Here is a 72,089-nt window from a genome sequence, read left to right as displayed (position 1 = left end):
AGTTGTCAATGTTTTGCAAAACAATGATGTTTCTGTTGAAGAAGAAAACACATCTGGCCCAGATTCTTCTCAGGACACGGAAACTAGTTCTGCTATCCAAAATATTGAAAATGCTTTTCAAAACATTGATCTTCAGCCAACTTTTGATTTGAAACGCATTCAAACTCATCCTGTCAACCCTACTTCTCTTACAAAAAACTGGTATCCCAGGCCAACTCCCCCTGATCTTCAGTTTGAAGAAAGAAATATCCAAAATCAATTTTCAGTCTCTGCTGACAAACTCTATGAATGGAATATAGATGGATTGTCAGAACAAGAACTTTTGAACAAACTCCAACATATGTCCATGGTTGCTAATAGCTACATTTCAAATCACAATTTTACACAATCACAAATCGTTGATCTTCTCGTCACTGGTTTCACTGGAATGCTTCATTCTTGGTGGGAGAAGCACTTAACTTCTCAGTCCAGAGATGAAATACGTTTTGCGGTCAAAAAAGATGAGGAAGGACTTCCCATCTTTGATGAGACGATAGGACAGGGAATACCCGACGGAGTAAATACTTTACTTTATACGATTATAGAACACTTTATAGGAACACCTAGCAACGTTACTACACGTATTCACGACCAACTGAGTAATTTAAGGTGTCCAACCTTAAGTGATTTCAGATGGTATAAAGACGTTTTTATATCCAGAGTTATGCTTCGGGAAGATAGTAATCAACCTTTTTGGAAAGAAAAATTTATCAATGGTTTACCAAACCTTTTTGCTCACAAAATTCGAAATGTTTTAGTAAACGAAGAAGGTGTCATACCTTATCATATCCTTACTTATGGTAACATAGTCAATGTTATACAAAAGGAAGGATTGAAAATGTGTATCGACATGAAGATTTCAAAACAAGTTAATAAAGACAAATCTATTGCTAAATACGAACTTGGAACGTTTTGTGAACAATACGGTTTACCTCCAATTGCTCCTTCAAGTAAAAAGAAAAAAGCCCAACAAACCAGCAAGTTTTCTAAATATCAATCCAGATTTTATAAAAACAAAAGATCTTTCAACAAACCTTTTCAAACAAATAAATTTTATGAAAAACCATCTCCAAACAAAAAACCTTTTAGAAAGCCTAAAAAGGATTTTCAAAATAAAAAGGGAAAATGCTACAAATGTGGCAAGTTTGGTCATTTTGCAAATGAATGTAAAGTTAAAAAGGTTATTAACCAACTAAAAATCTCTGAAGAAGAGAAGGTTCAACTTATTCAGGCTTTAGAAATTAGAAATACCGACTCTAGTCAATCTGATAAAAATCCCGATTTTTCCGTCTCTGACTCTAGCAGTTCTAGCGACGTCTCCTCGCGAAACATTAAGTTTGGGTGCACGGACACTTGTTGTAATAAAATTTCAGTGCTTAATAAGCAAGAAGAACAAGAAGAGTTTTTAATGGAATTAATTAGTAAAGTCGATGACCCTGATTTAAAATCTTTTTATTTGAAAAAACTCAAAAATTTGATTTCTTCTCATGAATCTGGCACTAGTCAAACTTCTTCTCAAAAGATTTCTCTCAGCACCACTTTGGAACGGTTTAATAAACCAAAAAAGGATTTAACCATCAAGGATTTACAAAAAGAAATTAATCAAATTAAATCAGAAATTAAGTTTTTAAAATCCGAAAATACCGAAATTCGTTCACAACTCAGTAGAACACGTACACAAGCGCTTGTAGAAGAACAAGGTAATTCTTCCTCAAACTCCGATTCTGACACTCACTCAAAAAAATCTTCTTCTTCAAAGGACCTTGTTTTAAGTCTTTTAGACAAAATTAGAATTAGAAAATGGTATTCAAAAATCAAAATAATAATTGACGATTTTTCTTTAGAAACCATCGCTTTAATTGATTCAGGCGCAGATTTAAATTGCATTCAAGAAGGGTTGATACCTACAAAGTATTATCACAAATCAACTGAGGTACTTAGCGCTGCTAATCAATCCCCAATGAATTTAAAATATGAAATCCCCAAAGCCCATGTTTGTCAACAAAATGTTTGTTTTAAAACTCCATTCGTTTTAATTAAAAATATTTCTGATCCAGTTATTTTGGGACTTCCTTTCATTCCATTAATTTATCCTTTTAAAGTTCATCACAACTGTATTTCAACAAAGGTTTTTGGCCAAAAAATTACTTTTGAATTTTGCATAGAAACAGATCTTAAAAAGTTAAAACAACTACAAAAGGATAATGTTTCAAAAACTCTCAACCAGATTACTGCAAAATCCCAACAAATTACTTTTTTACAGGAAGAAATTCTTCACAAAAGAATTGAAGAACAGTTAACAAACAAATCTTTATTAGATTCTATTCGCCACTTTTCTGATAAGCTTACTAAAGAAATTTGTTCAGATCTTCCAAATGCTTTTTGGCATAGAAAACAACATATTGTCAAACTCCCTTATATTAAAGATTTTGTTGAATCAAAAATCCCCACCAAGGCACGACCGATTCAAATGAACCAAGAAGTTTTAGAGTTTTGTAAAACCGAAATTAATCAACTTTTAGAAAAAGGAATTATCCGTAAAAGCAAATCTCCATGGTCTTGCCCTGCTTTTTATGTCCAGAAAAATGCAGAATTAGAACGCGGCGTTCCACGATTAGTTATTAACTACAAACCTTTGAATGATGTTTTAGAATGGATCCGATATCCAATCCCCAACAAAAGAGATTTGATAAAAAGACTTTCTCAGGCAACTGTTTTCGCCAAATTTGACATGAAATCAGGCTTTTGGCAAATTCAAATTCATGAATCTGATAAGTACAAAACTGCTTTTGTAACCCCTTTCGGACACTATGAATGAAATGTAATGCCTTTCGGCTTGAAAAACGCACCTAGTGAATTTCAAAATATCATGAATGAGATTTTTAATCAATACAGCCATTTTTCGATTGTTTATATTGATGATGTTTTAATTTTCTCAAAATCAATAGATGAGCATTGGAAACATTTGCATGCATTTGTTAGGATCATTAGGTCTAATGGGTTAGTCGTCTCGGCATCTAAGATTAAGTTATTTCAAACCAAAGTTAGATTTTTAGGTTACCATATTTACAGGTCTACCATTCAGCCAATTGATCGAGTCATCCAGTTTGCTGATAAATTTCCAGATCAAATTATTGATAAAACCCAGCTTCAGAGATTCCTTGGTTCTCTCAATTATGTTTCAGAATTTTATTCTCATCTTCGTCAACAATGTAAACCTTTGTTTGATCGTCTCAAGGAGAATCCTCCATCATGGTCTCAAAATCATACTTCCATTGTTAAACAGATAAAAAATCATGTCAGGACTTTACCTTGCCTTGGCATTCCAACTCCCGACTCTCTCAAAATAGTCGAGACCGATGCTTCTGAAATCCGTTATAGAGGTATCCTCAAACAAAAAACTTCTTCCGAATCTCCTGAACAAATTGTTCGTTTCCATTCAGGAATTTGGAATCCGGCTCAAAGTAAATATAGTACTATTAAAAAAGAGATTTTATCAATTGTATTATGCATTAGCAAATTCCAAGATGATTTATTAAATCAAAAATTTTTAGTTCGTGTTGATTGCAAATCTGCAAAACATGTTTTACAAAAGGATGTTCAAAATATTGCATCAAAACAAATTTTTGCACGCTGGCAAGCCATATTAAGTATTTTTGATTTTGAAATTGAATACATTAAAGGCAGCCAGAATTGCATACCAGATTTTCTGACCAGAGAATTTTTGCAGGGGAAGAATGGGTTCCAATCCTAATCAAAGAAGGCTTCCAGCCACTCTCACCCAAACCCCAGCACCAGTAAAACAAGAGTCTATTCCCGACTCTTCATCGGCCCTCGCCATTACAAACAGATTCACTCCATTAGGATCCACACTAGGAAATATCCGACCAAATTACCAAACAGCTTTAACTACTCATTTTGATCCTTACTCTTCAGTACGTTCTCCAACACCTTCACAACCCAAAACACCTAGCTATGCTAAAACCTCTCCATATATCCAAAACCCCACTACTGAAAAGCTTTTTTGCATACCTCTTGACATTGATAAAAATCAACCTCCATAACGCATTGCTAAATTGCTTCTGCCCCCAAATTCTCATTATCTCCCAGCAGCACCATACAAAAGCCTCAAATACTACCAGGCCATTCTCTCTGAGACCGAAAGCATTGCTATTAAGCCAATCTATAGCACCACTAACCAAAATAAAATTTTATACCATTCACTTCATATTGGAAAATTTCTCATTGAGCAAGATTGGGTTCTCCCACTTTATCATACCAAACCCCTTCACACCCAGCATGTTCTCATACCAAACAACAATTATAATTATTATGATTACATTCAAGCTTGGACTAATATTTTTCTTCATCAGACGGAAGATTTTAGTCATTCATGGTTCGTGACTTTTGATAAAAGTTTCAGAATGAGATTCCCAGCATGGTTTCCAGACTGGTGGGCTACTCATGGCCTAAATATTTCCCTTGTTCCTGATGATCTTCGTCAAGCACTAAACAATAGTTTCAAGACTGGTTTTGACCGTAGCCGTTTTGACAGCAGGGTTTCCCTATTCTTTCTATTCATGGCCAAATACAGAGTTCCACGGATCTTAAAATGGAATTTCCAGTTAGACAATGGAGGAATCTTCAGGGCCCGGTGGGTAAAATGGTGGGACAAATTCAATCACCAGAAGATTCTTGATCTAGTTCGTGCAGATTTTCCCCAAAGTTCAACCCCAGCAATTGCTGCATCTCCCTCGCAGGCCTTGCCAGACACTCAGCAATTTCCTGAGCTCCCGAGAACTCAAGAACCAGTTCAGTCTCTATCAGACATTAGTCCATCCTCCTCCCTCAAAGGAAAGTCCAAGTCAGCCAAATCCTCTAGCTCAAAGAAAGAAAAATCTGCAAAGACTACCCAGCTTCTGGATATGGCCCATCAGCTCATGGCTAAAGCAGCAATGCTCCAGAAAAAGAAAGGTTCTGATTCGGACTCTGACGCTTCTGATGCAGGATCTCAACCTCCCGCCAATTGGGCTGATCAAGTGGACCTTCAAGACGCACAAGATCCGTTTGATTATTGAACTGCATTTTTGCCCATGTGATTGTATCAGCCCAAAAACATCATCAGCAGTAGCTGTTATCATCCCTTTCACAAAAGACAAGGCATTATTCTTCAATAGTGAAAAACAAAAAGGTCACTATTCACAATAGTGAAAAACAAAAAGGTCACTATTCACAATAGTGAAAAACAAAAAGGTCACTATTCATTTAACTTTTGTAAAAGAATCAAAACATCTTCACTATTCATTCAACTTTTGAAGAAGAAACCACGTGATTACACAGCTTTGTCAGCCTTCTTCAGAAGACAACGGGATTCCCGGATCCATTTGGCAAGCCTCATTCAGTCTCCTCGCTCTATATAAGGAGGACTCATCTTCAGAGGACGCATATAGTTTTTTAAACACTCTCTGCGTATTCAACAGAACAGAGAATATTTCCAAACACTTGTAATACATATTATTCAGGATGCCTGCGAGCTCCACCTTGTTTACTTATTTCATCTGCCATTAGGCAATACCTGTTTGTAATCTGCATTGCAGTAAGTTTTTCAATAAAACTTATTTTCAAAAATATATTTGCATCATTACATTTGATTCATTATTTTCTTTATATGCTTTACTTCCGCACTCTGAATTATATGGAAAGCTATGCCTCCTGCTGCTATTTTATATTTTACTTCCGCACTTTACATTCTATGGAAGGCTTTGCCTCCTACCACTAGTTCCGCCCCATTTGGTATCAGAGCCAAGTGGTTGGTAATTGCATTAGCATCTATCTGATCTATTTCTGATTCATACATTCTTATATTCCATCTGCATTTCTTAATCGTCGGTCCTCAGTTCTTCTTTCTTCCAGCCAAACAGTAAGACGTGGTCCAAACAATAAGTCCCAGGAGAGGCATGAGCGGAGCGCATGAGCGGGGGAAGAGTCTAGACATACGAGGAAGGTGAATCTTTTAAGTCTTGCATATAGCATATTTGTTTTTGTGTGCATCATGAGTAGATTATTTAGATCTAATTCAATAGCCAGCACTAGCTCTAGATCCAACTTAGGAACTATACCTGACATTGTCAATGAAGAACAAAAATTGGATTTTCAAACGGACGAAAGTATTGATTTTTCTGAGTGGAAGATTCCAAAAGTTTCAACCCAAAATATTTACAAGAAAAAATGGTCTTTGACCTCTTTTAAATCCGAACATCACGTCAAAACAGTTGAGAAGGCTTATGCTCTTAGCAAAGAACATGAGACTTGTCAATTATTTTCTCCAGAACAAATCAAAGCGCATCGCAAAAATGGTCATAACTATCTTCATATTGGTTTAGTTCAAATCGCAGTTAAACCATTAACACGAAAAGGTCTCAACACTTCTATCCTTTTATGTCTACGCGACGCTAGATTTACTGATTTCAACGATAGTATCCTCGGAATGATCGAATCTAGTCTTTACAACGGACCTATCCATTTTGATTGTTTTCCCGATCTCACAATAAGTCTTTCAGATCCACATGTTTTAAAAGCTCTTACTCTTAATATCAAAACCTCCGGGTACCAAGTCCTGGAAGGAACATAACCTTTGGCACTTATTTTTAGAATTTATTACAAAGTCACTGGCACAAACATGAATTTTCAAGCTTTGAACAAAAGTCCTCGTGACCATACTCTTTTGATCCAAACAACCCAAGAAAGCGCAAACATAAGAGTACCAAGAACCATTAGGTGGTCAGACATCAGTCTCCCTTCATATTGGTGTTTAATTAATGAAAGTAAGCTGGTTTCCGTCCAAAACAGTCTTGTTAATCTTGACAACATTGAACAATATTTTGACGGCACTGTAAAAATCAATTTTGATCGACCAGCAAGGCAATCTTGCGAATCAGTACATTCACACAAATCTTTTGCTCCTAGCAGACAGTCTTTTTCTGGATCCACGTCAACCGATAGACTGGGTCGAGATCAAGATTTGATCAAATCTTTAGTAAACAAAAAGTTAAAAGAGCAGGAAACTGCACAACAAGATTTAATCAATGATTTGCTCAAATTAAAGTTTGTCGACACTTCTTCACAAGTTGCACATCCTGTTTATCATCCTCCAAACCAAGAAGAACCCACTTCTCCAACTGCTTCTGATTTTGAAACAACATCGGTGAATCACCAATTACTTGTTTTAAACAAACCACATAAAATCCGATGGAGGAAGCTTAAAGCTGACATCGCTTCTGAGGAAAACATCCCCAGAAGAAATATTTTTAGAAAAAAGTATTGTGATGATGAAAAGCTAGCCATTTATGCCGAGTGGAAAGCTTTTGTAGAACAATACCAATTTGAAATATCTTTCTTTGATTTCATTGAAAAACATTATGAGACCAAAAATAAAGTTACGGTTGTTACCAAAGAAAATTGGGTTAAGGAAGACAAAACTTTGGTTTCCTCTAGTCATCCTCCCAAAGAAACTATTTTAATTTCCACTGGTAATACCAACATCCCCACAACTCCTTTCAAAATTCCAAAAGAAGATTCTGGTGTTAAACCTGTCATCGAACAGAATAATTTTACAAACCAAAGTCTTCACACCATTGGAAAACAGTTAGACAAAATTGAAACCAAAATCGACAAATTGTCTCAACCAATTTCTTCCCCAAAAGAAAAACCTTTAGTAAATTTTACTAATACTTCTTCAAGCTCTACTGCTTTAAATTCTATGACTACTTTACAAAAAATTGATCATATGCTCACTGAGCTCAAAAAAGAGAAAGTTGTCAATGTTTTGCAAAACAATGATGTTTCTGTTGAAGAAGAAAACACATCTGGCCCAGATTCTTCTCAGGACACGGAAACTAGTTCTGCTATTCAAAATATTGAAAATGCTTTTCAAAACATTGATCTTCAGCTAACTTTTGATTTGAAACGCATTCATACTCGTCCTGTCAACCCTACTTCTCTTACAAAAAACTGGTATCCCAGGCCAACTCCCTCTGATCTTCAGTTTGAAGAAAGAAATATCCAAAATCAATTTTCAGTCTCTGCTGACAAACTCTATGAATGGAATATAGATGGATTGTCAGAACAAGAACTTTTGAACAAACTCCAACATATGTCCATGGTTGCTAATAGCTACATTTCAAATCACAATTTTACACAAACACAAATCGTTGATCTTCTCATCACTGGTTTCACTGGAATGCTTCATTCTTGGTGGGAGAAGCACTTAACTTCTCATTCCAGAGATGAAATACGTTTTGCGGTCAAAAAAGATGAGGAAGGACTTCCCATCTTTGATGAGACGATAGGACAGGGAATACCCGACGGAGTAAATACTTTACTTTATACGATTATAGAACACTTTATAGGAACACCTAGCAACGTTACTACACGTATTCACGACCAACTGAGTAATTTAAGGTGTCCAACCTTAAGTGATTTCAGATGGTATAAAGACGTTTTTATATCCAGAGTTATGCTTCGGGAAGATAGTAATCAACCTTTTTGGAAAGAAAAATTTATCAATGGTTTACCAAACCTTTTTGCTCACAAAATTCGAAATGTTTTAGTAAACGAAGAAGGTGTCATACCTTATCATATCCTTACTTATGGTAACATAGTCAATGTTATACAAAAGGAAGGATTGAAAATGTGTATCGACATGAAGATTTCAAAACAAGTTAATAAAGATAAATCTATTGCTAAATACGAACTTGGAACGTTTTGTGAACAATACGGTTTACCTCCAATTGCTCCTTCGAGTAAAAAGAAAAAAGCCCAACAAACCAGCAAGTTTTCTAAATATCAATCCAGATTTTATAAAAACAAAAGATCTTCCAACAAACCTTTTCAAACAAATAAATTTTATGAAAAACCATCTCCAAACAAAAAACCTTTTCGAAAACCCAAAAAGGATTTTCAAAATAAAAAAGGAAAATGTTACAAATGTGGCAAATTTGGTCATTATGCAAATGAATGTAGGGTTAAAAAGGTTATTAACCAACTAAAAATCTCTGAAGAGGAGAAGGTTCAACTTATTCAGGCTTTAGAAATTAGAAATACCGACTCTAGTCAATCTGATAAAAATCCCGATTTTTCCGTCTCTGACTCTAGCAGTTCTAGCGACGTCTCCTCGCGAAACATTAAGTTTGGGTGCACGGACACTTGTTGTAATAAAATTTCAGTGCTTAATAAGCAAGAAGAACAAGAAGAGTTTTTAATGGAATTAATTAGTAAAGTCGATGACCCTGATTTAAAATCTTTTTATCTGAAAAAACTCAAAAATTTGATTTCTTCTCATGAACCTGGCACTAGTCAGACTTCTTCTCAAAAGATTTCTCTCAGCACCACTTTGGAACGGTTTAATAAACCAAAAAAGGATTTAACCATCCAAGATTTACAAAAAGAAATTAATCAAATTAAATCAGAAATTAAGTTTTTAAAATCGGAAAATACCGAAATTCGTTCACAACTCAGTAGAACACGTACATAAGCGCTTGTAGAAGAAACAGGTAATTCTTCCTCAAACTCCGATTCCGACGCTCACTCAAAAAAATCTTCTTCTTCAAAGGATCTTGTTTTAAGTCTTTTAGACAAAATTAGAATTAGAAAATGGTATTCTAAAATCAAAATAATAATTGACGATTTTTCCTTAGAAACCATCGCTTTAATTGATTCAGGTGCAGATTTAAATTGCATACAAGAAGGGTTAATACCTACAAAGTATTATCACAAATCAACTGAGGTACTTAGCGCTGCTAATCAATCCCCAATGAATTTAAAATATGAGATCCCCAAAGCCCATGTTTGTCAACAAAATGTTTGTTTTAAAACTCCATTCGTTTTAATTAAAAATATTTCTGATCCAGTTATTTTGGGACTCCCTTTCATTGCATTAATTTATCCTTTTAAAGTTCATCACAACTGTATTTCGACAAAGGTTTTTGGCCAAAAAATTACTTTTGAATTTTGCATAGAAACAGATCTTAAAAAGTTAAAACAACTACAAAAGGATAATGTTTCAAAAACTCTCAACCAGATTACTGCAAAATCCCAACAAATTGCTTTTTTACAGGAAGAAATTCTTCACAAAAGAATTGAAGAACAGTTAACAAACAAATCTTTATTAGATTCTATTCGCCACTTTTCTGATAAGCTTACCAAAGAAATTTGTTCAGATCTTCCAAATGCTTTTTGGCATAAAAAACAGCATATTGTTAAACTCCCTTATATTAAAGATTTTGTTGAATCGAAAATCCCCACCAAGGCACGACCGATTCAAATGAACCAAGAAGTTTTAGAGTTTTGTAAAACCGAAATTAATCAACTTTTAGAAAAAGGAATTATCCGTAAAAGCAAATCTCCATGGTCTTGCCCTGCTTTTTACGTCCAGAAAAATGCAGAATTAGAACGCGGCGTTCCACGATTAGTTATTAACTACAAACCTTTGAATGATGTTTTAGAATGGATCCGATATCCAATCCCCAACAAAAGAGATTTGATAAAAAGACTTTCTCAGGCAACTGTTTTCTCCAAATTTGACATGAAATCAGGCTTTTGGCAAATTCAAATTCATGAATCTGATAAGTACAAAACTGCTTTTGTAACCCTTTTCGGACACTATGAATGGAATGTAATGCCTTTCGGCTTGAAAAACGCACCAAGTGAATTTCAAAATATCATGAATGAGATTTTTAATCAGTACAGCCATTTTTCGATTGTTTATATTGATGATGTATTAATTTTCTCAAAATCAATAGATGAGCATTGGAAACATTTGCATGCATTTGTTAGGATCATTAGGTCTAATGGGTTAGTCGTCTCGGCATCTAAGATTAAGTTATTTCAAACCAAAGTTAGATTTTTAGGTTACCATATTTACAGGTCTACCATTCAGCCAATTGATCGAGTCATCCAGTTTGCTGATAAATTTCCAGATCAAATTATTGATAAAACCCAGCTTCAGAGGTTCCTTGGTTCTCTCAATTATGTTTCAGAATTTTATCCTCATCTTCGTCAACAATGTAAACCTTTGTTTGATCGTCTCAAGGAGAATCCTCCATCACGGTCTCAAAATCATACTTCCATTGTTAAACAGATAAAAAATCATGTCAAGACTTTACCTTGCCTTGGCATTCCAACTCCCGACTCTCTCAAAATAGTCGAGACCGATGCTTCTGATATCGATTATGGAGGTATCCTCAAACAAAAAACTTCTTCCGAATCTCCTGAACAAATTGTTCGTTTCCATTCAGGAATTTGGAATCCGGCTCAAAGTAACTATAGTACTATTAAAAAAGAGATTTTATCAATTGTATTATGCATTAGCAAATTCCAAGATGATTTATTAAATCAAAAATTTTTAGTTCGTGTTGATTGCAAATCTGCAAAACATGTTTTACAAAAGGATGTTCAAAATATTGCATCAAAACAAATTTTTGCACGCTGGCAAGCCATATTAAGTGTTTTTGATTTTGACATTGAATACATTAAAGGCAGCCAGAATTGCATACCAGATTTTCTGACCAGAGAATTTTTGCAGGGGAAGAATGGGTTCCAATCCTAATCAAAGAAGGCTTCCAGCCACTCTCTCCCAAACCCCAGCACCAGTAAAACAAGAGTCTATTCCCGACTCTTCATCGGCCCTCGCCATTACAAACAGATTTACTCCCTTAGGATCAACAGTAGGAAATATCCGACCAAACTACCAAACGGCCTTAGCCACCCCTTATGATCCCTACTCTTCAGTTCGTTCTCCAGCTCCTTCACAGCCTAAAACACCTAGCTATGCTAAAACATCCCCATATGTCCAAAATCCCAATTCAGAAAAGCTTTTTAGCATCCCTCTTCACATTGACAAAAACCAACCCCCAGAGCGCATTGCCAAATTACTCCTTCCACCAAATTTTCATTTCTTACCAACTGAATCCTATAAAAGCCTAAAATATTACCAGGCTATCCTTTCAGAAACAGAAAGCATTGCTATTAAGCCAATTTTCAGTACCACTCATCAAAACAAAATATTGTATCATTCACTCCATATTGGAAAATTCCTTACCGAGCTCGAATGGGGAATTCCCCTTTTTCACACAAAACCCCTTCATACTCAGCATGTCCTCATCCCAAACAATCATTACAATTACTATGATTATATCCAAGCATGGACCAACATTTTTCTCCACCAGACAGAAGACTTTAGTCATTCATGGTTCATAACCTTTGATAAAAATTTCAGATTACGGTTTCCTGCATGGTTTCCAGATTGGTGGGCTTCCCATGGCCCAAGCTCTTCTATCATTCCAGATGACCTTCGTCATGTACTCACAAACAATTTCCAGCCCAGTTTTGACAGAAGTCGTTTCGACAACAGAGTTACTATTTTTTCACTGCTCATGGCCAAGTATAAGATTTCATGGATTCTCAAATGGAACTTTGAAGTAGACACTGGTGGTATTTACAGATCCCGATGGGTAAAATGGTGGGATAAATTCAACCACCAAAAAATTATTGATCTTGTAAAAATGGAATTTCCCCAGGTATCTTCTCAGGCACTGCCAATCAAAGTTTCATCTTCGTCCTCACAAGCTTTGCCAGTTCATCAACAATTTCCTGAGTTGCTAAAAACCCAGGAGCCAATTCAATCCCTATCAGACATTAGTCCGTCATCTTCCCTCGAAGGAAAACCTGCTAAGTCCTCTAGCTCGAAGAAAGAAAAATCTGCAAAGTCTACCCAGCTTCTGGATATGGCCCAACTGCTCATGGCTGAAGCAGCAATGCTACAAAAAAGAAAAGGTTTAGATTCGGACTCTGACGCATCTGATGCCTCATCTCAACTTCCCTCCAAATGGGCAGATCAAGCAGATCTTCAAGATGCCCAGGACCCGTTTGATTATTGAACTGCATTATTTGCCCATGTGATTGTGTCAGCCCAACAACATCATCAGCAGTAGCTGCTATCATCCATTCCGCAAAAGACAAGGCATTATTCTTCAATAGTGAAAAACGAAAAGGTCACTATTCACAATAGTAAAAAACAAAAAGGTCACTATTCATTTAACTTTTGTAAAAGAATCAAAGCATCTTCACTATTCATTCAGCTTTTGTAAAAGTAACAACGTGACTCCACAGTAAAGGTTCATCAGTCAGACAGTGGGATTCCCGGATCCATTTGGCAAGCCTCATTCAGTCTCCTCGCTCTTTATAAGGAGGACTCATCTTCAGAGGAAGCATATAGTTTTTTAAACACTCTCAGCGTATTCAATAGAACAGAGAATATTTCCAAACACTTGTAATACATATTATTCAGGATGCCTGCGAGCTCCACCTTGTTTACTTATTTCATCTGCCATTAGGCAATACCTGTTTGTAATCTGCATTGCAGTAAGTTTTTCAATAAAACTTATTTTCCAAATATATTTGCATCATTACATTTAATTCGTTATTTTGATATGCTACTCTGTTTTTATATGTTTTATTTCCGCATTTTACATTCTATGGAAGGCTTTGCCTCCTACCAGTAGTTCCACCCCATTTGGTATATATATATATATTTTTAGTACAAAATAACCAACAAAATTGCATATTTACTACAATATAATAACTACCTAAAAAATACTTGATAATATTATAACATAATTTAAAAATACTTGAGTTTCCAAATGAATATATAAACAACGAAAGTCATAAAGTGTTATCCATGTAGTGCCTAATGAATACATAAACAACAAAAGTCATAAAGTACTATCCATGTAGTGCCAAAGTACCATTTTCTAGTCTAAGTACGAACTAAAACTACTTTCCAACTCCGACGTACTTGATGACCAAGTAATTGTATTAGATATAGCATCGTCCAGGACACAGAATTCACTTGTAGGGCGGTACAAAGATATATTCTCCACTTTGACAACAGTTATCCAAAATTTCCAACAATCAGGACCAAGCACCATGTGATGAACTTTCGCCTCAGGATTTGTTAATTCTATTTCTCCAGTTGAAGACATCGAGACAAGTTAAACAAAATCAATTTCATACCTTGGGAGATGATTTGTAAACCTGGTAACTAGAATTAGGAACCTATTTTACACCATTCTTAGTTCTTTGGAGATCTATACTGCCTTCTTGAGATCTATAAAGCCCCAAAATCTGACCCACAAGCCGTGCATTTTGTAACTTCCTCATCAGGGACCTAATAACAACAGTAATGAAATAAGACAGAGGGCCAAACAGGCGTTGATAACAAATTTCAATAAGTTCACAAAATGAATGATAGAGAGTTCATTAGAGATTATGCATTGAAGGAATACATTTGATATTCATGCACTTTTGCACAGAGAAATCAACTGGCGTTACTTCACAACAAAACACTACCCCTCATGTAAGTACACTACTCATGCCTATTTGATCAATATGAAATACAGGCCCGAGTTTAAAAGTTCAGGCACATAAGTCAATCTTTGTAGTTTACCACCCTACTCAAAATGAACACATATATACCTGAAACACAAAATGATTAATCCAGCCCACCTTCAGTAATTTTCACATAGAACCAAAGCATCACATACATTTCAAAAAAAGTATCAATGTTTATACATCTCAGTAATTTCCAACCTGTACAGTTGCAGCAGTCACTGTATCCAAAAGGGTGTTGGCAGTGTAACTATTTGACTACAATCTAATACGCCTTGGCTCAATATCCATAGAGCTCTTTGACCAAAAGGCAAAGGTAGATGAGTCGATTTTCTACATGAGAAGAAAAATAAATATGCAAATTACTTTTACCTCAATACATAAATTAAAAGTTCCTTAACAAACTTGATGCTAAAGTAAAATGAACTTACGTCACATCTTGTAACGGTGTTGAGGAGATATGAGAGAAAACATCGTTCGAATACATGTCTGGAGATTGTGAGATGGGTTAAATACACAATATGAGAAAGATGCATATTTGAATCATGCCATGCTCAATAAAGTCAATATAGAGTTGAATCGTTGGGGGGTTTCAGTAAACAGGTTGAAAGCGTCTTTCTATGTTTCATTATTCTTACATGTGTGGAACAAAATTGTTGATTTTCTAGCTTTAAGTTTCAATGTATTTCATATATTCAAATGTACAAGTGACAGGGTATGTATGAGAGAAGAGAAAAGGAAGAAGACCGGATAGTTAGCTGCAACAAGCAGCTAACTAGAAGGAAGAAAAGAAGGCTGTCTATCACAGCCAACAAGATCTAACCCTATAACCATGAAACCTAAGTTTTTTAGGAAAATTTAAACCCTATAACCATGAAACCTAAGTTTTTCAGGAAAATTTAAACCAAAACATGTCTAATAGCACCATAATGTTCTACTCCTTTTGTATGGATGATTTTTTTTCTCCATTGCACTAATCACAATCTTGTACCCTTTTTGTGATAGCAACATGTCGAATTTGAGCAAACTCCACTTTAACGTTGTGGAAGTCTCTAGAAGAAACTACCTGAAGTGGGTCCAAGATGTGAAGCTCCACCTCATTGCAAAGAGTCTTAGGGCTACCATTGAAACTGAGATGGATAACCCAATTGGCAAAGCTAACAATGAAACCGCCATGATCTTCATACGAAGGCATACGAGTGACGCCTTGCATATCATGTACCTAGTTGAAGAGGATCCACGATCTTTATGGTTCACTCTGTAAGAGCGCTTCAAAGAGATGTCTTTTTGCTTGAAGCAAGACACGACTGACATCATTTATGCTTCCAGGACTTTAAGTTTATGATTGACAAAGCAACCACCGCCCCACCACCACCACCACCATAATAGCAATTGCCACCACAACCACAACTGTCTTCACCACCGCTACTATCGCTCCTAGCTAGCACCATTATTACCTTTGCACCCCAACCACCACACCCCAATATTGGCACCCCCACCATTGATGCTACCATCACCACCAACGCCGTCGTCGTTGCCACCACCACCACCACTGCCCTCACTACTGCTTTTGCCCCCACCACCCCTACTACTATGTCCATTTTTGTCATTATATACAATCGTATTACCTTTACATTAAAATTTACCAAACGCTTTTACATTTTTTTTATACTCACAACACTTTAAACTTACAATTTATCAAATGCTCTTGTGCTTTATTTTATAGCTGATTATTCTTAAACACATCAAAAATAATTTTTTAAAAGCACATCAATCTCAAACTGCTCTAAAAAGGGGGAAATTATGAGATAAGAGGGTGTTAATTCGTATAGGTGGCCATCAAGTGATATATAAGTGTGGTACTAGACGATATATAAGTGTGGTACTAGACGTGTGAAGTCTGTATGTTCTGTTGAGATGGGAGCAAACATGGATTTTTATTTTTTAATTTTATTTTTTAGTTTTTATATTGTTATAAAGTTTATGTCTCTAATGAGATGTTGACGCTCACTAAGGGTAGATAGGCTTCAATTAAATTGAGAGGATATAAGTTTTATTATTTTTTGGACAATTGTAAGGCAAATCAAGATTGTCCGCATAAATTTATATTTGTAAAATAATAATATCGTGTGGCAGTGTTAAGTCACAAACAAAGGATCAGGATCCTCTCCTAATTTAAGGATGAGGATCCTCATGACCAAGGGATGTGGGCCGTTGGATTTTCATCCAACGGTTATAATTATTATAACTTTAAAGGGACTCTCCTGTTTGTAGTCGTTGAATTTTCGTCCAACGGCTCACATCCCTTAGTCATGAGGATTCTCATCCTTAGATTAGGAGAGGATCTTGGTCCACAAACTAATATTTCTTCCAACTCCACATCAAAGCTTACTGAAGGTGATGCTGTTGTGCTTTATGTTTTATTTACATTTTTTATTTTCTGGTGCACAAGAAGAAACTTAATTGGTGCCAAAATATGTAAAAGTACATATAACACCATAGGAAGGGGAAACATCAAACATGTAAAATATGCAAAAAGCTCAAATCAGAGGAGGGAAACTAATTTTATTACATCAAATATGCTGCTTTATTTCAATTCATAGACAAGAAAGGCCATCAGCTAATAACAAAAGGGGGAAAAAAAAACACCAATAACAAAGCAAACATAAATTAAACAAGTCTGGAACGAGTTTGCAGATGCAACTGCCAGAGAGTTGATGATCGATTAATTGGACATATCTTTGATCTTGCGCGTCAACTTTTCTATGTCTCTTTCTAGTTTATTCTTCTCTTCAAATTTCCTGTTTATCTCTCCTTCTATTTTTTTCTTCTCTTTAATTTTCCTGTTCAACTCATCCTGCGCATGCTTCTTATCCCTCCGTTTCTTCTCCTTCTCTATCCTCTCCTTTTCTTCTCTTCTCTTCTTAGCATTCTCCAGTGCTTCCTTTCCCTTCAGATCTTTAGCTTCCCTCCTCTCTGGTATCTGTACCACCACTTTCACATTTAATCCGTTTTTACCCCCAGACATTTTGTTTTGGCTACTTGCGATGCAATTATGCAAATAGGAAGTTCTCTTTGATGGTCTAAAGCCATACGCATGAAGGGCTATTTATAGATCATGCCTTAGTTTTTAACTTGCTGGGATGGTCCTGGAAACAGCCGCGTGGCTTCGTTGGATAGGCAGCTGTCCCTTTTTCTTTTTATTTTTGTTTATTTAATTAATTCAACTACAATCATTCTTGATATTTAAATTCAAAAATTCCTTTAATAAAGTGAATATGAATGAATGAGAGAAATATTTATTATAGTACAAAGCTTACTTCAACGGTAGAACATAATAGAAAATTTTAATTGCACTTTTTTTGCCTCCTTCCTACTCACTGAGATATATGTTTAACCTTATTTGTTGCTTCACTTTAATTTATTCAGTTTATGATTAAAAAAAAAATAAACAATTATTTAAGAGGAGGAAAATAGTATGTGTATGTGCTTACCTTTTCCCAAGTTAAAAGCACATATCACAATTTCATGAATATATTACCATAAAAGTAATGAATTCTTTTGGTCATTCTTTATATATAGAGTCAACAATAGATTTGGCACTACATGTAGATAATATGTCATTGCAAAGACCAACTATTTGGTAGTAGAAAGACTTGGAATTCAACTAAGGCAACTAAGGAAGGAACATGGTAGTTCTCATAACCTGACAAAACTCAAATCCAAAAGGACTAATCCATTTTTATAACCTAAAAATGCAAATTAACCCAAGGGCTTCAACAAGTGATATGCCACCACACCTATATGCTATAATACGTATAGTAAGGTTTTACAACTATATACATTTATGGCGAGGAAATATTCATAGCAAATGATTGTTGTTTCCATATTTCTTTTACGTATTTACTATATTTTATTGTTTTGTATTTAAAAATAATTCATATGTTTTGGTAGTATCTTATTGAGCAAGTTTCTTCATGAAGTATAAAGAATGACAAATTAAAAAATAAAAAAAAATAATGAAATTTTCTAATGTATTGAGTGATCATTAGAAAATTCAGAACAAAAAGGAAAAAAATCCTTTCATTATAGATCGATATAGTACATCAGAAATCATACATGCAAGCTCTTCCAACGACAGTTACTCCGTCACCAAATTTATAAGTAACGACTATGAGTCACACCATTAACTTGACAACGATATGAGTCACACCATTAACTTGACAATGATCATAAATAACACAATTTTCAGTATGTAGCATCACACTCTCATTGTAATCAATATAATTATACATGCAACTGCAAACTCTTCGAATGACAGCTATTCCACAACAAGATATATATATATATATATATATATATATATATATATAGACATGGGAACCCCATTAACTTGACATCGAACATGAGTTACACAACCTTCAGCGACCTATTCTAACACAAAATAAATTAATCTCAAATGTTAAATACAATTATTCTTCTTTTTAATATTGTGTGAATATAGTGATAAGTTTACATCTTTTGTAAGAATATTGAAAAAAAAAAACTTCAGAACTTATACAATCTCATTATAGTTACCATCAACCTTCGAGACATAAGCAGTTATTTCATGCACTAGTTTAGTCGCTTAATCATGATTAATCCAAATCCCGACTGTTCATCGTCAACTACTGGCAAAGTCCACGTTTTATATGCGACATCTCGAACCTGGCGCAATACACATCCCTGTTCATTTTCCGTGGGCCCCCACCCCCTCTCTTTAACAAGAGAAACAAATCCAGGGAATTGAATTTGGACAGAAAAAGCCAACGACCAAAGATGGGGAAGCGGGGCATTTGAGAGAAACTTATTCGTAATGTTGCTATCAATCACAGGGCGTTTGAGAGAAACTTTGCGCTGTAAGACGTGCATCATATCGCATCTAAGTATCCCCATGGAGTAACACTAACCATATTCGTAATGTTGCTATCAATCGCAGGGCGTTTGAGAGAAACTTTGCGCTGTAAGGTGTGCATCATATTGCACTATTTGATTCATCTCATTACACTTCCTTTCTCACTAGTAACACAACAGGGTTACCTTGGGCAATGTAGGAACGATAGGTCCAAACACACTTTGGTAAGGAATTTAACCTCGATTGTAATTTCGGTTGTCCAATCAATTCTACGTATTCACTAATCAATGGAACACGGTTCGATATCGTCGCTTTTCATTTATGTCAGTAGTTACCATATAAGTGAAAACATCATCAGTGATATTCTCATTTCATTTCTATTAACTCATCCAAACTAGTATATTGGACTAATAACTTTAAGTCTCGAAAGTAATCCGGATTAATCTCATGAGATGGAAATGATTTGAGACAGCGATCGAGTATGGATTCATTGTTATGCTGTGATCTTCCTCTTCTAGGGAAGTGAATCCTATAAACCGAGTGATTTGTCGTGCTTCAAGTCAAGACAGATTGATTGGCTATTTACCGGTGTACCGGACTATTCAACAGAAGAGTCCAAACTGTCCAACAGGGATGGCACATCCTTCAGGGATGTTGACTCGACGTTCGTTAAGTACGTCTATCTTTGCAGGCATGTTTGCAGCTAGTATATGATCTTGTCACTTTAGCTAGATTAGAGGAATATGTCTGGAGCAACATTCTGAAAGCTATAATGCATCGCACTTGCTTATCATACTTGTGCGGTACGGGGATCGAGATAAGACATAATGGGAAACGTCCATGCAAATTCGCATCGTTCTACAGGAACGTTGACATTCTTATCTCCCCTTAATGACGGGAAAACTGTCTTATTGAAGTGACAATCCGCAAATGAGCGATAAAAAGATCGCATGCAAGGGCTCTAAGAAAGCTAGTGTGAAGAAGAATCGTAATCGAAAAAGATTCACATCCCTTTTTTTACGACCAATATTGGTACGTTGCAGCGGCGCAACTTGGCACATGGAATGCACACCCAAAACATGTAAATACGAAGTGTCAAGTTCAGACCCAGTAACCAACTATAATGTCGAATGGGTTGGGTGGTAATAGACCTCAAGGCAGACCAACATAAATGCGTACAAGATTGCATAGTCCTGGGTAGAAAACAAAAACTTGGTACGTTCACCAAGGTCCGGACGATCATTTAAATTGCGCTTTATGATCACTCTGCAAGGCTATTTTGGGTGAACATGGAAATTCGATGTTCAATTATAAACTGAAAAAGACATGCAATACTTTATCGAAATCAACAAAGATTCCCAGACTTAAAGGATAAGTAGGGTGGTGAACCATTAAAATTGGCTAGAAGGTTTAGCAGCAATGTGTGTGGATAAACATTTGACTAGTTTGTCGAATCATTAAACAAAACCATAAGTATTTATATGGTCCACATTTTGGTTGAATTAGTCACCATATATTCCCTTGAATCCACTGTGAAAAGAGGGTCGTTTTGTATCTTTGTGAGGGATGATTTAGAAATCAATTTCCCTAATGAGCAAGCTTGGCAAAGTGTGCTTGTAGGCACAAGATCCTTACTTCGGGTAAGGAGATGCGTCGTGGCATCATTGTTCGACCTAAATGTCCCAAATGGTCGTGCCAAAGCAAGTAAACCGCTCAATCACTAGGTCCTAATTTGTACTCTCACTTGCCAATTTATAATCATTATTCCAAGATATGGCTCTGTTTCAATGGCAAAGCCAAGAGCTAAGACCCAAACATACCATATAGACAACAAGTGATTCCGCACACCACGTTCTTAAAGTGTACATCTGTCATTCAACAATAAACAGAACGAAATTTGAATTTAATAAAACAAGGTTGTCTAAATGTTGTGCGATAAGAAAAAAATTGTAAGGAACTTTCATTAGTTCTTTAATATAGCCATTTCTAAACCTTGGATTCCTTGACCGGTGACAGCAGATGTCAAAACATACTGAAGGAATTTATATCATTTTCAATCCCCTCCATGTAATATCAGATGGAATGCAGTCTATATTGTTAATTAAAAGGATCATTAGGGTGGAGGAGCCAGTATATTTATGTAGGATATGAAGATTTGTTATATATTTTAAGTGAAAAAGAATGATTGATAAACAGACAAATGTATGTATTACATGATTATGTATTCCATTCAAAAGTTTCGCAGTCTTCTGGAAACCAATTATGAATTAATTAATTATGTTCTTATAATTATTCAATACATTATTAATTATGTTATTATAATTGTTCAACACATTTTTTGTCTAAATCAATTAGAGACCGAAATTGGATGATCAATTAAATTATAGATTTCACAAGTTAAAGATTCTCCTACAAAAGTAGCTTGAGCCATCTTGAACAAAAATGGTAAATGATGTGTTTTTATAATTAATCCATGCATTTGTATTTACTATATGTTGTACATTTGAGGATGAATGAAATCAAGTTTTGCCAAATACATTTCTCTTGATGGTACTAGAGCAATCGATCCTAGTAACATAAAGGAAAATCAAAACCCTAGCTGTCACCATGGGAGATGACAACAACTCATCAAAGCCAACTTGACATGACATTAAAATTTGATAACCCCAACCAACCATTGTATCTTCATCACTCAAATCAGCCTGGGTTGGCACTGGTGTCTTGACTTCTCACTGGGACAAGATAAGTATGGCCCTCATAGTCAAGAATAAGTATGGCTTCGTTGATAGGTCCATAGACCAACCAAGTAACAGCGAAAAAGATGAGTTGCAGCAATGGAATCGTTGCGACAACCTAGTCAAAACCTGGTTATTAAGTTTGATCTCTAAAGAAATTGTTGCTAGCATATTCTATTGTGGAGTGCAAGTAGTTTAGAACGAGTTGCATGAATGCTTCTCTCAGGTTAATAGCGTTCAACTCTTTCACATCGACAATGAAATTCATGATTGTGTTTAAAGGATTAACTAAGTCATTCACTATGACGCCAGGACAAATATTGATGCTGGATCCATTATTTAAGGTCAGTAAGGCATACTCTCTTGTCCTCAAATATCAACATCAGCATGATCTTTCCACTAGAAAAGGGTTGGCCCAAACTGAAGCAGCCGTATTTGCAGCAAAAGGTGCATTTAAAGATGGCAGAAAGAGGGCCAACAATTTCAAGTGTGAGAAGTGTGACAAACCTGTTGGAGCTAAAATTTAACTTAACATGAATCCTAAATAACCTGTTAATCTATATGAGTTGAAAACTTACCTGTCGAAGTTATGATGGTTGTAAAAGAACTCTTCTACTCACTTAGAGACCTTTATATTCTAATGGCGATAGACCCTGAACGTAGAACTCTTTCTTTATGAGCAGGGAATTCATTTATAAGATGCAATGGTAGCCAACTTCCATCTATTATGGAGGGTTGGTTGTTCACCCATTGCACCAAATCCCAACCATGTATTGAGTGGCTTTAGAAGCATGTTGGATGTATTTCCTTAATTATAGGATATTGGTTTTACGAGCATTCAAACTCTAATGATTTCCGTTACCAACATATTACTTCTCCTTTATCATAACTAGTTGAGTCCATACAAGATTCTTACATCCTGGTCATAGCAAGGAAACTTGTCAATCATATTTGAAGTGTGATCACTATGGATGAACGGGCCACACAATAGAGAATTGTCACAAGCCCAATACAGTGGAGTCCGACCAACACAAAAGCAATCCTAGAGGAAACCATGTCTCTACTTCACAAGCAGAAAAATGACATCTCCAGTTCTTTCCCCTTCACGCAGGAGCAATGCCAACAAATCTTGCAAATGCTCAGCAAAATTGCGAAGGCAAAACATGTTGGTAATGCTTCAACACATGATGAACTCTCAGGTAAAGCTTTATATTTGTCTACTAATGGCAAGAAGACAACCTAGATCCTTGACAGTGGTGCCATTGATCACATGGTTTGTAACCCTAATCTATTCACTTAGTGCAAACCAATTAAGAATAAGACAGTGGTACTCTTAGATGGTTCCTTGGTCACTGTCACACATGTTGGCCAAATCATATTTACCTTCTATTTGGTTCTTGATAATGTTTTGTTTATCCCATATTTCCAATTAAACCTCATCTCCATAATAAAATTAACATATCATTCCCTTTGTATCACCATTTTCCTCAATCATTTTTGTGTGATACAGGACCTACGTTTGGGGAAGATGATTGGGATGGGAATTGAAAAGGAGGGGTTGTACTACCTGGATCAAACAAAGAATGTGTCATGCAACTCTGTCCATCTACCATATCCTTACATTTTACATCAACGCCTTGGGTATCTATCCAACAAAATGCCATCTTTATTTTTAGTTCCAAACAATAATAAACCTTGTGATGCAAACAAGTGTCTGGTTTGTCCTTTGACAAAACATATCTGATTGCGATTTCCTTTAAGTGAAATTTCTAGTAAATCATCTTTCGAATTATTACATATTGATATTTGGGGTGGTTATCCTATTACATCTCTTTCCGAAGAACGTTACTATTGTTGATGACTTTACTATGTGCACTTGGGTGTATTTGAAGAGCAGTAAATCAGATACTAGGGATCTTCTTATTAAATTTACTAACATGATTGAAACTCAATTCTCATCCAAGGTTAAAATTATGTGTAGCGATAATGGCCCTGAGTTTAATCGAATTTTATTTACTCTTCCAAGGGCATTGTTCATTAAACTAGTTGTATGAATGCACCACAACAAAATGGTGAGGCTCAAAGAAAGCATTTTCATGTGCTTAAAGTTGCACGTACACTCATTTTTCAGGCCAAACTTCCTAAACAGTTTTGAGGGGATGCTATTACCACAACAACCTACCTTATCAATATCACACCAACACTTCTTTTAAAGGGCAAAACACCTTATGAGCTTTTATTTCAAGTCACACCTAGTTACTTTCATTTGCATGGTTTTGGCTGTTATGTTTTGCCTTTGGGCAAGTGAGTTCCCAAACTTGTATACCATAAGAGCAAAACGGAGAGAGGAATGTTTGAAACCATTGTTTACATCTATAGATGCGTTTAGCAAAAAAATTCTCTTCAAGGTAAGGCTTTCCTCTCTTGATGCTCTTGCTTGTGCAAATAAAAGGTTGTCATCGGCGAAAAATTAATCCTAAATAATAGGAGCAATGGGAGGTACCTTAACACCTTGAGGTCTCATTTGGCAGCTCGAACTATACTGACTATTTCTGTCGGATAGGATAAATAGCCACATGATAGTATTGACTAAATTAGTGGGGCGATTGATGTAGTATTAGACTAATAATCGTATTATTTATATTGTGTTTGGTACTGAACCCGATCAGAAAAGGGAAGGAAAAAAAATTGACAAATCTTTGTTTGTTTGTTGAACTTTTCTCATATTTATACCTATTGAAAACCACACAAATTTTCAAATATCAAAGAAAAATAGTAAATTCCATACATCAAATTCTGAAAAGACCAAATTCTAGCAGCTGACTATATGCAATGTCAGTGGAAAAGTGGAAGTCTTGGGAGGAGGTGGAGGAGGGGGATGAGGTCTTGGCCGGAGAGGGGTTGAGATTCAAAATGGAGCGCCGGAGAGTCTGTGATGGAGAAAGATGAGGCAAGACCGCTGCCGGGAAATGGGACGGAGTCTTAGGGAAGTGGAGTCTGTCAAGAAAGTAGGACAAAGTCATGTTGCACAAAGAACTGCCACAGCGAGAAGCAAAGAGAAAATGCTTAAATGTGTCCTTTGGGGTGGTCGCAAATGGAAGGTTGTAGGGGTTGAAGATGCAGCGGCAGAGAAGAGGGAGGGAGATCTTGCAATAGCCAGAAAAAGATGCAGGGATAGAAGAGTCTTGTTCTGGGTGGTTGGATGGAACCTAGTGGTGGTTCATGGTGGCCGATAAAGTAATTAGGTTTTAGGATTTGTGGGAATTTTTTGGTTTCTTGGAAGTAGCTTGGAATTTTGGAGAGTTTTGATTGGAAAAATGGAAGTGGTGTGGTTGGTTTTTGTAAACAAGGAGAAGGAATTTGCAACGGATTAACACTGATCGAGATTTGAGCCACTCATCTACAACAACAACAAATCGAAAATGGATGATATGGATGAAAGTTCAACACCAATAACAAATCTAAAATTCGAAGAAGAAGAACAGATGGAGGGGAAGAACAAAGGGAGGGGAACCTGGGAAAAAGAAGACAAATGAGAAGATGAACTAGGTTTCAAACGAAGAAGAAGAAAGCATGAGAAGACTAACCTGGGATTCACACGAGAGAGTAAGAGCGCGAGAGTAGAGAGAATGGCTGGAGAGGACCGAAAGTGTGTCTAGAGAGGAATAAGAGAGCGCCCAACTAAATTGTACCGCGGTTTTGGAGGGTATAAGCAAGCGGGTCTTTACAAAGGACACCACACACCATACTCCATACTCCATATTCCATATTATTAGTACTATGGAATATGGAGTAGCTATTTAATACAAACAGACACCAAACATCATACTCCATATTATTAGTAATATCTGGTGTGCCAAACGAGGCTTGAACATCCCTATTCCATCTGCCCATCTTAGAAGAGTTGAAAATATCCTTCAGACTTCAAAGAAAAAACAAGCACATTGGGTAACACTTGAAGAAATAACATCAGACAACAAATGTTACTATAACTATTAATGGGGGTCAAAACTCCGACGTAGAGCACCGCGTCTACCAGTTAGAACATCGATTTGTTTGCATAAAATGATTACCAAGTCCTTGCGCAATGAACCTGTCAAAGTGAACCTTGTTTGGTTGAATTACTATAGCTTCTATACCTTGCCCTTTTTTCATGAAAAGCTAAACTATGGTCGAATTTTCTTCTTTTTGTGAATTTAGAACTCCCACCTATCTCAATGCATTTTCATTTTCTCCTCAGATCAACCAACAAAATACCTTTAACCTAGCTCAGGTGACCTAGAGCATGTTTGGTCTCCTTTTTTAATTCACTTTTTAGTTTTTAAAAATGAAATTTTAATGAAAAGAGTTTCGGCTAACTTTAATTTAACTAAAAATCACCCTTAATTTTTATTTAATGAAAAAGGCTTGAGATTTAATGAAAATGACATAAGTGACATACAACAGGCCAAAATAAATAAATAAATCTCATGGGCTGAAGCAAAGCCCAACAAGCAACATCAAATCTTTCTTTCAACTTTGCCCCTGACAGAGATGGTAACACAACTTCACATTATTTACGGAATTACCATCGAGCCTAAAAGGTCAAATAAAACCAAAACTAATTTAATTTTCAATTTTTTTTTCAACAAATGTTTGCGACCATTCCCCCGAATTAAAACCTATATCATGACAATTAATTCAAGAACCACAATCATTAACTTCTACTCTCCTCTCAAACCCATAATTGTCAAACATTGTCCATAACTCGCATCAAACTTTGGATTCCTTTTAAAAAAGTGCAATTCACAAACCAACCTTCTCAAACCCAAATTTTTTTCAACGTCCATTTCCGTTTTCATAACCTACCTTCTCAAATCTAGATTTCTTCAACTTGTAACCAAACAAAAATTATTTACAAATAACCCAAAACTCGTCAAAATTAAAACTAAGCAAAAAAAGTCGAAAAAAAAATGCAACAAAAGAATCAACAAAGATTATGAAAAGAAAAATGTCACCTTTGATTCTCCTTCAAACATATGATTTTCGTAAAACCCTGCACGTCACCTTTGTTTTGTATCTTTTATCTGGGTTTGGGCATCTGTGCCCTCACCCTTTTGCCCCATTTTTATTTTCCCCTCTCAAACCCTATCAATGTTATTGTTATTCCTGACCCAAAAAAGAAAAATGTCCAGGGAATAGGACCGAGACTAATTCATAAACCCCCAGAATATATTATTCCAAAGGGACATGTCAACGAGATGTATGACTTGACTTGTGAAGTCGATGCATGCTCAACCTATCACAATAATGCCAATTATCTGCCAACAAGATGATATTACGAAGGAAATAAGTTATAGCGGTTTTGGAGAGTAAGGAAATATTTTAAAACTCATTAGTGCTTTTCAAAATCCTTATCCAAACACAAGGTTGTGAAAACCTTCGCTCATAAGGCTGGAATTCTCCTAGTTTTAAAACTCGTTAGTTTTGTTCAATTTAAAAAATAGGCGTAATTTTGCTGTAGTTTTTGAAATACTGTGAGTAATTTTGGTTCAATTTCAAAAATAGTGTGGATTATGTTACTGTAGTTTCAAAAATAGGGTGAGTTATTGTGCTATAATTCTAGGAATAATGTTTATTTTGTCCTCTTCGAGAAATAATGTAGATTATTTTGGTTCAGTTTTCAGAAATAGTGTGAGTTATTTTGTTGTAATTCCAGAAATAATGTTATTTTGGTTCAGTTTTCATAGATAATGTGGGTTATTTTGTTGTAGTTCTAGTAATTGTGGGTTATTTTACTGTAGTTTTAGAAATAGTGTGGATTATTTTGCTGTAGTTCCATATATAGTGTGAGTTATTTTAGTTAACCTTTAGAAATAGTGTTGGTTATTTTGCTGTAATTCCAAAAATAGTGTGGGGTATTTTGGTTTAGTTTCAGAAAGAGTGTAGGTTATTATGTTATAGTTTCAGAAATAGTGTGGGTTATTTTGGTTCAGTTTCAGAAATAGTGTTGATTATTTTGTTATAGTTTCAGAAACAGTGTTGGTTATAAGTCAATACCCAAATTGAACAAAAATATATCCATTTACATATTAATTCTCTCAAGAGTAGTCGTATTAAAGGTATGCTTAGAAGTGACTCTGAGCTTCCAAAATCAGTTATGGCATAAGCATTCGCCTCTCTTAGGTCATCTCCAAAGAAGATGTCAAATCTTAAGTGGAATGTTATGTAATCAAATTTGAAGGTAGAAACAAGCTCTAACCAATATGTCAATTGTATGTAGATTGACATATGAGTTTTCATATCAAATTTGATATATGAGAAAAGGTGATGTCAAATAATTTTTAATTATTTTATTGTGTGGGCCCCATTAATTAGATCTTAAAAGGTTTATTTAATTGATTTCTTTTAAAATTGGTCCTACAAAAATCATTTATAACAAAAAAAACATATAAGTTGGAAAAAGAGGAAATCTGACATTATCACGGCAGCCATCAAATTAATATTTGATATTTATATTTTGACATCTACATTGGAGATGCTCTTATGTGTTTTCCTAGAAATTCACTTCCAAAACATTTATCGTGAATTAGTGTTACAAATTTGGGGGTTAGACGAATATGCATATGGCGAAAAATGTTGGTGGAGGTTTGGAAATTATATGAAGGAATGGAATTGGTCATGAATAAAAAGTAAATAAAAATCTCTAATTAAATAAAAATGCAAATAGCTTTCATTGGAGCTCTGGATTGACCCAACAATGGACACATAAATCGGACACTTGTCACTGTGCATTTCTATCCCACTTCCTTATCCCATTAATCCCTCCATATTTATAGAGCCAACCTGCATTCCATGGAGTTGAAATTCATGGTTTTCGTGATTTTTCTACTGTTATCTGCTTCTTCTTTTTTTTTAATTGTTTTTTATTTTTCTGAATGCTTTTGCGGCCAAGCAACAATGCTTCCAATAGCAAACCCTAACCGTAATATCCCACTCAATTTGAACGGCGAGACACCAAAGATTGGAAGATTGAATTGTAGTCAGTGGACCCAAGCTTTTCGTCTCGGTCGAGATTTTGGGCCAGAGCGGGTCTGAGGCAGCAGTGGCGGCAGTACTCAAATGTTCGTCGACGAGGCAACGATCTCTCCTCTTCTTCGCGAGGAGATCGTTGTTTTCATGTCATGAAGAAATGGGGGAGACACAGATGGGGGTGACAGAGGATAGCAGAGAGATGAAGATCGATATTAAACGGACAAAGAATTGATGTCAGGGGCAAAATCGAAAATTCATTGTTTGGGTCATTTTAATTGGACTGATTTAATATTAGGTTTTATTCCAACCATTAAATAAAGTTATTACATGATTTTTTGTTAACATTCAAAATTTTCAAAACCTTTTTATTAGTTTTTCTTTTTTAAAATGATGAATACGTAACTAAAATTACTGAGTAATCAGTTTAAAAAACAAAAGAATTGGATCCAAGATGAATACTAAACAAGCCCTAAGGTACTCGTTATTCTGGACAAGGTTTTGAAAGTTGGAAGCCTCACCCAGCAATTTATTTAACCTAGTATGTATTCATTACTTTTATTAAATTATTTTGATACAAATTACTCTTATCAAAATTGTTTGTACCATATTTGATCAATCCTGAAATTACTAAGCACCGGTCAACAACATATCATCAAGTACCCACAAGACTTTTCCTCCAACCAGGAGGCTAATCACAACACGACACATGTCGGTATCAGAAGCCAATCACAGTGCGACACGTGTCGATATCAGAGATCAATCACAACACGACACTTGTCAATGTCAGAACAAAGCTAGAAACTCTCTTCTATAAAAGGGGATCATTCTCTCACAATAATCCCTAATGTCACTTGTACTAAACTATTCACTAGAACTCACTAAAAGAGAGCTTGAACCTATGTATTTGTGTAAACCCTTCACAACTAATGAGAACTCCTCTACTCCGTGGACGTAGCCAGTCTGGGTGAATCACGTACATCTTGTGTTATTTGCTTCCCTATCTCTATTCATTTACATACTTATCCACACTAATGACCAGAGCAACCTAGCGAAGGTCATAAACTTCACACTTTCTGTTGTACTAAAGCCCTTGCCGATTTTGTGCATCAACAAAATTAATTAGCTACAAAGTACAAAACCAATGTGTAGTTTAGTACTTGTAGAGCAAAATAATTAAAAGATCAAAATGGTTTCTAACCTAGTTTAGGTGATTTCCTCGTAACGATTTGTCTCCATCTTGATACGAAATGAAACTTGAGCTATGACTAAGAGCACCTCCATTTAGGGACTCCTATCACCAATTTTAAAGACTCATTTAGAGACTTTAAAAGAATTCGAGCTTCTAAAATAATATTGTCTGTAATGGGAAGTTCTTATAGTATATTCTATAAATGCAGGGACTAAAATATTAGAAAACATTGTTCATTTTGTTAGAGTATTGTGACCATTAATAGAAACCAAAAAGTTACCTCTACTGTTGGCCAATGCTTCTCAAAAAAAAAAAAAAAAAAGAGGGAAAACTACGGGAGAAATCCAAATGCTGTACAGCATTCCTTTGCCGCGTTGGTGGGTTTCCTTCCCACTCAAAATAAATAGGGGACCACTCTTCGAGTCCCTATCTATAGTCCTCATATTAGAAAATTTCTTGCAAGTATCCGATGAGTTCCCATATATTAAGATATTTTGAGATGCTTGAAGTACTCTAAACAAGAGACGACAAAGCTAGCCTAAGAAAAAAAATATGTAAATGTCACACATAGCTAGCCTAGATTCTCAGTGTGAGAATCAAACATTGAAATATATGTACCCTAAACAAGACTCCACAGATAGCTTGCCTTTGCTCTTTTCCCACCATGAGACTCGATGCATAAACATATAGCAATAATTGAAATCGGACCTAGATTAAGTCTCAATATCGTTCTTTTCTTCTTTACATGCAATAGTGGAAGAGAGGATAATTGAAGCTAGATTAAGTGTTAATATCGTCATATTAACATAGTTTATATCCTCAATTTGCGTGGAAGTTAACCAGTCTAAAACTATCCATGCATATTTTCTAAAATTTTGTGAAAAGTACGTCTAATTGATAGATAATTCATTTGTGGAAATAATTACTAACCTGATATCTTGTTCTTCGATTTGGAAGAAGTGCATATATACAAGTACTTCGCAATCAAACATTCTGAACGGACGAATTGGAAAGAATCATAGAAATATTGATAGAGGACAAATCGGTAAGAGCAAGCTGAAATATGCATATAAGTGGTGAAGTGATGCGTACGTAGTGGACTTTACTCGCACAAAGTCATGCTTCATGAAATTGAACCCTCTCTGGACCGAGTATTTGGCACATTGATGCGTCTTCGTATAGTAAAGAACATTGACAAATAAGTTGGCCTAATAAGTTAAGGAGACGTCTAATCTGGTTCTTTATCATTTTTAAAGTACTACTTTGAAATACAAAGCGAAGAGATAAAAGTTTGATTTCGAAATACAGTTTAAAAAAAATGCGTTTTTGTCTAGTAAAAATGAAAATTAAGTTGCATTCATGATAATGTCAAGCGGCTGTGATAATTACGGGCTCGTTTGAATGTGCTTTTAGAATGACTGAAGGGTTTTTAGAGAAAATGCTTTTCGGTTCTAAAAGCACTTGACGTGCTTTCTGTAAGAAGCATCAGTTATGCGCTTCTTCTATAAAGCACTTTAAGTGTGTTTCCATAATTTACTTGCATTTTAACTAAGGATTGGTTCAAAAAATAATTTAACCAAAAACGCTTTCAGTTATTTTAAAAACACATTCAAACGAACTCTAAGAGAAATTTGTTTATATTATCTTTTGATGAGATACATTCATAATCTGGAAATTCAAACTTATCCATATCTGACTAAGTAAATGTTATAGCGACCACTTTGTACTTAAATAGGTGTCCCTACCACATATTTCATATGCGACCCCTTTGTAGACAATGAATTTTCTGAACTCTCCCATTTGAACTTTCATGAGGCATGGACCAAGGAGATAGTATATTAACCGCCTATTTGGAAAATATTAAATTGATGTTTTTTTTTTGGTCAATTTAATTTGCGTAAAGTGGTTTATATGTTAGTCTATTTAAAGGTTATATGCTTGCTGTGTCTTCAATTCAATGAAATATCACACAATCAATCTAACTAAAAGCATAAATTATTACAATTTCATTATCTTATGATGTAAAAAGAGAAAATTGAAATTTCATGGTCCATTTTAATAATTACTCCAACCTGAACCGCGTGAAATGTAATTAGTCTTTTTTTTGTTGGTGGTGGAATGAAAAAATATAGATGCAAATAGATTCAGGTCCGAAAACAAATGCCATTTTCAGATTTAGTCCAGTTGCTTGTAAAATGCATATAAAAACTACAAAAGAAACATATTTAAAAAATAAACGAATACAACTAATTCTGAAAAAGTTAAATTACAAGCAAAAAAATCCATAATATGGAAAAATGAAAACAATTTATCTATAATAACAACAAAAAAAAAAAATGTGGTATACGTTATAAGTAAGACATTTACAATCTAGGTATATTAAATAATAGCTCACACAATTGGTCTATTTTTACTAATAATTCACAAAATTGAATTTATATTCTTCATAAATTATTTTAGATGATTTCTTTATGTTTGTCTTTCATTTTCTCTAACCACGGAATTATTTTAGACGATTACTTCAGTCAAAATACTTCAAATATCAATGCACTTTGGCAGATAATGAACCTCCGATAAAGTCCATAAAGATGTCGTCTAATAAGAAAACTCAAATTAATCAGAATTAACAACTGAAATCGTACCAAAAAGGGAAAGAAGGATGTTGCCATCTGAAAATGCTATAGGTACTAATGTAGTGTAATTAGATAAAAACAAAACAAATGTAATATCACGTCCTTATATATATCGATATAGCACATCAGAAATCATACATGCAAGTTCTTCCAACGACAGTTGCTTCGCCATCAAATTTATAAGTAAAGACTATGAGTCACACCATTAATTTGACAACGATCATAAATAACACAATCTTCAGCATGTAGTATCACACTCTCATTGTAATCGATATAATTATACATGCAACTGCAAACTCTTCAGGCGATAACTATTCCAAAACAAGATACATATATACATATATATATATATATGTATATACGGGAACCCCTTTAACTTGACATCGAACATGAATTACACAACCTTTAGCGACCTATTCTAACACAAAATAAATTAATCTCAAATGTTAAATACAATTATTCTTCTTTCTAATATTGTGTGACTACAGTGATAAGATTACATCTTTTGTAAGAATATTGAAAAAAAGTACACAACTTATACAATCTCATTTATAGTTACCATCAACCTTTGAGACATAAGCTGCTATTTCGTGCACTAGTTTAGTCGTTTAATCATGATTAATCCAAATCCAGACTGTTCATCGTCAATTACTGGCAAAATCCACGTTCAATATGCGACATCTCGAACCTGGCCCAATACACGTCCCTGTTCATTTTCCGTGGGCCCCCACCCCCTCACTTTAACAAGAGAAACAAATGCAGGGAGTTGAATTTGGACGGAAAAAGCCAACGACCATAGATAGCCAAGCATGTCCCTTCTTTCTCCTGCTTTTTTGCACGTGGAGTCGTTGGGGAAGCGGGGCATTTCTGTAACAAGACCATATGTAAACGGCGTTACGGCGGTGTGAACAAAAACCAACCATACAATTTAAACAGTGTATCAACTGCGTACACAAGACAACGTGTATTTTATTATTTTTAGAATACGAGTCATTGTCGATTTAGATTGTAGCCACATGTTTTAGTGCAAGCTTAAGTTATATTTAAATTTTTCTTCCACGAGTGAGGATGTATAGAATTATGGCAAAAATCGGTCGAGTATAAGATTCAAAATCCTTCAACATAATTTTTTTTATTTTTAGTTTTTGAGATTACAATGACAAATCAGGAGCAAAATCAGGACATGGATTAGGTGGGTGTCGAGGCGATCTGAGTGGCCCTTTGGTGGCCTAGGCAGGCGACTGGGTGGCCTAGGTGGTCTGGGAATTTCAATTTTTTTTTTTCGAATTTGAGAAAGGATGAATGCAAATCAGTTGTGTTTTGGTTTTTCTGAACTTCCTGAGCTTCTGGTCTGTGTTCTTGCAAAGAGGAAGAAGATGAGAGAAAATTAATTTATCTCTCTTCCTTCCACATCCACCTGACCACTCTCAAACTATTTAATTAAACCTTTTTTTTTTTTAATTTCTGTCCACTCAAGTTTGGATAGCTAGCATAAGTTGCTTGACTTTTCTAAAAGCAAAAGGCTGTCAGTCCATAACATCGGGTGCTATTGATTTTTTTCTCATTAAAAAAACATAGATTGTCAAGGTGATGTTGCATCTTTATGCGGCTCAATGTTCCACTTTTCTTTTCATACCCACATATTTGATATTTTCATTTCTCTTTAAATTCAAAATAAATTTATATGATTTTTAAAAGATATTTTATAAATTAATACATACTTGTGATTATTTGAACTTTTATTTCCAACATGTCGTCCGATTAACGTTGTTTAGAATCTTATTTTTACTTATAAGTGAAAAAAAATATCATTAAAACATAATACCAAATGAAAAGTTGTAAACTCTTTTGCCAACCTTATGTTATTTATATGTGACCTACCGTAACATTCAATCTTTGACAATTTATGTGATGTCGAAAATTCAACAAAACCATCACATCACAAGAAAAAAAAGAAGAAAAATCTGAAAAGATGAATGACTAAATTTTTCTAAAATCTTTCTAAAATTTTAATAATAATGCTATCGAAGAATTGAGTGGATGTGAGTTGGGCGTCGATATTTTTGTGAATGTGATTTCTAAATTTTTCTATAAATTGTCGAAGATTCTCGCTGACCTTCAGCCTGCCTGTTCAAGTTTGGTACTTTACTGACACGGGGTGATGGTTACTTAATTTTCTCAGCAACCAAACAGGTCTCTATTTTATTGGGTTTTTAGTTTCATATTTGGGGGACTCATTGGTTTTTTGGGATTCATTGTACCTAGACAAAAATTTAGCCCTTTTCATCTCTGCTTCTTCAAGGGTTGCCCCTCTTTTTTATTTTTTTTTATTTTATAAATTGGATATTTTCTTTTTCCCAGAAACATGACGACCATTGAGTGTGGGAAAGAGAAGGTGCAAACTCTTTTGCTGGGTCTTGCCTATTCGTGCATATTTAATCTGGTTTTTTTTTATTCGTTTTTCCCCATTTTTTCTGCATTATTTTATTAATCTTTTGGTTCTTTTTGCCCTTTTGCAACAGGAGTTTGGCGCTTGAGTGGATTTTTATTATTTCCAGAAGGGAAGAACCTTTGGTTTTGGTGTAAATTCTTGCTCCCACTTTCAGTGGCTTGCATGAGAAGCATATGTAGGAGGTGAGGTAGTCTTTCTTTCATATATATCATCCATTGGTTGTGATTTTTATTCTTCACCGATTTGTTATGCATGCTTTTTCTTAGACCAATGGAGGTGAAACCATGTATCTGATTGGGAAATACTCACAAATAGAACTGGTTATATGTAAATTTGACGGTAATCCGTTTATAACCCTGGTTTAATGCCCTTTTGTTGACGTGTTAGTATCACTCGGGTTCATTTTTTGTTAAAAGTTTGTAACCAGTTCCATCCGCGTGTATTTCCCGTAAGATTTTGATTAAGGAGTGGGATTGTTTGATTGGGGTGATGTTATTCTTAAAACCAAATAGTTTAAGGATAATTGCAGTTCAATCGAATCGGTCAAGTGGAATTTTAAGGAATTCTAAAGTGGCATAATTGATTCTTGAACTTTTCTGCAGAATTAGAAATAAAGTAGGGTTACAACTTTTAATCCCCTTTTTTTGTTTGGAACAAAAGCACATTTTCTCTTGTGACACTAGTTTTTAAAAGTTAAAAGCCTCTTCGATGCTTCTGCTTCTGTTGTTCGTTTCATATCAGCACCAATCAATCAACACTGTGAAGAAGAAGAATACAGCACAAAAAACATTACCTATTTGATCGACAAGTTTGCCTCTAGTTTCAATGAAGTAGACCCTTTTTTGCCCTCCCTCCATCCCTTCTTTCTGTCTTGTTCATTTGTTTTAGGTCAGTCAATGACTCAAATCGAATCCATTGTGGTCACAAAGTTCTCAAATAGTAGTTGAAAAGTAAGTTAGAGAACTAGGGTTTGCTTCAAATGGACCATAAAGAATTTGATTCCATTTTTTCTTCTTTTCACTGAAGTCACCGGTTAAAACTTGAAGACATCTACTTCAGGACTTGCATTTGCTGTTTGTGAGGGACTTAGGGTTGAAAAATAAGGCCTGAATTAAATAATTAAAGTGGATTTATGCTTCTGGTTTTTCTAGTTGCTGCCCATCTGTGCTCAAGTCAAACATCATTTGTACTACGGTCTAGTACTATGGTCTAGTGATATTTCTCTTCACTTGTAAGTGAGAGGTCTTAGGTTCAATTCTCGCCAAAGGCAAATTTGAACCACATTATTGCTAGCTCATTGTGAGGCTAAGCCCACCCCCTCCCCTTAGTGTAGATAATATCGTTTGTTAAAGAAAAAAAAAAGTCTTAACATCATTTTCTAATACATTTTATAATTCTACGCTGTACAATTATGGAAGGGATGATGATCTGTTTGCTTACATCAATCTCCAGCAATTTAATAATCAATTTGTGGCGGGTTGGGGTTGACTTTTTTGTTAAACTTTGTTGACTTATTACTAATTATGTATTTGATGTGTAAGTGATCCGCATTCACTCCTTAATTCTTTTTTTGGGCAGCTTGAAAAGTCTGCCCACAATTACTTTTTAAGTGCTTATATAAGGAAGAGCATTTCAGCTTCCTTCAGCAGTCTCGTAAGCCCTGTCTACATTAAAAAACAACTGTCTGCGAAGAGCCTTCTCCGGCATCCTTTTATCATTAGGTTAGCTTCAGTCTCTTCTGTAACTATCACTTTTGCCTAAAAAGTTACATCTCTTGTGACTTCTTTTGAGTCTTCGATTCTTTAAGATATTTGCATGAACTGACATCAAAACAATATTCCATTGGACTAGTTGGCAAAAAAACACTTCTGCATGCCACTAGAAACTGATTCTACTTGTATATTGCAGGCCATTGCACTCTTTCGCTATCACTTTGTTCGTAATATAAGAGTCACTACTCTGTTATGCCCGTTCATCATTTCTTTTTCTGTTTCTTGCATTACAGGTGAACTGATTATCCATGGCTTCAGTTCATTCAAACGAGGACCTCGAAGCCAAAGACATGGACTCCCGAAGCTTGTCATCTTCGCGCAATCATTCACAGGGCGCGCCATACATTCACAAAGTTGGAGTTCCCCCAAAGCAGAACTTTTTCAAGGAATTCTCAAACACTTTGAAAGAAACATTCTTTTCAGATGATCCTCTACGGCCCTTCAAGCATCAACCTAAGTCACGAAAGTTCATCCTCGGCGTGCAGGCCATTTTCCCCGTATTTGAATGGGGGAGAGACTATAATCTATTGAAGTTTCGGGGGGATCTAATTGCCGGACTGACTATTGCTAGTCTTTGCATTCCTCAGGTAAATTGGCAGCTTAATCTATTGCAACTTAGCTAATTTCTGTCATTTTCCGGTTCCATAGATCTGATGATTTTCTCAACTGGAAAATCAGGACATTGGATATGCAAAACTTGCAAACTTGGCTCCCCAGTATGGATTGTGTAAGTATTTCTATGCTACTCTAGAACACACCTTCCTTTATTGTACCTGCTTTCCTTGGATGTTGTTGTGAGACTTCTCCTTTGCTTTTCAAAACCTTTACAGATTCAAGCTTTGTTCCACCATTGATCTATGCGATCATGGGCAGCTCAAGAGATATAGCCATCGGACCTGTCGCTGTGGTGTCGCTCCTGCTGGGTACACTTCTTCAGGATGAGATTGACCATGTTAAAAACCCAGATGATTACCGGCGCCTGGCCTTCACAGCTACCTTCTTTGCAGGCATCACCCAAGCCACCCTTGGGATTTTGAGGTACTTTAGCTTGATTACATCTTACATTTTTTTACCTTAAACTCTCATTCTATCTGTCTCTAAAGGCCTCTCAGTCGTAATACTATACTTGTTCTATTTTTGTTACCAGGCTGGGATTCTTGATTGATTTCCTATCTCATGCTGCCATTGTTGGCTTTATGGGTGGAGCTGCCATCACAATTGCTCTCCAACAGCTTAAGGGTTTTCTTGGAATAAACAATTTCACCAAGAAGTCTGATATTATATCTGTAATGCAATCAGTATTTCGCTCAGCTCATCATGGGGTAGGCTCTATTTAGGGTTAAAATCGGAAACATCAAAATTTTTTCTTTCACTGACTGCAACATCAAGTTACTGATCCCTGTATTACAAAATTTTGCAGTGGAACTGGCAGACAATAGTCATCGGAGTATCATTCTTATCGTTTCTCTTGCTTGCCAAATATATTGTAAGAATCCCCAAGCTTTACTTCAATTCGCCTAATACAATCTGCTTGTTAGTTCTTGTCTGATTTTCACATGTTCTGGGGAGCAGGGAAAGAAGAAGAAGAATCTCTTCTGGGTTCCAGCAATCGCCCCACTGATATCTGTTATCCTGTCCACTTTTTTCGTGTACATAACTCATGCAGAAAAGGATGGGGTTGCAATTGTAAGTCCCCTGTATTATAAATGGTACTTCAGAAGAACGTTGATTTCAGTTACAAGAAAGAGTACTTACGGTTTCTCTATGCATGTAGGTGAGACATATTGAAAAAGGAATCAATCCTCCATCTGTAGATGAAATATTTTTCACTGGTCACTATCTTGCAAAGGGTTTCAAGATTGGCGTTGTAGCTGGAATGGTAGCATTGACGGTGAGCATCTCCGAGCCCATTTCCTGCCAAGAAAAAAATTTGATATCATTTCTTGTATCTTAAACCCTGTTTCTTATTGGTGTGAATTATCAGGAAGCTATAGCAATTGGAAGAACTTTTGCTTCCATGAAGGACTACCAGATAGACGGAAACAAAGAAATGGTGGCTCTAGGAACCATGAATATTGTCGGCTCAATGACTTCCTGCTATGTTGCGACAGGTGAGAAAGATACCAAATAAATTATGAATTACACACACTAATAGTTACGAATGTTTATTTGTGCATGATAAGGGCCGAGTGTTCTAGGCTTCTAGCAGGCATGGACCATGTTTTCACCGCAAAAGTTTGACAAGTAAAACCGTTGAAGATGGATTGTAGATAAAGTGCATAGAAATTTGTCAAAATAATACAAATCTAGCGAACGTAGTTTGTTGATACTCTAAGGTTAAGCAATGAGCATGCTTAAAAACCTTGAACCTTGCATCTAGAGGACACGTGACGAAGGACATGGAACTGATTGAATGCTCTTATATTTGCAGGTTCCTTCTCTCGCTCGGCAGTGAATTACTTTGCCGGATGCCAAACTGCAGTCTCTAATATTGTGATGTCCATCGTTGTTTTCCTAACCTTGCAATTCATCACACCTCTTTTTAAGTACACCCCGAATGCCATTCTTGCTGCCATCATTATATCTGCTGTGATCAACCTAATGGACTTCCAAGCAGCAATCCTTATATGGAAGATTGACAAATTTGACTTTGTTGCTTGCTTGGGAGCCTTCTTTGGTGTTATCTTTGTATCTGTTGAGATCGGCCTCTTAATCGCGGTAAATAAATCTATTGTTAACTGCCTTGTATTCGAAAACTATAATATAGAGATCAGCTATCTAAGTTAACAATTGTTTCTGTCCAGGTCTCAATATCCTTTGCTAAAATCCTCTTACAAGTTACCAGACCGCGGACTGCCATACTCGGGAAGATTCCTGGGACTAATGTATACAGAAACATCCAACAATATCCAGAAGCAACTAAGGTTCCAGGGGTTATGATTGTGAGAGTTGACTCTGCAATTTACTTCTCCAACTCCAATTACATTAAGGAGAGGTACATATGCTCTCTAGTTTATGCTTGGTTCGCTTAGATTTTCGTGGTTATTCTTAAAGATGCAATAAAAAAAGGGGTGACTGAGGACCGAAAAATCTATAAACAGAAAACTTCGGCTTGCCTTACATTGCCAAACTAAGCTGTTTCTTTCGACTTATTAAAGGTTTCGTTACTTGAAATGTGCAGCATAGGGTATACAAGTCATATGTTAGTTCTAGTACTCTATATGGCCTCATCATGAAAGGAACCTAGAAATGGGCTGACATTGATGTTTTACAATCTGCTTAGGCATACTATTTTTATCTTTCGCGGTACTCAAGTTCAACTTCCTTGCAGGATATTGAGATGGTTGGTGGATGAAGAAGAACAGTTGAAAGAAGCCTACCTACCAAGCATTCAGTTTTTGATCGTTGAAATGTCACGTAAGCAGTTTTCTGATCTTTTAAACCAAATGCTGATAGGCTGATTCATTACTCTCGGTTATCTAAATTCATTTCTCATGGTGTCTTGTGTTTGTTGCAGCTGTGACTGACATCGACACCAGTGGAATTCATGCCTTGGAAGAGTTGCACAGGAGTCTCCAAAAGAGAGACATTCAGGTAAATTACACACACGCGAAATCATCCTACGTCATTCTCTACTTCAGTTAACAAAATAAACTGACATTGTATGTGACATGAACTTGTCTTACCTCCAACCTTAACGTGCAGCTTGTTCTCGCAAACCCCGGACCGCTGGTGATTGATAAGATTCACGCATCCCACGTTTCAACTTTGATCGGCGAAGACAGAATCTTCCTCACAGTGGCTGAGGCCGTTTCATCCTGTTCCCCGAAATTGGTTGAAGAACCTTAAGTGTAAATGGAGTGTTTATTGTTTGAGAGAGAAACGGGTGCACAAAGAAAGTATTGAAATGGAGAGAGAGGCTTAACAGGTTATTCAGTTGAAAAGCTTATGGTGGGGAAGTGAATGTGAAAGTGGTGAAAGATGAAGTGCCTGGGTCCAATGCAAGTAAAAAGTTAAAAAGATACGCAAAAACAGGTGCAAATGGTAAAAAGGTGTTAAAATTACAGGAAAAAAGTTTATAGAAGGATAATCTAAATTCTCTCTCTCTCTCTCTCTCTCACAGATTGTAAACTCGGCCATCTTGCTCTCTGTAGTTTTGGATTACAAATTACTTGCCTTGTATTCCTGTTACGATTTGAAGAGTTTTAATTCTTTCCAGTTGATAAATGCATTTTGTTCTCTTACTATCTGGTGCCTCTACGCCTGGTTTTAGTTCTAGATATAGATTTGTATGCTTTTGGATCTATATGTTTGGGTTTCCACTTACCTATCAAGAAGTCGAACCCAGAATGTATCGTGTGGACCATTGGATCATGGTGTTGTTGTTTAGGTGGGCTTCTAATTGGAAAATTCTATCTCTTGTTTTAGTTTTACAGGAAGGAGTCGAAAAAACTAACCTTTTAAGGAGCTTTTCTAACCAAACTAGAGGAAGGCGCACCCTATATGAAATAGAGCAATATAAATATCATAATATAGTTTTGCAAAATAGATGAACACAGTGTTTTCGATAAATCATGAAATATTCACAATAATGATTAAAGGGATAAACGATCTCTAATTTTAGTGACCTTTGTAAAAATAGTCTATGAATGAGGACATGAAAAAAAGGAATAGGCCCAAATTAATGGTTGCGCCGTATAAAGTTACTAATTGGTTATATACAAATACAAAATGGCGTATGAAGTATTAAAGTTTTCTACGGTAAGCATTGTAGAACTATAGTATATGGCGTTGAAAATTAATGAAAAATATCACAAAGTATGAAACTTAGCCTACACTAGTTATTGTTACAAAAGCGTAAAACCTTACATATTATTTATGGATGTGTATCGAACCCTAGGTAACAGAGTGATTGCTGCTGGAGTCATAAACATAGGAATTGCTTTTGAGGAATCAAAATATACGATCACAAAATGGTGTTATTAAATTAAAGGAAATTAATCGGATTCATCTTTGTAGTTCGTTTGGAAGTGCTAAAAGCATTTTTAAGAAAACACTGTCCAAACGAGTCATGCATCCAATTGTAATTAATGCAAGATTCTTATCTAAATAGGGATTTATATCATCTTATATATCGTAATATTTCACACACATCAATACAAGGAGTCATATCTAATATTCCATTGTTTGATTGTGTCCAAGTAGCATGAGAATATTACACTATATGAAACGATATCTAATCTCAACAATGATGAAAAGAAAGGTGACGATTAAAAATCTTAAATCTAGTGTCACCAGAAAAAAAAATAAAGCTTTTTCTATTTGGATCCATAATGTTGAATACATCTCACATTAAAGTTTAATAGTAAATGACTTCTATATCCTAATATGTTATGACAATTCAGACTTCATAAGGTTTAAAAAAAATCTAAATATACCCCAAATAACCTTTTTGGTGTGTATATCTCAAGATTATTTATCTTTTTCAAAACTACTCTCACCCTTTATTATAGAACAAACCCTAAATAATGAAACTACAAACACGTTGATTGAAAAAAAAATTATTTTTGATGAATGGAACATGAAGTCGATGTTTCGGAAACTTCACATGATGTAAGACTTCATATTTTTCCTTGTATTAATGATTTCAATGACTTCGGCACACCTATAGCTGCGTTATGAATGATATTCCTTGAAAAAGTATTGTTGGTGATGAGAATCACACCCCTAATAAACCCTGGTCATATTTGATCACAAAAATCTCAAGAGGTGAATGTGGGGTGTAAAAAAAAAAAAATATATATATATATATATATAGATATATATATATCGCTTTTTTGCCAAAATGATCCCTAAAATTTGCATAATTCTTCATTTTAGTCCCTAAGATTTGAAATCAATAGAAGTGGTCCTTGAGATTGTCCATTATCAATCATTTTCGTTCTTTTACAAAAAAAAAAAACATGTTAAATAAGGATCAAAATGATAAAAATACCCTCAATTTAACAAACAATATACCAAAATGATTTGACAAAAAATGGAGGATATTATTTTCATTTATTCTTATTTAATGGAGATTTTTCATGGAATGACTAAAATGATTGTTGATGAACAATCTCAGGGATCACTTCTGTTGATTTCAAGTCTTAGGGACCAAAGTGAGAAGTTATGTAAATCTCAAAGACCATTTTCGCTAAAAAGTCTATATATAATTTGTATTTGCACGTAAGATGTGAAAAGTATGAAGCATATGTAGAAAATTTGGGCTGTATGTTGAGAGCGTGGAGTGTGAAAGTATCGTGAGAAAGTATGTGCGTGTCTTAAAATAATTTTAATAGAAAAGTAAATGTGGAGTGGATTAAGTATGTGTGTGTATTCACAGTGTTAATAAAACAAGCCAAAAAGAATGTCTTGAAAAGCTTGAAAAAAAAAAAAAAATCTAATTTCTGATTATTCTGTGCTTAATTGCTTCATCCTTTTACTGAATCCTAAAGTCCCGCTGTGTATTGAGCATAATCTAGTTGAAGTGGGTTGATCTCACCCTACATATCAAATTCACACTAAATTTGAAGTCTATAAAATGATTGCAAATTTATTAAACTAAACAAATTAATTGGCATACCTGCAGAGCCTTTTTTGGTCCAACATCTGCTTGCAGGGCAAGGATGAAGTCTTCTTCTCATGTCTGTAGAAAGCTGGCTAACTAGTTACCAGTTCTCTCATCCCAATTAACCAAATCGCAGGAATAAGTTTTCTGATGAGAGAAAACAACAAGATATGGAATAAGAGAGAGAGAGTACTAGTGTGGTCTTAATATATATGATTGGAGAGAGAGAGAGAGAGAGAGAGAGAGAGAGAGAGAGAGAGGAATGAGAGAGGAAGAATAGGTCCAGTTTTAAGTGGTGGGATAAGAGTAAGCTGGTAATTAAGCGGAGAGTGGGATCCTCATCAGAAACCCAGCACCAAAAAGTAGTGATAATTCTAATAAAGTATGCACAACTAAAAAAAAAAAGTCGGTCATTTTACATAAGGGATAAGATTTGGGTTTTATAAGAATCTGGATCCTTAGGATCTCTATGCTCACATGGAAATTTCTCACATCCCTCTCAAGTTCCTAACCGTGCCATTGACTCCATTAACCAAGCCTTATTTAAGATACAATTAGGTTACTCGAAGAGACGAGGTTTTAACGTAAGATCTCTAATATAGGGATAGGTGGTCTTGATCACATGAGCTATAAATGTCTTGCATATATAGCAATGAAATTAAACAAGTGATATGCTACATTGTCAGTATCATACACCATTTGATAAGCAGAATGATGGCACATGCAGGTTGGCAGGAAGGGAAAGCAACTACTTTTTAGAGATGTTTAGGCAGAAGGAAACAAGAGGATTTGGTTTTACTTCGTTGGTATGTGATGAACGTAGATGCAAAGGAAGCTACATGCATTAAGGGTATGCATACTCAGGTTGTGACAAAGGTCTTGGGATATGAAGCGAAAGGGGCCTGGGATATAAAGTGATAGGGTCCTGGCAGCACAGGATACTAATCTTTTTTCTCTCTTTCTTTACAAGATACGATTCTAATAATATAGGCACAAATAAACCTTGCGTATATGGAGAGATTTTTCAACAGGACTAGAACACAGGATGATACATTACGTGTCATTATGCAAATGATGAGATATGTGTATTAAAAAGTTAGGATAAATTACATTTTCATACCTTAGGTTTGGGGCCTATTTCAATTCCTTACAATATCTTCAAAACATTTCACTTTCATACCTTAAGTATTATTTTATTTCAAAATAATACATCCGTTACATTTTTTATCCATTGATCCATTAAGTGCTGACATGGCTGCCACATATCTACCACGTGGCTGCCTTTTCTCAACACAAAAAATAAAAAAATAAAAAATAAAAATAAAAAAAGAAACCCATCCCCTCTCTCCGCAACCACCCCCCCCCCCCACACCTCTAAACTTGCAACAACAACAAGAAGAAGGAAGGAAAAAAAAAAAAAAAAACCTTGAAACCCATCCATCTCATCTCCCCGCAAAAACCAACCCCCCCCCCCCCGCGCACGTGCGACCGCGAACCAACCGCCTCCACTCTGTTGGAGTTGAAATTGAAATCCATTTCTCACTCTTCTCTCTCTGTCTCACTCTCGTCTTTGGTGGTTTTGGGTGGTGTTCAGATAGAGATGAAGGGTGGGGGTTTCTTGGGTGGACGAAAGAGGACCTGGGTTTTGACTCAAATGACAAGGACTAGTTGGTGGTTGGGGTGGGAGAATGGGAGCTACAGTTGCACTCTTCTTCTTCTTCTTCTAGGTTGCGGGTTTTTGGGTGTGGAGGGACGAACTCGGTTTGGGCATTTTTTTTCCCTTCTCCTCCTCTTGCTTCTTTTTCTTGTTGTTGCAGGTTTAGGGATGTGGGGGGTGGTTGCAGGGAGATGGGATGGTTTCAATATATATATATTTTTTTTGTGTTGAGAAAATTCTTTAAAAAAAATTTATTTTTTTGCCAATTAGCATATATGTGACAATCACGTCAGCACTTAATGGATCAATGGATGGAAAATGTAACGGAGGTATTATTTTAAAATAAAATAGTACTTAAGGTATGAAAGTGAAATGTTTTAAAGATGTTGTAAGAAAATGAAATAGGCCCCAAACCTGAGGTATGAAAATGTAATTTACCCAAAAAGTTAATAACTTAAAAAGTAAAATTTCTCACTACTTGTATAAAAACACGTAATGTATCTTTCATCCGTCACAATGAAAAAAAATTTCTCCCGTATATGGAGTTTATGGACTCATTATTCATTGCAATGCTCAATCATATTGCTGCTTAACAGTTGTTGGATTTGTGGATAAATTAAGGTGCCAATTCCACTATGAACTCTAACATACGCATAGCCATTTCTAAGTTTCGGAAGTTGTGTGCAAAATTTATAAAATGGCCCCTCCTTAATTAAGATGGTTTTTCTAAAAATGTAGGACAATGTATTGATCCTAGAAAGTAATAACTTAAATAAAAACAACTTTAGGATCACTTATTGTAAGTTTACAAATGTCATTAAATATCAAGTAAAAAGAACTACAAACATAACCTTCACTAAATAATCAAAAGCTTCAATCTTAAACAACCAAACAAGAAAAAAGCTTCAAAAGCTCTAACTTTAAATTTTCACTTGAATATATAAATTATTATTTACTAAAATTGAAAAAAAATTGTTTTTTAAGTTTTGTTATTAGCACTCCAAATATCTCATTGTGTACTTTAAATTTTTATAGTTATAAAGAAAAAAGTTTACCCTTATGAGGATCGAAGAGCGTAGTGTGAAACGCTAAGGAAGAAAGAAATTTTGTATCACTTCTTTTTTTATAGGGATTGAAATTTTGCTGCTATGTCAAAAGAGATAGCTATACTGATTTGGTATCAATTTGTATTTTCTTATATCATTAAGGAAAAACAATTTTGATTCAAATTCAATAATCATTCATTAATTAATAGTTAATGGTTCCAGTTTGTTTTGCTTTTGTGACTAAAAAAATTCAAATTTTATTTTCTAATAAAATCAATTGAAAAAGGATAAGGTAGACATGTACACCTCTCTTTAAATATTTATATGTAATAATGCTATATGTTAAAAAAAATTACTTTTATTAGCACTATAAATAGCTTTTATTAGCACTATAAATAGCTTTCACAGGTAACAAGGATCATCACGTGCATTTGAGCTCATTTGACAAGTGCATGCTTTTAAACAACTAAAAACGCTTTTAGATAAAATGTTTTTGAAATCAATTCTTAATAAAAATGCAAGTCATAATCGATTTATCTTTTCTTAGACAAGTCACAACAAATCTATCTTTTCTTAGACATGTCATAATCGATTGTTGAATGTTTTTGCAAAAATTTCTCGGCTAAGATATTTGTCCTAGTGCGGCAAGCAAATGCCACCGATGCATAGGATTTTCTTATGTCTCGAGTTAACTTCAGTAAGATGAGAAATGCTTGGGAAAATAGTCACCCGAATAACTGTCAGCTATTAATGTAAATGAATCACACTTGGACACTTGGACCCATACTCTTCAAGGTGCAACATGTGGTTATTGTCGCAACACTTAACATATAGTGCACTTGATCGTAATGAAGATTTGAAAATTGTTGCAGGCTTATTTCTTCTTGCATGAACAGCGTCAGGATGCTGCAGCAGGACATTGAGACCGTTCCTTTAATGGTATCCGATGGTGGCATTCAAACAATGAAGAGAGAACAAGAGGGCAAGCGTGCAAGGTATGCAACACATTGAGATGGTTCCTTGCCATTTGGGAGTGAGTTCGAATCACTATCACCTTCGGTGCCTCTAATCTTGGGATTTAACCATTAAGCTAGCTAGAGCCTTACCATCCTTCAGGACCGACAGAGCTATTTTCACATCCTCATTTGCCTTTGTAGGGTGGCCTTCCTTTTTTTTTTTAAATTACCCTGATGCGGGTCTCTTTGTAACAAACTATTACCGACTTTTGTAATGTCGATCAGATATTGACGCAGAAAGGGGAATTTGAAACCTCGTTCTCCTAAGATAGTCCTATTGGAACTTGACTCTCTGTATGGGTTGCCCTCTAGTTGGTCCCTTTGTTTAGATGAGGTTCCTCTCCGGATCCTCACGTACCATTCGTTCATCGTATATTGTACAATCAGCTTTCGTTAGGTACTGTTTATGTTTAATTTTAGTTCAGATGAGGATCCTCTCCGGATTCTCACATACCATTCGTTCATTGTATATCGTACAATCAGCTTTCGTTAGGTATTGTTTATGTTTAATTTTAGTTCAGATGAGGATCCTCTCCGGATTCTCACATACCATTCGTTCATTGTATATTGTACAATCAGCTTTTGTTAGGTACTATTTATGTTTAATTTTAAGTAAAAGGTTTAGAATGATTTTTGATTGCACGATGCATTAAATTAAAGAAACCCTTTTGTTCCACCGTCATTGGGTATAAGCTACGTAAATCACATATGCTAATTGTGTTAAAGTATAAAATTAAGAAAACCGATGGGCTCATCTGGACTCTTTTTAGTAGGCCAACTTAATCCAATTGGGGGGCGTTTGTTTCACCTTCTTAAGTGGGATTGGACTGGCTAGGATTATTGTCCCATGTTTGGTAAGCTTGGGGACTAACTTAAATGAGACTAACCCGAACTCGTGTGGACTATCTACCTCGCTAGGTCGTCTTAGTGAAACCCCCCGAAAACCACGGGACTGCTAAGACCTGCTTCGTCTCCTTTGTGTAGCTTGGCGTCCTCCCTTTGCGAAGACTTTGCTTCGTCTGCGTTGCGCCCTCTCTCCAACGAGATCATAGCACCACACCAAGACGGGTACGCCGCGCAGGTGGAGACGTTTCCGACGGACTCGCAGGTCAAGAGCAAGCTCTGCCAGGTTATTCTGGTGGTGCAGAGGGCGCAGGGCGATCCATTTTCGAGAGACTAGTTGCAGGCGGAGGCACCCAGCAGGACTCAGAGGCGTTGGGTGGGGGGAGGAAGTTGCCGGTGTGGCGGAGGTACTCGAGGTCGACGAGGCGAAGGCCCTGGATGAAGTACTGGCATCTGGTGTTGAGATAGTAACGGCGGCGGTTATGGGAGACCATTCCCTCATCTCAAATCCGAGAGAATTACGACAATATTCTCGGCGGCCCAACCAAATTGCAGCTGCATAGAGCTCCAACAATGATTTTTGTGCTGCAAACCTTTGAGGAAGGTCCCGCTCTTGCCGTCGTCCGATTCCTCTGATATGTAATTGTAGGAAGTTGGTTTTGATTTGATCTCAAAGTATGGAACTGGGTTTCGAAGAAGAGGAAGAGCTTTCAGAAAAAAGAAGGAAAAAAAATGAGAGAAGTAAGAATAAAATATTAAAAGAGATATAGATAAATTAACATAATATTAGAATTTATTAATTATCCTGCTTCTTAGTCCGACACTGCACCAAACGCTTCACTAAGTTAGTCTAGCTTAGTCTAGTCTAAGCCAGTCCAACTTAGTCCCTGCAGCTAGTCCAGTCCGAGACAGTCCGGTGCAACAAACACACCCTTGTAGAGCTGATTCGAATCGAATAAGCAAGTAAACAGGTTTAAAAACGAGTAAAGAGATAAACAGTTACAAATAAATGAGTTTATAAACGGTTATAAATATAAGTATAATCGTTTAGACAATTACACAAAGAGCAAACAATTACAATTACGCAGAGAATGATCATAACCATCCGCCTTAACCGTTGTCATCCCTACCCTCCATAGAAAGATCAGATTGATAAGACAAAGAGCCACCGTCAGCGCCGGGTGACCCAAAACAAACACATCAATGGCTCTGCTCTCAGCTTTCCGCTTCCGCTACTTACCGCCACTGTTCGCCGTAGCTTCCACTTCACTTCCCCTTCTCTCCCACCTCACTCCCAATAGTCTCAAACTCCACCCTCGCTCCCCGCTCTATTTACCCCCTTGCCACTCTTCCACTTTCACCAACTCTTCCCCGGACAAGACCCAGTCGCAGACCCAGACGCTGCTTCTCAGCCGAGACGAGCGAGCACTGAGTGGGTCCCAGCATCAGGAGAGCACGAGCACAATTGCGGCAATCGTGACGTCACTTGGAGGTCCACCCGCTGCGGTTGGGATCATACGGTTGTCGGGGCCGTCCGCCGTGGCCATTGTCGGCCGCGTCTTCCGTCCGAGCAAGAAGAAGACGAAGAGGAAGAGCACGTGGCGACCCACCAGCCATGTGGTGGAGTACGGCGTCGTTTCGGACCCCAATGGCAATGTCGTCGACGAGGTACTCTACTAATTTGAAGTTTCCGCATTCAGTGAAATGCAATAGAAATTTGAAGCATGTGAATAATGATAACACGAGTACGGCGTCGTTTTGCTTGGGCTTAGGTTTTGGTTGTACCCATGTTGGCGCCAAGGTCTTACACGCGGGAAGATGTGGTGGAGCTCCAATGCCATGGAACCCAAGTGTGCCTCAATCGTGTTCTCAGAGCTTGTGTTGAAGCTGGAGCAAGGCTCGCCGAACCAGGTCCACATTCTTAGCTCAAAACTGTTCCAACCTTTTGAATTTTCGGTTTCAAATGTTTGAGCTTTTCGAATTGAACTTATGCAAGGACTAAAGGGTAGGCACCACATTTTCCTAACACTAAATGTGTCTGTGTGTGTGTGTTTGTTTTCTCAATTCAGGCGAGTTTACTCTTCGCGCCTTTCTCAATGGCCGGTTGGACCTTACGCAAGCTGAAAATGTTGACAAACTCATTTCAGCCAAGTCTGTGGCTGCAGCGGATGCGGCACTGGCTGCTATTCAGGCATGTGTCTTTGTATGCCTGTGTAATATATGTGCTTCATAAACTAATTCCGTAATTATGTAAGCCCTAGTTGGGGGAAATGATAATCAACCTGGAAAAAACAATTTAACATTGGCAGGGGGGCTTTGCTTCCATGGTTAAATCTATAAGAGCTCAGTGCATTGAGCTGCTTACGGAAATTGAAGCCCGTTTGGATTTCGATGATGAGATGCCACCGCTTGATACAAATGAAATTGTGAATAGAATAAATTCCATGTCGCAAGATGTTGAGAGTGCTCTGGAGACAGCCAATTATGACCAACTTCTGCAATCTGGATTACAGGTACAAATGAAAATTGGATTTCTTACATTTCTTCCTTATTGATGGATATTTTATGGTAATCTAGTGTATCGCTTAAGATAACTCAGGTCATGCTACTTTATGCATATCTTATGCTAATCTAACTGAACCCTGATGTTGATGTTTTCTCTTCAATTTACAGAGACTGTATACTGAGTTTTTATTGTTAATAGCCAAAATTTAACCCCAGATTTCATAAATGTCACATTTTATAGAACTTTCAAATATGGCCAAAAACTTAGGTGACTAGTCTCAAATGCCATAACCCAATTACTCAGAAAAGCCAAAGCACTTGAATGGTTCTTCTCTGCATCGTTGTTCCACGAAGGGAGTGGTGAACATTGTGGAGCAGTGCTGGTGTTGTTGAAGTTGCAGTTAACTAGCCGAGTACAGACCTGCAAATTTGCCACCCATGTCTGAAATTCAATCACTATCGTTGATACATGTCCGTCGCGGCAGAATATTCTTTGTACAATCGTCTGTTCAGACATAATATTGGTTGAGGTTTCTAACTCATTGGAATCAAAATTCTAATCTGATTGTTGTAGACCAAAGGACAGATATTTAGAACAAAAACAGTTTTCTCAAGAGGATCATTCATATTTTTTGTGGAATAAAATTTGGAATGCTTGCGTCCCTCCAAAACTTAAGGTGTCTGCTTGGAGGATTTGTCTTGATATAATTCCTATAATGGTCTCTAGCAAAGAAGCGTATCCCTTTGACAACAGGTGTGTGCTGTGTGGAGCTAATGGTGAATGCAGTTGGCTTCTCGTTATGGAGTGCCCTTTTTCCAAGTGCATCTAGTTATCTCCCAATCTGGGAATTCCTCCTATCAGGGATTTTGCTTTCTGAATACAAAACCGGGCTCTTGAAGTTAGCCGTGTCCTAAAGAAGTATGACTTTGATTGTTTTATGAGAATGCTCTGAGCAATATGGAATGCAAGAAACACAAAATTGTGGGAGGGCAAGTGTGTAGCCCTGAATGTGGTCGCTTCTAAGGCAATTGGCTGGTGGCAAGAGTTCTTGAAGGTGGCTTTTCCTCACAGCGAGTCCTCACCCCATGCTCCTCTCCCAAATTGGTCCCCCCCCCCAAGTTGTTGTCTAAACATCAATGTCAATGGAGCTTGAAATAAGTCTATCTATTAGGGTGGTGTTGGAGTTATAATCAGAAATTCTGAAGGTGCTTTCATTGGGGATCTTAGTAAATTGTTCACTTGTGTTTTCTCCCTGTGCATGCGGAAGCTTTGGCTGTCAGGCAAGGTTTGATTTTGGCAGTTGAGAGGGGCAATCAAAATATCATTATTGATAGAGATTCTCTCTAGATCACCGTGGCGGTTCAAGACTCCTCCTGACCTCTCTCCAATGGACTGATAGTGGAAGATGCGAAGGCCCTCATGCATTCGATCATTGGAGCTTCTTCTTCCCATGTTCGCCGCCAAGCAAACAAGGTTGCTCATTGCCTGGCAAGAGTAGCTGTCCTCAACAATGGCGTCTGTCTCCTGATGTCATTTGTGATGTGGTTTTTTAGGAGAGTCTCCTCTCTAATTTACTGAATTAGCCTTTGGCTTTCAAATGAAATTCTGCCACTTTTGATAAAAGAAAAATGAAAAAAGAGATCCGCGGACCCTGTCTAATTAATCTAATTTATCTATAACACCTCTTAGCAAGTTCTGAATTGTACCAGAATAACCTCACAAACAAATCAAAACGAAACAACAGGGTGTGCAAAAATGCTGCACAAGAATCTTCCCAATTCCTATACCTAATGAGAAGAATGGATACAATGAACCGATCACATTCTTCATTGTACAATCTAGTTGCGTTTTACCCCTGAGGTTTATTTGGTTTTAATTTTGAGGGTATTTAGGTCTATTTAAGTTGGTTTCTGCTATACCTGAAAGTTTTTATAAAAAGTGACATTTATGAAATTTGGGGCTAAATTTTGGCTAGTAATGATCAAAACTTGGGGGTGGTTACACTGTTAGATATAGGTTTATTTTCCTCGTTTAAACTTGAAATCAACTGCACTAAATGGGACTGCTTTTTCTGTTTATTATTGTGATATGGGTTTGCTTCCGTGATATCCTTTGTATCTTCAAAAGATTATATACATTTGTCTTTTGTGTTCTCATTCCCTGCAGTCTGATTTTTCGAGCTCATATTAAATCTTGCAGATAGCAATTCTGGGCCGTCCAAATGTTGGGAAGTCAAGTCTCCTCAATGCTTGGAGCAAAGTATGTGGTGACTATTTTAGTTTTTTTCGGGCATGATTGCTTGTTTTCTTAATGAATTGCTGGCGTGGCCTACACTAAAATAGTAATGATCGCCTCATAACATTTTTTCCCCTTTTGCTTGTCAACGGTTGTTTTTTGCAAAACCACTGTGCTTAAGTGATTTTGGAGTGAATTTTCCCTCTGTCTTGATTGAGATGGCCTTTGACATACCAACTAGTATAATATTACATATGAAGCTCTTTGTAGAACTGTATCTTCTGTAATAATCCCCAGAAAAATTGCATTTACTTATAAAGGAAGGTATTTTAAATAAGTTGTATAGGCATATGCCTATATGAAAATGAATCTCATAACCATGAAAACCTTTTGTTTCTATAAGCAAAGTTGGGGTTATATGAAAATAGCTTTCATAACCATGAAATTGTCTCTTATTGAATAAATCTGACTGGAAGCTAATTACTATTACGTTCTTTTTGTACTTCTTTCAGTAAGTTTTGAGATGAGTACTGCATTTAAGGGCTCATTTGGTACACATGATTGGATTGGAATGGATAACCTACTAAATTAAAGGTAGGTTGAAGGGAGAAATTATAAAATTATGACCACCTAGAGGATAGAAGATGAATTGCTCATGAAGAAAATTTATTCACTTCTAGAAAATTTATTCACTTAAAGGTATTAGAAAATTTATTCACTCAATCCTCCGTAAAATGGTAGGAATTCCTTCATAGTTAATCCTCTTCTAATACCTCCAAATGAGAAACCATTCATTTCCACCTTGAATATACCTTTAAAATAAGGAGTTATCCATTCCAATCTAATCATGTGTACTTATAAAGTGGGCTTCATTCGTAGTAGTTTAGTAGAAACAATTGTATTTGTAAGAGGAACAATAGACATTTAAAAAAAAATGACCATTGTTTTCATAAATGTGGTCCTTCCACTTTTGGTGTCGTTCCTTCTGTTCTGTTTAGCCATTAATGGAAGTATGAGATGTTATTGAGCAGCACATTTTAATTTTAGCGTGCAGTCTGAGAGAGCAATAGTTACAGAAATTGCTGGGACCACTCGAGATGTGGTTGAAGCCAGTATCACAGTTCATGGCATTCCTGTAACCCTTCTTGATACAGCGGGCATTAGGGAAACCAATGACATTGTGGAGAAAATTGGTAAGGCTATCCGTCTTTGCACTCTTGATGTTTAAAGATCCGCTGATTTCAAACCAGAATTACAAGCCAACCTCACCAAGTGCCTAAGTTTCCTTTTCAATAGCATAAGATTTCGTTTAGTTTCAATGGTCCATTGAGCATTAGTTAAATAATTCTCTCCTATGTTTAGTTTATTGGCGAGGAATGTTGTGCATATTGCGTGATGTATGATGGCCATATCATGGCACTCCTGCTGGAAATGCTTATCCATTTCTCGGACTATCTTATCACAGGTGTGGAGAGGTCTGAAGCAGTTGCTATGGGTGCTGATGTTATTATAATGGCAGTAAGTGCTGTTGATGGCTGGACTATAGAAGACTCTGAACTTCTAAATAGAATACAATCTAATAAGGTTTTCTCTCATGCGCTGAATCATATAAAACGTACATTTCTCTGTTTATCAATCAATCTGTTCTTTTACTCAAAAGTATATAAGAAATTGTTGTCTCCTACAGAAATCTACTGGATCCTCTACCCCCATGATCCTTGTAATTAACAAAATCGACTGTGTTCCATCTGATTGCATGGAGGGGATTGGAAAGGATATCTCTTCGTTCAGTAAGCATGTTTTGACATCTGCTGTCACTGGTCAAGGAATCCAGGGTTTAGAGACGGCAATATTAGAGATTGTTGGTCTTGACAAAATTTCCGTGGGGAACCGCAGATGGACTGTAAACCAGGTCAGCTACGTGTATATCGGCGTGTCTGTTCTGTTTTTAATTACCATAATTGCAACGTTCTATCTTTCCATTTACTCAGATTTGAAGGAAAAAAATGCAGTGACTAATTTAGATTGATCTTATGATTCAAGGTTGATTCTCATTGTTGTATTAAATTTTGACGACTTGTCAGAGACAATGTGAGCAGCTAGTTCGGACCAAGGAGGCGTTTGTGAGGTTGAAATCTTCAATAGAAGAGGAAATGCCTTTCGACTTCTGGACAATTGATTTGAGGGACGCGGCAATGGCCCTAGGGCAAATAAGCGGAGAAGACATTTCCGAGGAGGTTCTGTCCAACATTTTTGGCAAGTTCTGTATTGGTAAATAGAAGATGCCTAGAGCTATTATTTGATCCATACAAACTTCTGTAGCATGTTGGATTACATAAGATGAGAAAGACAACTTATTATCTAGGTCCTTACGACGCAGCAGTCTACACGCCTAGTCCTTACGACCCATCTGGCACGTGCAGATGGCCAGTTTATTCGCCATCCACGTCCCATGTCGTGCACGCATAGAGCCAATACCGCCTACTCGGATGGTCAGTTCATTTCCCCTTTCGAGCCATTTTCCAGTGAATTCCGATCACGGCAGGACCTCATGTAGATATATTTTTTTCCCTTGTACTTCCAGCTTTAAAACCAGATATTATACGTTGATTTTGGTTGAGTTTTGAAGCTAATCGGAGCCATGGAAGTTTCCTGGCCAAATCCTTAGTTTCTAGCCGGCGGTTGTTGCGGCAATTGAGAAAAAAGAAAAAGATAAAAAAAAAAAAAAAGAAGCCCGAACTGGATCGAGAACTGGCCCAAACCCATAACCCGTTAACCCTACCTGGATTCATTTAAGAATTGGAGGGAATATTCCAAGAGAATATTCCGTGAGCCTTCCGGTTAACTTTAACAGAATATTTCGTCTGAGAAGATCCAGCCAAGTTCTACAATACAATGTCGTAACCAAAAAAAAAAAAAAAAAAAAAAAAAAAAAATTGAATCCTAACTAGGAGACTAAGCTATATTAAAATCCTACCTAAACTAGGTTCTCCAACAAATCTTAAAAAAAAAAAAAAAATTAAAAAATTAAATCAAAGTTTCAAGTTTTGCAGAGTAAAACACTTTTTTGACCGACCAAATCAGTAAGAATTCAGTTCCAAAATGGCTCTTTTTAAAGCTTGACACGTCCCCTTTAATTTTCCAGAAGAAACTTATCACGTCTCGATTTCGACATACATCTATGATCAACTCGCGACAATCGACTGCAGGGGAATGCCAGGAAATACAAACTAAAATTAAAAATATTAATAACATATGTACAAGGAAATAACTAAACCTTCACTAGGGCCAAGACCTGCTAGTAGACTCCTAAAAGAAAGTTGAAAAAATTACAATGAAAGATATAGGGGTAACCTAACACTCCAAGCTCTCTGACCTCTATCTATTACCTTAAGGGCTCCACGTGTCAACTAAGCCCTATAACCTGCACAATTGCCCGTACATCGTGAGAATGGTGCACCAGGCAAATAAACAACCCAAATAAACTGCAAAGCTCGTGTGAGTGACAATAGTCCAATGTGATAATCATAAAAACATATCCATTGATCACAATTTATAACATCAAACATAAAATCATACTTTATGAAATCATAAACAAACCACTAAGAAATCCCAAAGGAATCAGATAGACATCCATCGGCCTATCTAATTAAACAATAGAGGTCACAATCTATAATTCATAAAATACACTAAAAAGTAGGGCTAGAGCGACCTAGGTTGGCCGAAGCCATCATCTCCAAAGCTTTCTAAATTTAAATTGTGAATCCAAGGAACCAAAGAATCAATGAAGATGGGATGCAGTTTTAGACGAACCAACAAATCCAACAAAGATTGGGTTTCCGATCACTCAACATAATCCAAATAGAATATGGTTCCAGACCATTCAACAGAATCGCGGAGTACAAGAGATTTTGGATCACTCATTGAAATCTGAAACAGAATACGATTCGGGACTACTATTTGTGATAAAAATGTTTACTACATCAGCCCTTTTAACAAAGGAAAACTAATGAAAATAACTTGAAAACTTTGAGTTTTAATGATAAAGACAAAATAAAGGGTAAAGTGAATAGTACCAGGATTGACTTTTTAGTGTAAAAATATGGTTTTTCATTAAAGTGAATAGTACTGTAACCGTTTCGTTAAAACTTCCTTTTAACAAAGTGTGGCGCAAGTATTAGGCCTTGCTCGCATTGGGCTTGGGCTGGCCTTACTGCTCAAAATATAATCTCCTACTTGAACTTTAAAAAGAAAATGGAGCTATAGTGGTTTAATTTCTTTTTCATATAAGGCACCCGAAAATGGGACCAACATCACTTTTGTGAATCTTCCCTCAATGGTGTCCAAGATCATGAGCTTAAAGTTATCAGAAGTAATCAAGCGAAACACTGCTTCAGAAAATTGACTCCCACTAGTTACCAACAATCAATTGCAACACAAGGCATCCTTGAAAACTTTGGACTTCATAGACTCCCACTTTCAAAAATGGCATAAGCAAAATTATGCAATCATTGCATAACTCTTAAGAAAATTTTCATGCATGGATGATAACGTGACATGTTATGTTGTAAAACTATGAGTTAAATAAAGTTATGTTTTACATGTATAATTCACATTCATTGTCTAACAACATACGCATGGGAGTTATAGTAAGAGATCGTTAATCTTGAAGGAAGACAGAAGTGGGTTTCATAGGGCCAGTGGATTCTAGCACATTCTGCATAAAGCTTATATACATAACCCTTTAGTTGATTGCAAGATAAAAAGATGCTTGCAGCTTTCAAATGACAAGGAGAAGGGCTTCAAAGGAATGTGGGCAGGAGGGGTCAAAAAAGCTAACACAATAACAAGAATCAAAGGTGGAAAGTCGGTGGTGCGTCGCCACAATTTTATGTTGAGGGGACTCCATTGACCTATGATTGACACAAAAGGGGACCATAGCACAAAGTCAGGCCAATCTCCTCCATACATCTCCCTATTCTTCTCACAAAAGTGGGCAGAAGCTAAGTTCATATATATCCCAATTCCATGATGGTGCTCTTGCTTTATTCACATGACAATTCCCAATTTCATCGGTTATCATCTTTCATTCATTCTTGTTAAAGTCCAAACAAGTCCCTGTCCAAGCAGGCAAGTCTTACTAGGTGCTCCACAGACCATATTATCTATGGCACGTCTTATGGGGAAAAACTTGTTTGTGAATTTTTTTAATATTAGTAAAATGAGAAACTATTTTGGTTTCATGCTGTATTTATCGACATAAAAGGTTAATGTTCATTATAAAATTAATTGACAATATGAAGAGTAATCTCATCCCTTATAAGCACATGCAATGTGAGATTCGCCCTCGCAACATATCATATATGTCACAAAGGTGAAATCTAACTTGCGTGGCAAATCTCTCACACAAAAGATGTGTGATCAATAAATGTGATTTCTTGAGTAAATCAATGTCATACATATGATGAAAATTGTACTTGCATTACGTATATACTATTGTAATTAATTAGTCAACAACACCAAAAGATAGTGAATATTTCGGGTTGAAAAATAGTGCATGTTTTTAAGCTTGCTGCTAGCTTTTTGTAGACAAAACCTGTAGTAATAGCCCTGCTATGTGAACATAAACAGACAAAGTCTTGTTTGGCTTGGTTGAGGAAAACATAAGTTCACGGGCTACATCACTTTGGTCTTAATTTTTAAATCCACCCAGCTTTTGTTATATGTGTCAATTGAATTTGTTAAATTGCTTAAATCAAAAGCCACACTGGTTGTTCTCATCTAAGAAATTAGCAGTTTATATATATTATTAGTGCAACTTCAAATCTTTATTTAATTGATTATTAAATGTATTTTATTAATTTTATTGTTGTTTTTTGTTTCAAAACATTTATTATAATAATTTAATATAATAAAATAATAGTTTAGTTTGACATATCAAATAGAAAGAAAAACTTTATAAGATGTCAAATGACACATAAGCTGTCAAAAAGTAAATTTTATATTTAAAATTTGATATCTCTTTAGAGATGCTCTAAAAGGTTTTTAGTATCAAATCCAAAAAAAATAAAAAATTATGTGTTGGGAAAGTGGTCCCTTGTGGCATCTATTGTTTTATATTTTTATTATAAGCAATTTTACAACTTTGAATTAGATTAAAAGGAGGGAATTAGTATGAATTCAAGACACAGTTAGTTGAACATGAACCTATAAACCAACGCAATTGACATCTATTAAAAATTAGGGTAATATGAAATTTACATCTTGCAACTCTTAGTTTTTTTCGTTTCAGTTTCATACGTAAATTTTGACTTTTCTGGCACTTCAATACTTTCTTAGGCTTTCCGTCAAGTTCTCCGTTTAATGATGACGTTGCATAACTTTGACCCACCCTATTTGCCACCATATTTGCCAAGAATTCGCACTAGACATGGTGGCTTGGATTTAGAAGAGAATCTCTCGTCCACGTGGCAAATATGGTGTGCCAAATTTATGCCATATCATCACTTAACGAAGAACTTGACGGAAAGCCTAACCGAAGTATTAAAGTGTTAGAAAAATCAAAATTTAGGCAAACTACGACGAAAAAATTAAGGATAACAAAGTGCGAATTTTACGATACTTTAGGATAGTAAAGTGAGAATTCCTGTAAAACTTAAAACGTTACATGGAAATTAAATTAATGTGTCGTGCTTATAACACTTATTATTCATTATGAATGAGCTCATCAATTGCGATGAGTTAATGTTTCAACATGCAATAAGCAGCTGCAGTTATTTTGACATCATCAATGTATTTAATGACTGCATTCATTCAAACATCTCTGTCATGGTTTGGTACAAAAACTAGAACACCATTGCAGGTACCTAAAATATATGCGACTCAAGAGAGTTCACCCAAACACTTCAAATTTTTAACCACCATGGCTTCACTGCCAACTGAGATCTTCACTACCGTGGAGCTTCAGCAGCAGCACCGCCAAGCCGAGGACACTTCCGGTCGGGCCAAGACAGCTCAGTGGCTTCTCTCTTCTCCTGATCCACCAGGCTTATGGCAGCAGCTCATTCATGGCATAAAATCCAATCTTCTTCCTCAAGGAAACAGTTACTCCAAGCAGAAAACACCAGCAAACCGAGCCTTTTCGTTATTTCGGGGTCTGTTTCCAATCCTTAGCTGGGGGAGGAATTACAAGGCATCAAAGTTTAAAAATGATGTGATGGCAGGTTTGACACTGGCCAGCCTTAGTGTTCCTCAGGTAAGTTTTTCGGTTTAATTTACTTAGAAAATCCCATTAAAATGTCCTTATAATTTTTTTTGTTATACATTTTTGTACTTTTTATGAACTTGGCAGAGTATTGGATATGCTAATCTTGCAAAACTTGATCCGCAATATGGCCTGTGTAAGTTGTTCATTTTGTTTTATTTGTCAGCAAATTTTTGTTCATTCTTTTGGTTTTATCTTATCGGTTTTTTTCATTTGGGTTATTGCATTTAGATACAAGCATTGTTCCACCTCTGATTTATTCTCTAATGGGGAGCTCAAGAGAGCTAGCAATTGGGCCAGTGGCTGTGGTTTCCATGCTCCTACCCTCCTTGATTCAGAAGATAGAAGATCCTGTGGCCAATCCTATTGCTTACCGAAATCTTGTGTTCACAGTGACATTTTTTGCCGGAATCTTCCAAGCTGCATTTGGAATTTTCAGGCAAGTTGATCAGCAAACTTGTTTTTACTGCAACCTTCCGAAACGTAAGTTCGATTTTCATCCTAACACAGTCCATTTTGTACTACTTGTAGGTTGGGATTTCTTGTGGACTTTCTTTCGCATGCTGCAATTGTAGGGTTTATGGCTGGTGCAGCCATCATCATTGGCCTCCAACAACTCAAGGGCCTTCTTGGGATCAGCCACTTCACCACCAACACCGATATAATCTCCGTCTTGAAGTCTGTTTTCGATTCAATTGTTCATGAACCAGTAAGTTAATTAGACACTTACAGCAATGATAAATACTAATTAAGTGTATATAATTCAGTATATTTTGTTTCTTAAAAAAATTATGTAAATTTTGTGTTTTCTTAAAAAAATTATGGTACTTTTTTTTTTATGTTCATTTTTCGATTCACGAAAGTTAATAGATAGTGTTTCAATGGCAGTGGCACCCTCTGAACATCGTCCTTGGTTGTGCATTCTTGATATTCCTCCTAATTGCTAGGTTTATTGTAAGTACTTATTAAATTCTAGCAGTCTCAGATTTTATTTGGCAATTTTAGATTTAGCCTTCATAGACATTAATTTTTTTTATTTGCAGGGAAAAAGAAACAAAAAGCTCTTTTGGGTACCAGCAATTGCCCCACTTATATCAGTTATATTATCTACTTTGATAGTGTATTTAACAAAAGCTGACAAGCATGGAGTAAATGTTGTAAAACATATCAAAGGGGGACTAAATCCAAGCTCAGCTCATCAGCTACAACTCAGAGGCCCACATGTTGGACAAGCAGCCAAAGCGGGACTCATTTCTGCTATCATTGCTCTTGCTGTGAGTTCTCTGCATTGCTTTCTCTACGTATTTAATCGTTGTAGACCCCATCAAAATTCTGAAATTAAGCGAGTTTGGCTGAAAGTTGTACTAGGATGATCATGCTCCTCGTGTTGCATCCCGCTCTTTTTTATTTTGTGTCCGATAAAAAGGTTGTAGATTTTTCATGATAACTAAATGTTTTATTGACTTACCAGGAGGCCATTGCCGTCGGTCGATCTTTTGCTGCCATCAAAGGGTACCATCTTGATGGTAACAAAGAAATGCTAGCCATGGGATGCATGAACATTGCTGGATCATTAACTTCATGCTATGTTGCAACTGGTGAGTTGTGTTTATAACTAGCACAGTGTACTTTCCCCTCTGAAACCGAGTTTGCATCCCTCTTTCTGAAGTTTAGATTAAATTAATTATAATATCACTCGAATAATAAGTAATTGATGGATTTTGGCCTCTGCAGGTTCATTTTCAAGAACTGCAGTAAATTTTAGTGCAGGGTGTCAAACTGTGGTATCAAATATAGTGATGGCTCTAACCGTAATTTTGTCACTGGAATTACTTACTAGACTATTGTATTTCACTCCCATGGCAATCCTTGCTTCAATCATCCTATCAGCTCTTCCTGGGCTCATTGATATCAATGGAGCTTACCACATTTGGAAGGTTGACAAATTGGACTTCCTTGCTTGCGTTGGTGCATTCTTGGGGGTCTTGTTTGAATCAGTAGAAATTGGTCTTCTTGCTGCGGTAACTAATTTTCACTCTTTTCACTTTTTATCCTTCAAATATGCATTTTACCCGTTGTGCGTACATGGCACTAATTTCCATACCTAAGTTTTAAATTAGAGCGAAGATCTTTTACCCTAAAGGATAGAATGTACAGCAAACATGAACGTAGTTAAGTTAATTAAAGCAATATGTTTCATCTTCTGCACTCTGATTAAAACTCTTTTTTCTATATAATTAGATTAGATTACTTAGAATATCGCTCGATGAAACAAAAGAATAGAATGTACTAAATTTTACATATGGAGAGTCAAATTTGATCAAGGGGTAGGCTCCGTCTCGTGATAGAGATTGGATATTTTAGTGGTGAGATACGACCAGCCTAGTGGGACTGGATGCTTATCTTTAGTGTGATTTGGTCCTACAAGCAGGCCACAAAGTGGAAGAGTCAGGTCAATCCTTTTGGATTGTCCACTTTTTGTTATACCGAACGTTTTGTTATATCAAATAGCACAATGGAGCTTACTGTTGACGGCTAGGTACGTAGGTTCCTATGCTTAATGTAATATGATATCTCACAAGCATCTTGCAAATGCCCATACATAAACCCACTGAGATTTGAATGATTGTAAGCCAATAACAAAAACAAGTATGTTTCTACATAGATTAATTAACAATAATGCATGAAAGCGTTACACACACACACACACTGAAGCCACTATACAATGGAGTTTTATTTGCATGGATTGATTCTGCTAGAATCTATCAAAGTTAATTTCAAATTTTGAATATATGCAAGTATCAAGCTAAAACTAAGCACTAAGAATATATGATCAGAAATCATGTGTTTGATTCTGATGAGTTTTGGAGTGCATTTATGCAGGTAAGCATCTCTTTTGCAAAGATATTGATAAATTCACTTAGACCTGGAATAGATGTTCTGGGGAGACTTCCAACAACAGACATCTTTTGTAACATCAATCAGTATCCCATGGCCATTGAAACTCCAAGCATCTTGATAATTGGCATCAACTCCTCTTTGCTTTGCTTTGCCAATGCTAATTCTGTGAAAGAAAGGTATACGAGTATTATTTAAGTTTATGTCCTTCTCCTTCAGTTGACATAATTAATTTGGACATAGAAATAACTAATGCATGAAGGCTATATTTATTCTAGGGTATTGAAGTGGGTGACAAAAGAAGAGGATGAGAATGGAGATCCGAAAGAAAAAAGAAGAATTCAACATGTAATCCTTGATATGTCCAGTAAGTACTGTCCGTTTGAAGTTATTTGAAACATTAAGGCTAGTTTGATGTATCACTTGCTAGAACTAATCATACAAATGAATTTTACTATTTGTAGAACTGACACATAATAATAATAATTATTATTATATTGTTTTTGAAAATGGCACAAAATTAAATCTAAGCGATACTTGATTAAAAATGTAAAATAAGTTAGCCCGGTTTGACTCGACCCATTTAAGATTGACTTCTTTTTTTTTTTTTTTTACGAAGAATTATGTATATGTCTTGATATATTCACTTACTAATTAATGTAAATTTCCTCTTATGCTAGATGTGATGAATGTGGACACTTCCGGAATTCTTGCCCTAGAAGAAATACACAAGAAGTTGTGTTCATATGGCATACAAGTGTGTGTTTCATCTGCATGTCAATACTACTTGTCTAATTTAAAAGATAATTAATTCTATTTGTTTGGATTGCAGTTAGCCATGGCCAACCCAAGGTGGCAAGTGATTCACAGGCTAAAGGTGTCCAAATTGGTAGACAAGATTGGAGGAGAGAGTGTTTTCCTCACTGTTGGCGAAGCAGTAGAGGCCTGCCTTACTTGCAAAGTGACTGGTGGGAGCAGCTGTTGATGGTTCGAGTGCGTCTCATAACTTCTCGAGGAATCGTTCTTTAGTTGTTGTGAATGACTGATTTTTCTCGATCTTTTCTACATTGGCCCATAGGAGCAAGTAAAAAAAACTGAGAAAAAGAATCATTTGATTTGATTCGTTCTCGAGATCTATGATATTAAGTTATAAAGCTATGTCACCCTAATAAAGTGCAGATGCTTAGAGAAATATGTACAGAGATGTTTGAGATTTTTCTTTGTTGGCCATACACATAGAGGTGGCTTTAGTCATATTTACATTCTTCAACTGAAACAAAGGCGGGAATCAATGCACGTTGCTAACTTTCAGCCCTGTTACCGGAGAGATTCTTTTATACAATCGGTTGTATGTGTTAATATTTAAATGAATGATGACATAAAACGTGCTGAGCGAAGCAAAAATAAAAGAGGGTCCTAATTTTTGTGTGTTGTCACACGTGGTCCGTTTTGTAAATCATGTTGGCCAGTATAAGACGTTCAATATTCTCAAAGTTAACCGACTATTGTAGCATCGACTTATGGAATCTTTGGATGATCTATACTTTTGGATCAATTGACTTTTGAGACCTTGTGTTAGAGATGAACTTATAAATCTAGCTAGCTTAACATAATTTGAGAGTGCTTTTAAAATAATTAAAAGAGCATTTAATAACTAAAGCATTTTTTAAAACATTTAAAAATAAATAAAAGTATTTATATATTTCAAAAATATCTTTTAAGCTTTATGAAGAAGCATGTGCAAAACGCTTCTTCAAGAAGCCCTTCCTAGAAAAAAAATAAATAAAAAAATAAATAACACTTAGACCTACTTCAATCTTTGACGTAAAACTCAAATTTTAGGTTCTAAACTTATTCCAACTTACTCCAACCCTTAGGGTAAATATAAGTTTTAACCCAAAACTCATTTCTAGAGCAGCCAGGTTAGTGGGGCTAGCCCACCATATATGTGTATTTTTTTTTTTTTATGTTTATAAATTCATTGAATCCAACGGCTAAGATCTAATATGATATAATCCAACGGTAAAAAAAAAAATCTAATGGTCCAAATTTAAATCCAATGGCTAAAGTAATTAAAAAACTTTCTTTTATGTGTTTTATATTCTTTCATAGTGTTCCACGAGTTTCATGGTGTCGGTTTAGTGATTTTTCAATATCTATCAGAATCCAAATATTTTTATGTTAAAATCTTCATAGAATTAAATTAGGATAGTCTACATAATTTATTTTTTTAAAATCACTTTAAGAAAAAAATAATTATCCTAAATTCATTCTTTAATAATCTCGGGCTAAAGTTTAACCTAGAAAGGTTGGAGGAGAAAAACTGTTCTTGGATTAAAACCTAAATTTTCTGGGTTAAAAATTTTAGGTTTTAACCAAAGGGTTGGAGATGATCTTTGAGCATTTTTATTAAATTTGTTTATCCACAACAACACTCTTGCTTGAGCACAAGTGCTTCAAGCATGCGAACGAAAGACATCTAGCCTTGCATCCTCGAATTGAACCTAGGGCCTCGTGTCTTTTCCCTCTCTTTCAAAAACTCTATATCTAAGGTTATCTCCAACCGATCTAGCCAAAGGGCTATAGGGCTAAAAATAGCTCGAAATAACACGAAAACCGCCTCCAACCGAGGGCTAGGCCAAAGGGCTTGTGGGCCCCACCGGGCCAAAACCACCAAATTAGGCCAACCGGCTGGCCTAAAAGAGTCAGCTAGCCAGCCCTAAGCCGGCCCAAATTTTGAACTCTAACGATTACCTGGCATTAGCATGACACCAGCTTGCAACGGCTAACTGACACCAGGTTACCGTTGGATTTGATTTTTTTTTTTTTGGTCCAAAATAAAAAAATAAAAAAAATTCTAATTTTTTTTCCTATAAATACCTAAGCCATTCCTACATCATTTCTCACATAATTTTCACCATTCCATACTATCTTACTTCATTTTATTTCAATTCTTCACATTCTATTCTCTTACCTCTTCCAATAATCTTTCCTTCAAAATTTTCAATAATTTTCAAATGGCCACATCTACAATGAAAGGTAGGGCTTGGACCCAAAAAGAAGAAGCTCTTTGCAGGGCTTATAGATGGGTCTCAGAAGATAGTGTGAGGGGGAGTTCTCAAACAAGTGAAGGTGTTTAGACTTGTACATCCAAAAAGTACTATGAGTTCTTCGAATGCACCACTTCACCAAATTCCCAAAATCACGAGAGTTGTTCTTCAAGATGGAAAAAAACATCCTCATCCAAGTTTGAATAAATAGCATCAAGCAGTGTTAAAGGTCAGAAGCAGACATGAAAGCGGAGCCAATTACTACGATGAAGTAAATGTTTTCACAAGTTATTTTAAATATTTAATTATATTACATTTAATTTCATAAATTAATTTCCTTTAATTTTTGTAATTATATTTTCTAGGTACGCCAAGCGGAGGAATTGTATATGGAGGACAACTTGAAAACCTTTAGTCATCACGGTTGTTGGGAAATTTGTAAAGGGTGGGTGTTATTTGAAGATCCACCTCAAGAAAGAGATGGTCCTACGCCGGTGTTCGAAAATGCATCCTCAAATGTAGTTGGGGATGAACATGGATCTCATACCATTCAAGAAGCAAGGGTAGAAAATCTGTCTTCGGGTGAAGGTTCCATACCTAGGGCTACGGGACGAAACAAGGCCTGAAAATTAATGGAAAAGGGCAAGGCAAAGGATGATTACGCCTTTCAACAGGAAATGGCGTCCTCATTGCAATTAATGGTGGAGCAAAATGCCTTTGCCGCAGAAGAAAGGAACCATAGGCACGAAGAACGGGCAAAACAAATACAAGAAGAGATGAATGATAGGAACATGCAAAGGAACACTTCAGATTACACTCCAATTAGTAAGTCATATTTTGATAGGGAAAAAAGGGAAATTATGGCCCAACGGGAGTTGTATACATCCGACTATACACCTACAACGGCAGATGAAGATGATGATTCTAGTCTTTAAATTTAACTTGTAGTTTTTTAAATTTAAGTTGTTGTAGTCTTTAATATTTAAGTTGTAGTTTTTAAATTTAAGTTGTTGTAGTCTTTAAATTGAAATAATAAATTATGTTTGGCCTATGGCTCTTTGGCCACCTCAGTTGGAGAAGGTTTTTTATCACGGGGCTATGTTTGGCCCATGACCCTTTGACCCCCTTACTTGGAGATGGTATGAAATATGGCATGACACTGTTCATTAAAATATAATTTCTTGGAGGGTTAAAGGGCTAAAGAGAGCTATCTGGCCTTCTTTTGGTTGGAGATAGTCTAAAAGCTTCCTGGCTGATTTCCCAACCTTCATCCCTTTTCCCCAACCTTTTTCCCCTTTCATTCCCACCCTCTCCATCATTCCTCTCCCCTATCTCACCTTGTGATTGCTTCCTTATTTTCCCTCCGACTCCCTCTTTTGTTTCTTTTTTTATCTTCTTACCCTTCTCCTCGCCCTTCTTTCACCTCTACTGCCTCGTCTACCCCACTCCCTTCCTTAGTGGCATTTGCATCCCCTTGGTCTCTTATCCTCATCTTCTTCCTTCTTCCCTTTCTCCCGTTTATCCATTATTACATCCCTACAAACATTTATGGTCTGCCTCGTTCTCTCTCTGCATCGGTAAGAGTTGACTATGGCTGCACAAAACCATGATAGACGATGGTTTTTTAGTTGAAAACGTCTCACTAACGGGACTTTGCCCACTATATTTATTTCTCAATTGCTATCTTAGACTTGTTCTCCTAGCCACAATTTTTGGATCTACCCAAATGAATCTCAAATCCCTAGCCTTAACTTTAATTCTTTCCCCTTTTCTTGTCACCGCCACATTTATTCTCCACCTTCTCCCATCCCCACTCAACCATAACATCAGGTTGGCTCTTATGTTTTTTTCTTTCAATTGAAAAGTATAATTTGAAACTTATCTTCAGCACCCATCATGAGAATGATTTATCGCCCATTCAGCAGAAGGTGTGCAAAACTATTCCTTTGGTTTGGGTTTGGGTCTTTGTACCACCTCATTCTTTGGTACCGTTTGCATGGTTTTGGTTTCTCTGGCACCAAGATCTCATTTTTGTTGGTCTCTGGGCGATGAAGATGACAAAAGATTTAATTTACTCAGTTGGTCAATGGGTTATTTGGAGCTTGTCTACATGTTGGTATCTCCTTTTTCATTTATATACGGTTAAGTTTAAGATTTAAATATGATTTGGGATTCGTGTAGTCATGTAATCTTATACAATGACCTTTGTGGTGTAATGGCATTAGCGGTGCTCCTGGTAGACCTATAAATGGTTAGTCTTCAACAAGGATCATAAACCACCTATCTTAAATATAACATTTAAAGAGTTGGGATGAAGAAAGTGATCGATCATACATGTGGAAGCCATCAATCAAGCAGCAAAGATAGCAACACCAAAATAGTCTTCTATTCACTGAGGAACATGATATCAAAACCCTAGCGATAGTTCTAAATCTTGTTTTGATGTAGTCTTCCTGTGAGCAGGGACACCTCCTATATAGTCAAATTACCCAACTGCATCCCAGCTATCATGGGATGGTTGATGCCTAAACTCCTTGACGTTTATTTAGTTGAAAAATCACAACTAATGCACATACATTAGTGTCCTACAAACAAAGAGATTAGCATCCTTAGTGGTTGTGACTTTAACTAATTAATTACACGTCAATTATCCTTATCATGCTTTGGGATGATTCAAATAGAGTACTTACATTCTCCCACTTTGAATTATCACTGATCATGCTCCTTCAATGTTCAAAATCAAATTAGTTCCTGAGTGATCACCTTAGCCAATTCAATCACACTAATCCCTTACATATCTCCTGTAAATAATTTCAAAGAATTGAATCGTAGGAAATTTGTACATCAAGTCATACAAACACCCTAAGATCACATTTCCCAAAACAATTTATGCATGGTACTAAAATGCTAAAACACATTCAAAAGCTTTGCTTTCAAAGCTCCCACTGATCAGACCAATACACTATTGTCAAGCTTTTGTTTGGCTTCAATAGAACACTTGTGATACCAAGCTCATTACATTCAAATCTAATATCAGTCCAATACATCTTCAACATATATTGCATACATATATTTGTATACGTACAACAACCGAAAATAAAACTTCAATTACTGCCACGATGACAAATATGTGAATATATTAGTCCATGCTTATTCAAAACATAAAAGCAAAAATGAAATGAAAGAACAACCCTTAATCCCATATAGCATCGGAATCAAATGAGTAAATGACTCCTATATTCATGACATGATCCTTGAACATTCCAACAACCAAGAGCTTTGTAAGAGGATCTGCAATCATTGATGCAGTGTTTGTGTGCTTAATACTACTCTTACCTTCACCTCTTCCTTTATAGACAAATATTTCACATCCATCATGTAAGAATGATGAAATACAAAATTGTGATCCAAGTGAGAAGGTAATCAATGGTCAGATCAATGCCACTTGTCAAGAGATTAAATAGGTTGTTATATGTAGTTAGTTGGAATCTGTTTTTTTTTTATAAGATTTGTTAGAGATATAGTTAGTTAGTATAAGGAAAAGGTTAGAGTAACTTGCTCTGCAAGTCTTGTAACAGCAACACCTATTTTGGTGATCATTGTAATCCATTGAGTAATCAATCAAGAAAACATTCAAAGTTTCACAAGCTAATCCTTCTTTGTTTGTGCAACAGTCTTCAAAAGGAACTGTCCTACTGCTTCTATATGTTGATGATGTAATTCTCACACATAGTAGTTCTCAATTGATCAACCAAGTTATCATAGCTCTCACTACAGAGTTTGAAATGAAAGATTTGGGTATATTGCACTATCTTCTAGGATTGCAAATTAGCTATACCTCAGAAAGATTGTTTATGTCACAAACAAAATATATCAATGAGTTGATTGATAAAGTGGATTTGTAAGATTTTAAACCATGTGCTACACCATGTCTACCTTATCATAGGCAACTCAAAGATGATGAAAAGCCTTATCACAGTCCTGAACAATATAAGAGTGTTGTTAGGGCACTTCAGTACCTCACTTTTACAAGACCTGACATAGCTTTTTCTGTAAATCAAGCTTGTCAATTCATGCACAATCCTATGGTTTCTCATGTGATTGCAGTTAAAAGAATCATTCGATATCTCAAAGGTACATCTACCTATGGTATTAATTTCAAACCAGGACAATCTTATAGTGATGCAAATTAGGCAGGTGATCCAAATGATAAGAGATCAACTTTAGGCTTTGTAGTGTTTCTTGGTTCAAATCCTATTTCTTGGGCATCTAAGAAACAACATACAGTTTCTCGATCTTTCACAGAAGTTGATATATTGTGATAATGTTTTGACAACTTTTCTATGATGTTCATATTCCTTTATATTCATCACCAATGATATATTGTGATAATGTTTCAGCCATTGCACTCTTCACAAGCCAATCAGCAAACATTCTTACAAATGGCTTATTTGCACCATTGTTCCAATAGCATTGTAGCAATCTCATGCTCAGTTCCCTCGAGCATCAGATTGAGGGGGGATGTAAAAATGATGAAATATAAAATTGTGATCCAAGTGAGAAGGTAATAAATGGTCAAGTCAATGCCACTTATCAAGAAATTAAATAAGTTGTTATATGTAGTTATTTAGAATTTGTTTTTTATTTATTTTTATAAGATTTGTTAGAGATATAATTAGTTGGTATAAGGAGAAGGTTAGAGTAACTTGCTCTGTAGGTCTTGTAACAGCAACATCTATATAGGTGATCATTGTAATCCATTGGGTAATCAATCAAGAAAACATTTCAGCTACAAATCTCTCTCTCTCTCTCTCTCTCTTTCTTCCTCTCTCTATCTATTTTTCTGCATTTTACAACAATCTTCATAAATCATTCATACATGTTTATGTTACACCTTTTGGCAAGAAACATAAACAGCCATCATTTGAAAATAGATTATCTAGCCTTCTTGTATAATAGTAATGTAAAAGATTAAGAAAACAACCAAGATTTCAAGCCTTTGGGCAAGAAAACAGTTAACTTAATTGTCGTTAAAATGTTATATCTTAAAAATCTCAAACCGTTCATACATTCATCTCTTTGGAAAAGAATATTGACATGTTATGTGTTTTAAAATCATAATTTATATAATTCAGTTCTTGAAGTCTTTTCATTTTACTGAAAAACATATGTACAAAAGAATGAACTACAAAATCCTACTCAGAAGTTTTTCCTAAAGAAGTAAAGGTTAGTGTAGAAAATACTATCGTAAAAGACTTTATTGTTATGATTGCAACCATCTGAAAAAGCCAAGAAACATTAGGCAAAGAAGTTAGAAACATCAGTAAAGTAAATCCCAAAAACCTATCAATCATAAAATATTTTTTGGTCAAAACTAATAAAGCAATTTTTAGCTCAAAATTACCTCAAAATTCAAGCGCCCGTGAAAACAAGTTCATTTAATTATGCATGTTTATATGGATGTGGAAAGTGACAATCCATCCTAACTCTGGCCAATGGCCAAAATTAAGAAAATTCCCATCCGTTCAAGGTAGATAAGGAGGAGCAAGGAACGCCAGATAAACAGTCCCTTGAAAAACAAATGAGGAAATACATGTGTTAAATCACAGTCCTAGTCAATGCCAACTTTTGTGTTTATCCTTTTTTATAAATTTGAATATAAACTGTTAGTTAGTATCTGTGAAGAGAGAACAATGTAATCTATATATTACTTAGACTAGAACTTTTTGTACTCATGTATATTTACACAGCAAGATTAATCATAATACTCACAACTTCGGCAAATACTACTTCT

General features: G+C 36.0%; 3 protein-coding genes and 1 long non-coding RNA gene across 13 annotated transcripts; 3 read left to right on the top strand and 1 right to left on the bottom strand.

Moving 5' to 3' along the window:
• The first annotated feature begins 34,899 nt into the window (after positions 1-34,899).
• LOC103937320 (sulfate transporter 1.3) lies at positions 34,900-41,417 on the top strand. 8 transcript variants are annotated; one of them, XM_048581298.1, is made up of 17 exons: positions 34,901-35,142; positions 35,311-35,344; positions 35,472-35,588; positions 36,980-37,122; positions 37,407-37,760; positions 37,852-37,900; positions 38,004-38,211; positions 38,321-38,495; positions 38,594-38,659; positions 38,746-38,859; positions 38,948-39,064; positions 39,158-39,284; positions 39,605-39,891; positions 39,978-40,168; positions 40,505-40,590; positions 40,691-40,767; positions 40,879-41,417. In XM_048581298.1, exons 5-17 carry the CDS (start codon positions 37,422-37,424, stop codon positions 41,020-41,022), a joined length of 1,980 nt encoding a protein of 659 aa, XP_048437255.1. In that variant the 5' UTR covers positions 34,901-35,142; positions 35,311-35,344; positions 35,472-35,588; positions 36,980-37,122; positions 37,407-37,421; the 3' UTR covers positions 41,023-41,417. The 8 variants fall into 8 exon arrangements, with proteins under 8 accessions (XP_048437261.1, XP_048437260.1, XP_048437255.1 ...); XM_048581301.1 differs by lacking the exon at positions 35,311-35,344 and having other exon boundaries at positions 35,472-35,583; XM_048581300.1 differs by lacking the exon at positions 35,311-35,344.
• Positions 38,835-44,262, bottom strand: LOC125475910. Of its 2 annotated transcripts, none has more exons than XR_007257274.1 (2): positions 43,796-44,262; positions 38,835-39,087 (listed from the first exon to the last, which is right to left on the bottom strand). It is a non-coding gene; the product is annotated as an uncharacterized LOC125475910 (long non-coding RNA). The 2 variants fall into 2 exon arrangements; XR_007257275.1 differs by lacking the exon at positions 43,796-44,262 and adding an exon at positions 40,860-40,997.
• Positions 44,263-49,496: 5,234 nt separating this feature from the next.
• On the top strand, positions 49,497-55,447 carry LOC103937319 (tRNA modification GTPase MnmE). Of its 2 annotated transcripts, none has more exons than XM_048581295.1 (9): positions 49,497-50,010; positions 50,115-50,253; positions 50,412-50,533; positions 50,652-50,855; positions 53,048-53,107; positions 54,138-54,276; positions 54,549-54,667; positions 54,771-54,995; positions 55,127-55,269. In XM_048581295.1, the coding sequence occupies exons 1-9, from the start codon at positions 49,546-49,548 to the stop codon at positions 55,154-55,156; spliced, it is 1,503 nt and encodes a 500-aa protein (XP_048437252.1). In that variant the 5' UTR covers positions 49,497-49,545; the 3' UTR covers positions 55,157-55,269. The 2 variants fall into 2 exon arrangements, with proteins under 2 accessions (XP_048437252.1, XP_009345533.2); XM_009347258.3 differs by having other exon boundaries at positions 49,498-50,010; positions 55,168-55,447.
• Positions 55,448-59,817: 4,370 nt separating this feature from the next.
• Positions 59,818-64,460, top strand: LOC103937318 (low affinity sulfate transporter 3-like). Its single transcript, XM_009347256.3, has 12 exons — positions 59,818-60,338; positions 60,435-60,483; positions 60,579-60,786; positions 60,879-61,056; positions 61,236-61,301; positions 61,391-61,621; positions 61,819-61,945; positions 62,082-62,368; positions 63,231-63,424; positions 63,524-63,612; positions 63,926-64,002; positions 64,078-64,460. Exons 1-12 carry the CDS (start codon positions 59,874-59,876, stop codon positions 64,228-64,230), a joined length of 2,124 nt encoding a protein of 707 aa, XP_009345531.3. The 5' UTR covers positions 59,818-59,873; the 3' UTR covers positions 64,231-64,460.
• The last annotated feature ends 7,629 nt before the right edge of the window (positions 64,461-72,089 follow it).

Source organism: the organism of the source record quoted next, unplaced genomic scaffold (genome assembly GCF_019419815.1).
Source record: "Pyrus x bretschneideri cultivar Hongxiangsu unplaced genomic scaffold, Pyrus_bretschneideri_v1 Contig17, whole genome shotgun sequence".
Lineage (NCBI taxonomy): Eukaryota > Viridiplantae > Streptophyta > Magnoliopsida > Rosales > Rosaceae > Pyrus > Pyrus x bretschneideri.
This window is presented reverse-complemented; position numbering and strand designations above follow the sequence as displayed.

What these genes read in the sequence shown, in the direction of transcription:
- LOC103937320 (XM_048581304.1), top strand. Translation starts at nt 37,422, where the DNA reads ATGGCTTCAGTTCATTCAAACGAGGACCTCGAAGCCAAAGACATGGAC. An exon ending in GGCTCCCCAGTATGGATTGT is followed by an intron (nt 37,901 to 38,003) that starts GTAAGTATTTCT and finishes AAACCTTTACAG; the next exon opens with ATTCAAGCTTTGTTCCACCA. An exon ending in TCCAATTACATTAAGGAGAG is followed by an intron (nt 40,169 to 40,504) that starts GTACATATGCTC and finishes ACTTCCTTGCAG; the next exon opens with GATATTGAGATGGTTGGTGG.
- LOC103937318 (XM_009347256.3), top strand. Translation starts at nt 59,874, where the DNA reads ATGTATTTAATGACTGCATTCATTCAAACATCTCTGTCATGGTTTGGT. An exon ending in TGATCCGCAATATGGCCTGT is followed by an intron (nt 60,484 to 60,578) that starts GTAAGTTGTTCA and finishes TATTGCATTTAG; the next exon opens with ATACAAGCATTGTTCCACCT. An exon ending in TGTGTTCATATGGCATACAA is followed by an intron (nt 64,003 to 64,077) that starts GTGTGTGTTTCA and finishes TTTGGATTGCAG; the next exon opens with TTAGCCATGGCCAACCCAAG.
- LOC103937319 (XM_009347258.3), top strand. Translation starts at nt 49,546, where the DNA reads ATGGCTCTGCTCTCAGCTTTCCGCTTCCGCTACTTACCGCCACTGTTC. An exon ending in ATGGCAATGTCGTCGACGAG is followed by an intron (nt 50,011 to 50,114) that starts GTACTCTACTAA and finishes GCTTGGGCTTAG; the next exon opens with GTTTTGGTTGTACCCATGTT. An exon ending in GCAGATGGACTGTAAACCAG is followed by an intron (nt 54,996 to 55,167) that starts GTCAGCTACGTG and finishes ACGACTTGTCAG; the next exon opens with AGACAATGTGAGCAGCTAGT.